Here is a 72089-nt window from a genome sequence, read left to right on the forward strand (position 1 = left end):
AGTCAGAGAATCCTATGACATCACACTGACCTCACAGCTCCTCCACCCAAAGTCCCTCCATCCGGAGTCAGAGAATCCTATGACATCACACTGACATCACAGCTCCTCCCCAATGTCTCTCCATCCAGAGTCAGAGAATCCTATGACATCACACTGACCTCACAGCTCCTCCACCCAAAGTCCCTCCATCCAGAGTCAGAGAATCCTATGACATCACACCGACCTCACAGCTCCTCCTCCCAATGTCCCTCCATCCAGAGTCAGAGAATCCTATGACATCACACTGACCTCACAGCTCCTCCACCCAAAGTCCCTCCATCCGGAGTCAGAGAATCCTATGACATCACACTGACATCACAGCTCCTCCCCAATGTCTCTCCATCCAGAGTCAGAGAATCCTATGACATCACACTGACCTCACAGCTCCTCCACCCAAAGTCCCTCCATCCGGAGTCAGAGAATCCTATGACATCACACTGACGTCACAGCTCCTCCGCCCAATGTCCCACCAACCAGAGTCAGAGAATCCTATGACATCACACTGACCTCATAGCTCCTCCTCCCAATGTCCCTCCATCCAGAGTAAGAGAATCCTATGACATCACACTGACCTCATAGCTCCTCCTTCCAATGTCCCTCCATCCAGAGTCAGAGAATCCTATGACATCACACTGACCTCACAACTCCTCCTCCCAATGTCCCTCCATCTGACTTTATTCTGATGATCTTAGGATGTGGGGCCCCTTGGTATCCTCACATGTAAAGTGGGACTGTTGGTCCTGCGTTGTATGTAATGACATCAGAATGCTGCAACAAGCCTATACCCTGCGTAGTGTGGGGGTCCTGTGGGGGGAATTATACCTCAGCCTGAAGTGGGGCTTTAATAAAATGGAGACCTGAATGGAGAGGTGAGGAGGATTCTGGGAATATCATTTGATGTGACTATTTGTGTTCAGATGTAGAGTTTTCCTCCTGTGAAGTCTGGAGATCATATGACATCACATTGCCTCCACCTCCCTCCCTGATAGAAGAGAGAAAGAAGAAGAAGATTCTAGAAGTCACCAGAGAGATCACTGAGCTGCTGACAGGAGAGGTGAGCGGTGCCGGGAATTCTGGGACATTCTCCAGTAACAGACAAGGGATGTGTCTGGATGGTGACTGTATCATTGTGTGTGTCAGGTTCCTATAAGGTGTCAGGGTGTCACTGTCTATTTCTCCATGGAGGAGTGGGAGTATTTAGAAGGACACAAGGATCTCTACAAGGACGTCATGATGGACAATCAGCCGCCCCTCACATCACCGGGTAAGAGGAGACTTTATTGTAAAGGAGAGAGCAGTACGGAGGATCCACCTAGATCCCCCATCATCTGATAAACACATAGAAACAATGGATTCAGTCAGTGTGTGTGTTTCCTACAGATGGATCCAGTCATGGGAACCCACCAGAGAGATGTCCCCGTCCTCTGTATTCCCGGGATTCCACACAGGAAGGTCACACCATCCCTCACCATCATCAGGTAGATGAGGAACAATCACTGATAGTATCATTAGGATCTGTACATTATCTGCATTGTTACCATTGATGGCATTTTATTATATATTCAGAATGGAAACCTGAGAGATCCTAAAGGTGAGGATAAAGAAGAGATAAAAGAGGAGGAGGATGAGGATGGGGGGATGGAGGAGTCAGAGCTTCTAAATGAACACAAAGATCTGTATCTGGACACCATGGTGGAGTCATCCAGCTACAGGCACCCACCAGAGAGATGTCCCCGTCCTCTGTATTCCCGGGATTCCACACAGGAAGGTCACACCATCCCTCACTATTACAAGGTTGGTGGGATGGAGCATCTAGAACATGGACTTGTAGAGACAATGTGTGGATGTTTATGTGACCTTATATTTTACAGATGATATTTTCTGTCATTTCCTTGATTTAGAGTGGAGATCCAATCGATATAGAATTTGAGGTGAAAGCAGAAGAAGAAGAGGCGTATGTGAGGGATGATCAGCAGTCTATGGAGGAGGATGGAATAACGGGGACATTTATAGAGGAGGACACTCCTACAGAGATCAGCACAGGTGGGTCATGAACACTAAATCCATTCCTCCACCCATACTGCTCACTGATTGGTCCAGAGTAGGGCGGGGACTGGGTGATATCAGCCTGTAATCCCCTGGTCACTTTCCTGAGCTGTGTTCCCCGTCCTGTATTCCTGGATTTCTCTCGGATAATCTTCCTTCTCTGTGCTGCAGACACAATTTATGTATCTAGACTGGATTTATGGAGGTTCTGGGGTTCAGCTGGCAGCAAAATGTTGATTTTTACTCTAAGCATTGCATAATGTCGGCATCCAGGACATGTGACTGGGGTCTCCTGCCTTGTGCCTGACTCCTCCAGGGGACCTTCTCTGTTATCTGCTGGCTGTGCCGGGTGGAGGGATATGTCTGTAGTGTCTCAGACCCAAGTCACTGAGTGCAGTCTCAGGAGATGGGAGACAAGCAACCCTTTAAGGACCTTTAATTACTGAATAACAATATTATCAGCCCTGACCATTAGATTATATAATTTATATTGTACATTCCATACTCCTGACCCCTGCACTATATACTCTATGTTGTACATTACATACTCCTGACCCCGGCACTATATACTTTATGTTGTACATTACATACCCCTGACCCCTGCACTATATACTCTATGTTGTACATTACATACTCCTGACCCCTGCACTATATACTCTATGTTGTATATTCCATAGTCCTGACTTCTGCTCTCCCCCTCCCCCCACTGCTATATATACACATAAAATGGTTTTTCTTTTGTTCCCCCCATTTCCTCCCAGCTGGACATTTTATATCGGATGATGTGATTGGAGCACAGACTTTTACATGGTGATAATAATGTGATAACATCCTCCAACTTTGGACCCTTAAACAGAAAGTGATAATGAGGGAGGAGTCAATACCCCAATGATGGTGGTCTTCAGGATCAGTCCAGTCTTCATCTTGGTTGTTCTCCCCCCATCCTCACTCTCTGACCTCTGGTGGGGCTCAGCCCCGCTGTTCTTCATGACTAAATCATGGACTAAATAAGGAAGTGCAGTACTTCTTGTGTTGGGAAGATGGCGATGAGTGATAGAGGGGGTGGGGACCCTCGTCCTATAATCCCCTCATCATTGTCCCTCCTATAAAAGACAGTTGTGGTTGTTTCCTCACTCTCTGACTAAGGTCCATGAATAAAGAAATGACCTGGTAGGAGATCAGAGGAGCCATTTCCTAGTTCCCTTGAGGGTGGAATTGTAAGCTCCTCAGAGACCAAGCTGCCTGATGTGGGCGGAGTCCTGCCTTGGGAGAACCAATCAGCTCCTGTCTAGTAATCCTCTTTGTCTTTGTATTTTAGTCCATGGCCGGGAGATGAGGAAAACCTCCGAGGATTGTCTCACTTTGTCTCCAGACTGGAAAGTAGAAGATGAGGACATCACACAGTATAGTCCAGGAGAAAACCCGGTTCCCTCCAATGTCCATCCGGCACCACCCAGTGTAGATGGACCATCGGATTCCTTGTATCCTGAGGAACCTCAGACTGTCCTGGACCGGGCCGGCCTTCCAACGGGGAAGAGCTTCTCCTGTACTGAGTGTGTGAAGGGTTTCCACTGTAAATCCCATCTTAATGTGCGTAAAAGATCTCACACAGGGGAGAAGCCGTATTCCTGTCCTGAGTGTGGGAAATGTTTTTCATGTAAGTACAATCTTAACACACATCAGAGATCTCACACGGGGGAAAAGCCATATTCCTGTCCTGAGTGTGGGAAATGTTTTTCACAGATGTCCAATCTTTACACACATCAGAGATCTCACACGGGGGAGAAGCTGTATTCCTGTCCAGAGTGCGGGAAATGTTTTTCACAGAAGTCCAGTCTTCACAAACATCAGAGATATCACACGGGGGAGAAGCCATATTCCTGTCCTGTGTGTGGGAAATGTTTTACACAGATATCCCATCTTTACACACATCAGAGATCTCACACGGGGGAGAAGCCGTATTCCTGTCCTGAGTGCGGGAAATGTTTTTCAGTGAAGTCTAGTCTTTACACACATCAGCAATCTCACACGGGGGAGAAGCCATATTCCTGTCCTGTGTGTGGGAAATGTTTTTCAAAGAAGACCAATCTTTACACACATCAGAAATCTCACATGGGGACAAAGCTATATTCCTGTTCTGAGTGCGGAAAATGTTTTTCATGGAAGTCCAATCTTTATACACATCAGAGATCTCACACAGGGAAGAAGCCGTATTCCTGTCCAGAGTGTGGGAAATGTTTTTCAGTGAAGTCCAGTCTTTACACACATCAGAGATCTCACACAGGGGAGAAGCCGTATTCCTGTCCAGAGTGCGGGAAATGTTTTTCACAGAAGTCCAATCTTTACACACATCAGAGATCTCATACGGGGGAGAAGCCATATTCTTGTACAGAGTGCAGGAAATCTTTTATAGACATGTCTAGTCTTCACAAACATCAGAGATGTCACACAGGGGAGAAGTTGTATTCCTGTTCTGAGTGCGGGAAGTGCTTTTCATACAAGACCAATCTTCACACACATCAGAGATCTCACACGGGGAGAAGCCGTATTCCTGTCCTGAGTGTGGAAAATGTTTTTCACAGAAGTCCCATCTTTCCAAACATCAGAGATCTCACACGGGGGAGAAGCCACTTTCCTGTCCTGAGTGAGGGAAATGTTCCTCACTGAAGTCCTGTCTTCCTGTACATTGTGGTGGTTTATGTAAGGATATATATTATTTATAAAGGGCGTGTCCCTTTCCCTTAGATGAAATATTACAGTGCCTCCAGCCGTTAAAATACGGCAAATATTTAGTAAACCAATAATTTGGACACCTTGATAATTTGATCACCACTTATTATTATACCTTGAATTCTTTTAGCCAATATGATTTCGTACCATACACACAAAATTTGCCTTGTAATAGATAAATATAAGAATTTATTTATGTACAAAAATTATATATATATTAACACAAAACGCAAAAGACTGGTGATAAATGAATATTGGTACACACAATCAAAAACATATCCTACCAATGTAAGACACAATAATAAAGTTTCTAACTAATTACATCAATCACAATTTTTAAATGATCTGATTATTTATTAAATTTATTAATAATTAATAATTTCGAATATCTCAAAGGTTATATTCTCGCAAGCCGTGGCCATAGGATTGCAAGAAGTAAGCCCTTGATATATGATACTCTGGTTATTAATATTCAATAAATTATGAAATATGAAAAAAATTATAATATGGCAACAAACAATTTTTAACAGTAAAATAGGATTTCTCTACATATATCTAACTACCCAATATTGTTGTGATACACTAAGATAATTTTATGATTCCACACAACAGAGAAAATAGGTAATACAAAATCAAATAAACATCTCACCGCACCCGGAATTCAGACTAGGCAACTCTCCCGTGGATTTAGCTGGCAGTGGAACGCCTTTAGACTGATATTATAGGGCAAGTGATAGATATTCAGTAGGGGAGAATGTAGGAAGTTATAAGGTTAGAGGTTTAGAAATTTAGTTAAAGTTTTAGGAAGTTTGAAGGGATGGAAGAATAGTTATTCAGCAGAGATCTTCTTCAGATGTCAGGGTCTTCTTTTGATGAGGTCTCTTCTTGAGCTTTTTCTTGATGAGGTCCTTTTCTGTTAAAGGTACAAGGGCTTTTATATCCACTAATCCATTGTTCTAAGATACCTTCCCACCAGGCTTCTTGATTGGCTAGTTGAGAAATGTGTGTACATAAGCTATTTCTCACCTGCCCGCCAGGTGGCGGTCATGTATCATAGAACAATTTGAGTATTTGAGATGACTCATACCTCGGGTGGAATCTTAAGGTAATTTCAGGAATCAAATATACGTCTTTTTCCAGATATAAGTGATCATACCTATAATATTCTAAATAGGGACCATGGAATATAGGTGTATATTCAGTTATTCCTTCTTGAAATACCATCCTGTTTGTTTCCTGATAAGACATGTAACTAATGCTAGTTTATAATACATCTTACTTCCCATCATCTCAATACTCAAGTTAGTGATATATAGTTCCCATTTCTGAATATTTAGTGGTGTGTAAAATCCATAACATCTTATTTATAATATGTTTTTGTAATATATTTTTGTAATTATATACAGTCAACTTTTAGACTTAAATGTCCTGAATTTCACCTCTTTGTTTTAGAATCAACATTTTCTATGTGTAGGAAAAAAACTCTCTGTTTGCCTGGCCCTTGTATTGGACTCATGGTAAACAACTGTTAATGCTTTCACCCTTGGTGAACAATAGTATATTGTAATAGTTTCAGAGGTCTGTTGGTTTATCACACCCTGCAAGTTTTGGTTAAGCTTTCAACCAGTTGAGTTCTCGTCTCATTATTGTTAAAATGTTTGAAAGTCGAAGTCCTATCTGGCTATTTGTTTGACTTTCTGTATATGCATTCTTCTCAACCTCAATATACAAATAGTCCTTGTTGACAGTTCAAACAGTCTTATTGTCTTGGAAAAGTCTTACTTCCCCCATTCTCTCCATTTCTTTAACTAGAATCCTTGATGGTTCAACCAAGACAAAATTAACTCTTAGCATCCGGCTATACTGAGCTGTTTGTCATATAATATTATGTCTTGATAAAGTCATATTTTTGAGACATAATTCAAAAGGTCCACAACAAGATGGGACTTCTGTGAAAAACATTTCCTGCACTCAGGACAGGAATATGGCTTCTCTCCCGTGTGAGTTCTCTGATGTGTGTAAAGATCGGACTTCTGTGAAAAACATTTCCCACACTCAGGACAGGAATACGGCTTCTCCCCCGTGTGAGATCTTTTATGCCTATTAAGTTGGGATTTATAATGGAAACCCTTCCCGCACTCAGTACAGGAGAAGCTCTTCCCTGTTGGAAGGCCGGCCCGGTCCCGCACAGTCTGAGGTTCCTCAGGATAAGAGGAATCCGATGGTCCATCTACACTGGGTGGTGCCGGATGGACATTGGAGGGAGCCGGGTTTTCTCCTGGACTATACTGTGTGATGTCCTCATCTTCTACTTTCCAGTCTGGAGACAAAGTGAGACAATCCTCGGAGGTTTTCCTCATCTCCCGGCCATGGACTAAAATACAAAGACAAAGAAGATTACTAGAGAGGAGCTGATTGGTTCCCCCAAACCAGGACTCCGCCCACATCAGGCAGCTTGGTCTCTGAGGAGCTTACAATTCCACCCTCAAGGGAACTAGGAAATGGCTCCTCTGATCTCCTACCAGGTCATTTTTTTATTCATGGACCTTAGTCAGAGAGTGAGGAAACAACCAGAACTGTCTTTTATAGGAGGGACAGTGATGAGGGGATTATAGGACGAGGGTCCCCACCCCCTCTATCACTCATCGCCATCTTCCCAACACAAGAAGTACTGCACTTCCTTATTTAGACCATGAATTAGTCATGAAGAACAGCGGGGCTGAGCCCCACCAGAGGTCAGAGAGTGAGGATGGGGGGAGAACAACCAAGATGAAGACTGGACTGATCCTGAAGACCACCATCATTGGGGTATTGACTCCTCCCTCATTATCACTTTCTGTTTAAGGGTCCAAAGTTGGAGGATGTTATCACATTATTATCACCATGTAAAAGTCTGTGCTCCAATCACATCATCCGATATAAAATGTCCAGCTGGTAGGAAATGAGTGAAAAATAATTAAGGCCTACAGCATGTAATGTACAACTTATCATAAAGGACACAAAAGTTAGGACTAAACAGTATTAGTTTTCTTCTATATTCATCTGGTGATCTAGCCAGTAAATCTGTTTTAGAAAAACTCTGCAGCAGAATGTATCAGTTCCAGGGATGAGGCAGACCATTTACCACTGACAGGGGGCTTACAATGATCAGCTTTTATTTATTCATGTAAAACTTTTATCCCAAAAGGAACAAAACCTGTTTGATGTAACTGATTATGAAATGTGAGCTGGAGTTTGGCTTCAAATAGTTGCTGTTTTTAAATCTGCCAATGTATCTAACACTCCCCTCCCCCCAGACTGACCATGCTGCTGTCTCCACAGTGGGGGCGCTTTAATACAGAAGGTGTGTTACTGGTCAGATCATCAGGTGAAAACAGGGAAAAAAGCCAAAGAAAAGGAATGCAGCCGCCACATCCAATGATTGGTAAGCTTCAATATGGGACATTTGTAGTTTAATATCCCTTTAGTTTGGTTGGTGAAATCTCATCCTATGTCCAGTGATAGCAGTGACATCTACTGGCCACAGTGAGACATCACAGGACAACGTAAACTTAGGGAGAAACCAAGTGAAGAACTATACAATCAGCCTGAGCCAAGTACAGCCCAGCCACAAACTAAACCCATATAGTACCTCTATTCAGGACAAGGGGGCCACACTAATAAATAGTGTAAGGATCACATCAAATTGGTGTTTAGTAATCAGAGATCACTTACAGTGGTTGTAACCCTCAGACATGGAATATGAACAAAGAATATCCCTCTACAGTGTGTACTTGTCTCACTCCAGAGCAATACGAGTAATTTCTGTCTGCTATCTCCTTCCTCTGCGATCAGTAGTTGAGTCACTTCTGACAAGTTTTCCTAACACCAAGAGAAAAAAAGATGACAGGAGAGGGAGCTCCAGCACACAGCCTGTGATTGACAGCCTCAGCTCTGTTCCTGTGTGAAGGGGGTGTGTCCCTTCCCACTAATAATCTCTCAGAGATCACTTCACGGAGCTCTAAAAATAGGGACTTCAGCTCTCCGCCCCCTTTTTTCTGACCTCTTGGACAAGCTGTATAAATTCTGTACTTTGAACAAATATAGAGAAGAGAGGGCTGCAAATAAATAATGTACAACATATGTAGGAGGATTTGTTTTATTTCTGTGTATCACCTGAGGCCAGTCACTTCTCTGGGTATATGGAGGGTTAACAACCATTTTAACTGTTTATTTGAGACAAGTTGCAGAGATCCCACACCGCTGCCTCCCATCTCCTGAGACTGCACTCAGTGACTTGGGTCTGAGACACTACAGACATATCCCTCCACCCGGCACAGGTGACAAATACTGGGAGAATTGCTATGTCACCACCATGAGGAATAAGATCATAAGAACATGTCCAGGTGCCTAGGTCTAGTGATGTTTATGGTAAAAATGAACATTTTGCTGCCAGCTGAACCCCAGAACCTCCATAAATCCAGTCTAGATACATAAATTGTGTCTGCAGCACAGAGAAGGAAGATTATCCGAGAGAAATCCAGGAATACAGGACGGGGAACACAGCTCAGGAAAGTGACCAGGGGATTACAGGCTGATATCACCCAGTCCCCGCCCTACTCTGGACCAATCAGTGAGCAGTATGGGTGGAGGAATGGATTTAGTGTTCATGACCCACCTGTGCTGATCTCTGTAGGAGTGTCCTCCTCTATAAATGTCCCCGTTATTCCATCCTCCTCCATAGACTGCTGATCATCCCTCACATACGCCTCTTCTTCTTCTGCTTTCACCTCAAATTCTATATCGATTGGATCTCCACTCTAAATCAAGGAAATGAGAGAAAATATCATCTGTAAAATGTAAGCGTTATGATTGTGACATCACATAAAAAATCCACATATTGTCTCCACAAGTCCATGCTCTAGATACTCCATCCCACCAACCTTGTAATGGTGAGGGATGGTGTGACCTTCCTGTTTGGAATCCCGGGAATACAGAGGACGGGGACATCTCTCTGGTGGGTTCCCATGACTGGATCCATCTGTAGGAAACACACACACTGACTGAATCCATTGTTTCTATGTGTTTATCAGATGATGGGGGATCTAGGTGGATCCTCCGTACTGCTCTCTCCTTTACAATAAAGTCTCCTCTTACCCGGTGATGTGAGGGGCGGCTGATTGTCCATCATGACGTCCTTGTAGAGATCCTTGTGTCCTTCTAAATACTCCCACTCCTCCATGGAGAAATAGACAGTGACACCCTGACACCTTATAGGAACCTGACACACACAATGATACAGTCACCATCCAGACACATCCCTTGTCTGTTACTGGAGAATGTCCCAGAATTCCCGGCACCGCTCACCTCTCCTGTCAGCAGCTCAGTGATCTCTCTGGTGACTTCTAGAATCTTCTTCTTCTTTCTCTCTTCTATCAGGGAGGGAGGTGGAGGCAATGTGATGTCATATGATCTCCAGACTTCACAGGAGGAAAACTCTACATCTGAACACAAATAGTCACATCAAATGATATTCCCAGAATCCTCCTCACCTCTCCATTCACGTCTCCATTTTATTAAAGCCCCTCTTCAGGCTGAGGTATAATTCCCCCCCACAGGACCCCCACACTACGCAGGGTATAGGCTTGTTGCAGCATTCTGATGTCATTACATACAACGCAGGACCAACAGTCCCACTTTACATGTGAGGATACCAAGGGACCCCACATTCTAAGAGCATCAGAGAAATGTCAGATGGAGGGACATTGGGGGAGGAGCTGTGAAGTCAGTGTGATGTCATAGGATTCTCTGACTCTGGATGGAGGGACATTGGGAGGAGGAGCTGTGAGGTCATTGTGATGTCATAGGATTCTCTGACTCTGGTTGGAGGGGCATTGGGAGGAGGAACTGTGAGGTCAGTGTGATGTCATAGGATTCTCTGACTCTGGATGGAGGGGCATTGGGAGGAGGAGCTGTGAGGTCAGTGTGATGTCATAGGATTCTCTGACTCTGGATGGAGGGATATTGGGAGGAGGAGCTGTGAGGTCAGTGTGATGTCATAGGATTCTCTGACTCTGGATGGAGGAACATTGGGAGAGGAACTGTGAGGTCACTGTGATGTCATAGATAAAATGCACTCCCACGGTAACTAGCTAACTGAAGTGTGATCCGCCCATGACTGGGGTAAAGAGGGAATGAGGGGACTTTGAGCATATAAGACTGACCGTGATATACCTTCACAGCCTGCACTATCTTTGGTCACCACTAGAGGGAGACTCCAATCCAGCTGGCTGACCACACACAGGCAAACACAAATCTTACATACAATCTTGTGCAAAGGTTGGGGAGCAATCTAGCAATTGGCACACCTTTCTAGGATTCCTCCAGCTATCCTACAAGCTAGAACCCCATTGTTAATCAGTCTTCCACTGTCCACCCCCCCCCACACCGGACACACAACAAACAGTACACCACCACCCAACAGTTTGTCCGCAGACTGGTCTGCTGGGCCACCACACACACACCGATCTCCATCTGGCAGATCTGCTACTTTACAATCTGCATGCTATCTGCCAACACGCAGTGCAATTACATACAGATTGGCAATGAACTTAGAGCAAGCACATAGACACTACAATACAACAATCTCTCTGGAGATATGAGCCTGAGCTTAGTACACAGAAGTCACTTAATAATTTTCTGATTGAATACAAAAAGACACACAATTGGCTATTGACTATAACATAAAAGGGAATAAAAACAGAAATAAAACCTTACCAAGATTTATCCTGCGACTGGAGGAAGTCAAAGAAAGTCTGCTATTCACCAGTCATATTGAACCGACTCCGTACAAATCACCCCCTCCATATCTCAGGGTCCTCAATTTATTATTAGGACTTTAACCCTTGGCCAATCAACCCTCAGGGGTGTTCCTGTACCAACCCACAGGATGTTCTGTGTTCTGAGGTGCCCAATCTTGAATGGGCAAGAAACGGTTTGGATCACTGAGTCAGGAAAATAATTTCTGACACAAGCACATCAGTCCGATCGCGACAGTACCAATCACTTTTCAGCTGTCGCAATCAGGTGCCATATAACCATTTTGTGCATTTCTCTGGGATTCTACAGAGGCTACAAATACAGTTTTACATGCAGATGTAGCCTACAGTGTGTCCAATCAGAAGGAAGTATTTTCATCTCTCTGCAACTAATATTTTAGCTTTTATGAGAGATTAAATAGATTCCTCTGATCTATTTCCTGCTGACTCTTGTAGCCAAAATGACTAGGATTATTCTTTTAGGTTCAAGAAGGTGGCAAAGTCTGGCTACATAGGTGATGTTTTATTGGCATTCAGGTGTCACCTCGAGGTAAGAAGCTGCTCTGTCCTTTCAGATGCTAATTGGTGAACATATGTCTCTGACTGAATACTGAACACTTATCTGTAATAACATAGAATGAAAGTTGTGATGGACAGCAGAAATATTCTTTTTTTGTGTGTTGTCTGAAGTTCCTGGGCCTCACAGGGGGAGGGGAAATGGGATGTATCTCTATATAGAACAAAGGCAGCATGGCTCTGTGTGGCTGGGGAAAACCAGTCCAGGCCACTTCTTAGCAGGAAGCTGGGGACAATTGCAGGACCATGTGGACTCGTTGTTGGGAGAGCTGGAACCATGATGGACAGGGCTACTCCTGCCTGAGCCTTAACTAAGAGATGCTTGGAACTGTACTTTGCTTTGTACACTGCTGGCTGGTGAGTCCCTGGATCGCTACCCTGTGAATTGCCCTCTGCTGTGCCCGGATCTCCTGCCTGCCAGAGCTACCTTCTGCTGTGGGCCCTGATTACCTTGCCTGCCTGAATTACCCTCTGCTGTGCCCGGACCTCCTTCCTGCTAGAGCTACCTTCTGCTGTGGGCCCTGCTTACCTTGCCTGCCTGAATTGCCCTCTGCTGTGCCTGGACCTCCTGCCTGCCAGAGCTACCTTCTGCTGTGGGCCCTGATTACCTTGCCTGCCTGAATTGCCCTCTGCTGTGCCCGGGCTCTCTTTGCCTCAACTGCCCCTCGGCTGTGTGCTAGAACTACCCGCTGTTGCTGTGTGCTGAGCAGGGTCGCCCCTGCTGCTGTCCGCTGTGAACCAGGACATCCCTGTTGGACCCGTGAGTTTATGCTCTCCTGTTTTCCCTGAACTGTTTTTGTACTCCCACTCCACCTCCCTGTTGGATTACAACTACTACAGAGACTCACACCGCCCCCTGTTTGGATTATAAACTGCTGTAGAGACTTTAACTTTGCCTTGGGGCAGGACTACAGGTATTGTGGACTCTCTCTCCCCATTGAGTGACTGTTGTCTGTTTTAATAAAGCTTTAAGTGTTTGCCGTCTGCCTTGTGTGTTCTGACCCGCTTACCCTCCGTCACAAAACTAAATCTACAATTTCAAATTTCTACTGATCACCTCACATCTCAGCTACTGATAACATGATTCTACTCTTACATTTATGTTACAGTGACATCATAGGATTCTCTGACTCTGGATGGAGGGACATTGGGAGGAGGAGCTGTGAGGTCAGTGTGATGTCATAGGATTCTCTGACTCCGGATGGAGGGACATTGGGAGGAGGAGCTGTGAGGTCAGTGTGATGTCATAGGATTCTCTGACTCTGGATGGAGGGACATTGGGAGGAGGAGCTGTGAGGTCAGTGTGATGTCATAGGACATATAGACTCTGGATGGAGGGATATTGGGAGGAGGGGCTGTGAGGTCAATGTGATGTCATAGGATTCTCTGACTCTGGATGGAGGGACATTGGGAGGAGTACTGGTGAGGTCAGTGTGATGTCATAGGACATATAGACTCTGGATGGAGGAACATTTGGATGGGGAGGTTTGAGGGGTCCTCTATATGAAGCTACCATGCAAACCAAATCCTTGTTCCTGGGTGTGTCCTACCTCTCCTAAACTGAAGAGTAACCTTTGACCTTTACATCCAGAAATCTGTCCGGAATCTGTGGAAGTAAGCTGTCATGTGATCAGGTGACGTGCGGAGGAACGGAGTGTAAATAGCAGACAATTGTCTCCAGAGCCCCTAATGGTGGGGATGGATTTGGCGGCGTGCTGGTGCCAAGTTTCCTCCCCCCAGGGTCACTGCAGGTGTGGAGAAAAGCTGTGTAAGAGGATATGGAGGAGAGATGAGGAGGAGATCCAGGAATCAGGAGAAAGGTCAGGGCAGGCAACAGACGAGCGCATCCAAGAGACCAAGCCGGGGTCACTACACAGAAAATCAATCCAAGGAAACAACAAGCAGGACGAGGAATAGCAAGAAGGAGCTGAGAGACAAATGAGAATATTGCTCAGCCAATGGGAGATGATCTCAGCATGACTTCCATCATGAAGGAGATGAGGGGGAGGGGAGGAAGTCACTGAAGGTGACCATAGATCCATGGAAATTCAGCTGGTTCAGCAGGGATCGCTCACATTTCCATCCATGTGTGGCCACTGCCGGATAAAAGCCACTCCCCCAGCGGCTGCAGCAAATAGCTTCAGTGCTGATCTGTGTATTCTGAGAGCGGAGGAGTCCCCCCATTGTCAGAATACAAGAGTGCAGCGGGGAGGATTCCCCCATCCACCTCCAATGTGTGGATGGGGGAATCACTTCAGTTTTTATGGTCATCCCGCTGGCTGAACGATAAAACTGAACCATGTAGGCCAGCTTTGGGAGCAAATATATTATCATCAACTCCTCCCCCTGAAGGGGTTCATCTGGGTTCCCACACTATATATGTGTGTATCATCATCTGCTGGAGATAAAAGACGTCACAGTGACTATGGAGGAAGAGGACGGACATGACTATGGAGGAAGAGGACGGACGTGACTATGGAGGAAGAGGACGGACGTGACTATGGAGGAAGAGGACGGACATGACTATGGAGAGAGAGGACAGACATGACGGGGGGGTTACTGGGTGTAAATTGGAAATAACATCTTATTACCTCCTCTGCTGCCACTTTCAACAATTTCTCCTCTCTGATTCCTCCCACATGGAACTTCCTGTCTGTACCTGAGATCTCTTCCTGTCTGTACCTGATATCACTTCCTGTCTGTACCTGACATCACTTCCTGTCTGTACCTGACATCACTTCTTGTCTTCCAGAGAGACTTCCTGTCTGTGATCACCACCTTATGGAGGTCAGAGGATCTGCAGCCCTGAGAAATGTCTGGTAGTGTGGCCCCGGCTCTTTCATAGGTGCCGAGTGTCCCGGATGATGAGGGACAGTCCCGGGATTTAGTCTCCTGTCCCATCATGTCTCACAGATTCCAGGACTCCATGCAGAGTGGCATTGAGGTGATGACACCTTGAACACTCTCTGGGTTCCATCACGTATCTCCCATATTTCTGTGATAGGAACAAGGGACACCTATTAGTGAAGGTATGAAGACATAGGACACACCCCCTGCCACGCCCCCTAAAGGAGAATGATACAAAGAAATGATGAGATAACCCCACAAGTGCTGTTTATACTTCTATTCCTTTATACCGGCTTTAGAAATGTACTAATCCAGAAATGTAGACGTTGGAGGGAAGGTTTAGCCCCGGGAAACACTTCCTGATAGATAAATAGAGCATTTTATATCCAACTATAGAGATCCGAGCCGAATGAGGGACCAAGGAGGAGGAAGGAGGGACAGCCGGGAGTCTGCCATCACCAGGCACTGCAATGACACCCGACTGCTGGGAGCCGGCATCTCCTTTCTGACAGGGAAAGTGGAACTCCGACATCAGCAGAGAGGCAGCGGGAGGGTGGGATCAGGTAAGTACCACCACTGACCACCAATTCTGGGCTGGGGGTACACTTAGTTCTCACTGACACCAACAATGGGGCTTATTTTATCTCACTGACACCAACAATGGGGCTTATTTTATCTCACTGACACCAACAATGGAGCTTATTTTATCTCACTGACACCAACAATGGAGCTTATTTTATCTCAGTGACACCAACAATGGGGCTTATTTTATCTCACTGACACCAACAATGAGCTTATTTTATCTCAGTGACACCAACAATAGAGTTTATTTTATCTCAGTGACACCAACAATGGAGCTTATTTTATCTCACTGACACCAACAATAAGGCTTAATTTATCTCAAGGTTTTATCTCGATGTTGTACCAATGATGGGTGTTAAGGAAATCCTGCCCATGGTGACTGGCTAACTGGAGTGAGATCTTTGATTGGCAGAGGAGGAATGAGGGTGGAGCTTTCTCTGGGAAGATAATGCCAGCAATGATACAGATCTCACAGTCTGCAATACTGCTGACCACCACTGGAGGGAGACTCTCCCACATGGGGCTGGCTGGACACGCACAGGCAGATACAAATCTTTCATACAATCTGATACAATCTGAGGTCTGTGGAGCAGACAAGTGATCCCCACACACCTCAGAGGATCCCCGAGCTATCCTCCCATCCAGAATCCGGGTGGGATCACTTCTTAAACTTCCCACCCACCCCACACACATGATTGAGGGCAGATTGGCACAACCTGGAGTGTGTGATGTGACTGGTGTGCCGGGCAGTGACACACACACACCTACAGATCCCGGTCTGGTAGATTCAATCCTTCCACACACTGACAATAATCTGCATTAGGGATGAGCTCCGAGTCTGGACAGAAGTTTGGATGAACACTGGCGGCTCCCACATTCTTCTGAACATCCAACGTTTACAGCATTTGCTGCAGACCGATGTGATGGCTTCTGGCTCTCCCTGGTTGCTAGGGAAGCAACAGCTGCCTGCAACAGCTGCGTCCTTAGCTACAACTGACTTCATCCCGCTGACTCACTTACATGGCCACGTAGGCAAATGGGCGGGGAATAGAGGATGACATCATTGTGTGAATATGGCCATATATGGGCAATGATGTCACCACTATCCCCGCCCCTTCCTTTATATATCTGATGACAGCTCAGGACGCTATCAGTCAATGAGGACATTGAGGGTCTTTATCACTTTATTTCCTTTATTCGGGGTGCTGTGTACTATGTACCCCAAACTCACTGATATGGGGGGTCGGTGTCTGAGAATTCCAGATTCTGATGGACCTCCCTGACCACAGATCCCCCACAACCATCAGGCCAGGGGTGTGGGATGAGGCCCTTGTCCTCATCTGTATGGGGACAAGGTGCATTGCCACAGGGGGTCCCCCCTGACAAGGTACCCCATATTGAGAGCACATGGCCTGGTATGGTTCAGGAGGGGGGTGGGGCCACACACTCTTCCCTCCCCCTTTCCTGGTCAGCCAGGCTGCATGCTTGGATTAAGGGTCTGCTATGGATTTTTTGTATGAGGTACCCCCATAGACTCTTAGACTCAGAGGGTCCGGTATGTATTTGGGGGACTCTATACATTTCTTCATTTTTGCTGTAGGAGGGGCTACAGAAAAAGTGACATTTACAAAGAAAAACAATTAACCGGCTTAAATTGCCGTCTTCCTTTTTTTCTTTTGAAACATCATACAGACCCTTACAAGGTGATGGCAGCAGTAGCAGTGCTTGTTTCCTTCAGCCGCCTCCCAGCTGCACAGTAAAAGTGATCCGGGTGGCTGTGTAACTGCCTGATCCCATTTACACTGTGGGTAGTGAGGCCCCCATCACAGCTCCCTCTTCCTCCCCGTATGGTTCCAGGACTCCTTCTGGGATCCAGAGACCACATCCAGTGACTTCAGGAGGCCAAGATGGAAGAAAATGGTGAACGTCCATTCCCCAATCCCCTCTGCACTGAATGAAGCCGGCAGTCCTCAGCTCTGAGTGTTTCCCGTTTCTGAGCCGTCATTCCCCGGGTGATCCAGCCAAGGAAGCATCTAACCGAGCGCCATCTGTGCATTGGAGGGTAGAGGAGACATTGGAGGTCTAATAGAGCCCCGATGTCTCATAAAGAGGACCTGTCACCTGACCAATCATGTCACGGGGGGGGGTTATTAACTGCTTGTGATAGCAATGCAGCTAAATAGGAAATAAATACACAAGTACAAAAATACAAATGACAATAACATTTATTAAAAAATTAAACATAACCCCCGTTGCCCTGAAAACACAAAAGTACACAAAGGGTGTGTATGTGTATGTAAAGCGTGATTGCACCACACATGTGAGGTATCGCCATGAATGTCGCAGTGAGAGGAATCATTCCACCACCACAGATCACAGTTGTCTCTATACTGATGAGCAGTAAAGGCTTTAAAGTGTCTCCTATGGAGATTTTCAGGGGCCGTCATTCTTTGCCATGTCTCAGGCGCACACAATTGTAAGACTTGACTTGTTTGGTATCTATTTGTTTGGTATCTATTTACTCGACACAAATGCAGATTTATACATGTGTACAAAAAGGAAAACATTTCTCCAGAGATGAAGAGGTTAAAGGAATTGGACATTTTATTATTTAAGAAAAATTCTTGCTCCTGGCTGAATGTGGAATTTTTGAAAAACATTATATCCGCCGAAAGGTTTGCTCAGCGCTGTACATTATAGTGGGGGACAGTACATGAGACAGTACAGTAACAAGACACGAGGGGTTCGAGGGCCCTGCTCTTTTGAGCTTACAATCTAGGAGGGAGGGGATAAATTCATACCAAATCCTTAAAACAAAACCCCAAAACTTATGGGGTCCCCCACAAAATCCATCCTAGACCCATATCCCAGTCTGCAGCCTGCCTGGCCAGGAAAGGGGAGGACATGCATGCACTTCCCCCACCTCCAGAACCATATCAGGCCACGTGTCCTCCACATAGGGAGAGTATCTTGCCAAGTCCATTCACTCCTGGTTGGAGAAAGTAGGACAAGTCCAATGTATGAGCTCATATCTGGGAACACGAGGAATCTGTACAACATAAGGTATCAGGAAATGTCTATCTGTCTGCAGAACACCGGGGAGATATTGGAGCTCTAATTCATGGTCACCTGGAAATGCCTGTGTTGAGGGTTAGGCCCAAAAAGATTTACATTTGTAAACCATGATAGGTTTCTATGCAAATATTCTGACAAGGTTTGAATTTGAGTTGGTGGCCATGTACTGGTCAGCATATACATTGCTTTGACCCACAATCAAATTATACAGATCTTCTGAGAGAAACAGCTTAACAAAATCAAGGGGAGTAGTTACATTTGCTGTTTCCACCTAAATTTCTGGTTGGGCAGTGAATGGGGGAAGTATGGGTGCTGCAGAATTTGTGGGCTGCCAATTAGGATTTGTAAGTACATCCAGAAGGACACTATGGGCTCTACGTTCCTGTGTGCAAATTCTTGGTGGCTACTAGTTCTAGTCACCTCACCAGCTTGGACTACACTTATGGGACTCGCCACCTCACCAGCTTGGACTGCACTTATGGGACTCGCCACCTCACCAGCTTGGACTGCACCTATGGGACTCGCCACCTCACCAGCTTGGACTGCACTTATGGGACTCGCCACCTCACCAGCTTGGACTGCACCTATGGGACTCGCCACCTCACCAGCTTGGACTGCACCTATGGGACTCGCCACCTCACCAGCTTGGACTGCACCTATGGGACTCGCCACCTCACCAGCTTGGACTGCACTTATGGGACTCGCCACCTCACCAGCTTGGATTGCTGGAGTGTAAAATGCCAGGATGTACTAAGCTGCTGGTGACTGCCAGTTCACCAAAAGGTAGTCATGCGTTCTTAGTACTTCAGGTACCTGGGGTCTGATCTTAACAGGGACCTCTTCTCCATTGTCAGAGCTTTCTGGGAGTGACACAACTCTCTACAGGTTCATATTCTGAGGCAGAATCTGTCAGAGAGGCTTCCCCTTCACTCTCATCTGACAAGCTCAGTCCTGTAGGCCTCTTCACTAGAGTACTTTTGTTGGAACATTTTAGGCATTAAATTTAGAGGTACCTAGTGCGATCCATGGGAAGAAGAGCTCTGAAAAAGAGCTCCTGGCTGACAGGGACTGCTTTAACCGCCACTAAAAAACAAATCACCTGCTAGTGCTAGCAGAGATCAAGCCTGATGTTTATAATACTGCTGTTTTGTGTACAATGTATCACAGATAATGATGTACTGACACTGCACTTGTTGTGGGGGCAGAAGGGCTAAATGCAGGTGCTGGGAGTGAACGGGCTGATCCTACTAACACATTGTTTTTGGGCACACGATACTAAGGGGGACTAGTATAGTTCTGTTTGTGATCAATAGATTGATCTGTACAAACACTCTCCTAGTAATGGCAGTGATCAGCGACCTATAACGTGGGTGCGATAGTTGACCCTGATGCTATCCGCAGTGGCAGTAATACGGTGATCGGCGACCTATAACGTGGGTGCGATAGTTGACCCTGATGCTATCCGCAGTGGCAGTAATACGGTGATCGGCGACCTATAACGTGGGTGCGATAGTTGACCCTGATGCTATCCGCAGTGGCAGTAATACGGTGATCAGCGACCTATAACGTGGGTGCGATAGTTGACCCTGATGCTATCCGCAGTGGCAGTAATACGGTGATCAGCGACCTATAACGTGGGTGTGATAGTTGACCCTGATGCTATCCGCAGTGGCAGTAATACGGTGATCAGCGACCTATAACGTGGGTGCGATAGTTGACCCTGAGGCTATCCGCAGTGGTAGTAATACGGTGATCAGCGACCTATAACGTGGGTGCGATAGTTGACCCTGAGGCTATCCGCAGTGGCAGTAATACGGTGATCAGCGACCTATAACGTGGGTGCGATAGTTGACCCTGAGGCTATCCGCAGTGGCAGTAATACGGTGATCAGCGACCTATAACGTGGGTGCGATAGTAGATCCTGATGCTATCCGCAGTGGCGGTAATACGGTGATCAGCGACCTATAACGTGGGTGCGATAGTAGATCCTGATGCTATCCGCAGTGGCAGTAATACGGTGATCAGCGACCTATAACGTGGGTGCGATAGTTGATCCTGATGCTATCCGCAGTGGCGGTAATACGGTGATCAGCGACCTATAACGTGGGTGCGATAGTAGATCCTGATGCTATCCGCAGTGGCAGTAATACGGTGATCAGCGACCTATAACGTGGGTGCGATAGTTGACCCTGATGCTATCCGCAGTGGCAGTAATACGGTGATCAGCGACCTATAACGTGGGTGCGATAGTTGACCCTGATGCTATCCGCAGTGGCAGTAATACGGTGATCAGCGACCTATAACGTGGGTGCGATAGTTGATCCTGATGCTATCCGCAGTGGCGGTAATACGGTGATCAGCGACCTATAATGTGGGTGCGATAGTTGATCCTGATGCTATCCGCAGTGGCAGTAATACGGTGATCAGCGACCTATAACGTGGGTGCGATAGTTGATCCTGATGCTATCCGCAGTGGCAGTAATACGGTGATCAGCGACCTATAACGTGGGTGCGATAGTTGACCCTGATGCTATCCGCAGTGGCAGTAATACGGTGATCAGCGACCTATAACGTGGGTGCGATAGTTGATCCTGATGCTATCCGCAGTGGCAGTAATACGGTGATCAGCGACCTATAACGTGGGTGCGATAGTTGATCCTGATGCTATCCGCAGTGGCAGTAATACGGTGATCAGCGACCTATAACGTGGGTGCGATAGTTGATCCTGATGCTATCCGCAGTGGCGGTAATACGGTGATCAGCGACCTATAACGTGGGTGCGATAGTTGATCCTGATGCTATCCGCAGTGGCAGTAATACGGTGATCAGCGACCTATAACGTGGGTGCGATAGTTGATCCTGATGCTATCCGCAGTGGCAGTAATACGGTGATCAGCGACCTATAACGTGGGTGCGATAGTTGATCCTGATGCTATCCGCAGTGGCAGTAATACGGTGATCAGTGAATAATACTGTACACTGACACTGTACTAATGGCAATGTCTGGGTGTCAGGGGGCAATCAAAGGGTTAAATGTGCTAATCTAACGTGTGTGTACAATGCTGTGCTTTCATCTACAGTGTGTCAAAGTGTCTCTCTCATCTCTTCTGGGACCAAGAAGGGTCCATGAAGAGGAGACTCAGCTAGATCCCGTGTTTACTAACATAGGCTCATGACTGCTTCTCCAATCATTGCAGGAGACCAGCAGGGTGCCGGGCAAAGTCATTGGCTAGGACCCGCTAATGAACTGTTCCTGCATAGAATGGCAGTGGGGTCAGCGAGGAGGTACGCACATGTGCGCTTTGAACCCGCAAGTATTGAGCACCTTACAGGAGTCGCTGCTCGTCCGCAGTACATTGTGGATGGGAAGTCACCAACTAGTTAAATGAACGACTCCTGACATTTAGGGGCCAATCATAAATACTTTGCTTAGCAATTCCCCCAGTGAAAGTCCCTGTACATTCCACCTGTGTGAATGGGGGTACAAACATAATTGTATCAGACTGCTGAGCTGATCGAATGTTCTTCATTGATTTACAATGGCAATAAAATATCACATAGAAGTGATTGGAGGTTCTATACAGCTGCAGGTCACTTTTTCAGCATATGAAGGGCCCCCTCCCACCACCAGTCCTGGGCTCTTCAGTTCCACCAGGGACCCTGGGACCACTGTAAGCGGTCAGCTGCACACAGTGGAGAAGGAGGAACATCCATTCCTCCGGCTCCTCTGTGCTGAATGAAGCCAGAAATGACAAGGATTTCATCTCTTCCTGTGTTGGTTCGGTGTTTACCCGGCCCATACACCCGGGATGCAGCTCATCCAACACATTTCTCATTGATCGGCTGCTTGGAGGGATCAGGGATGTTTAAGACCTAAATCTCTTAATAAAGAGGACCTGTCGCTGTCCAAGCTATCAGATGGAATGTTGTTAAACATCATGCAATTCTACATGTAAGTCCAGCACACGTATGTAAACAGAAATTACACCAAACATGTGAGGTATCGCAGCGAACGTCAGAGTGAAAGCAATAATTCCAGTTTACTGTAAAACAATAATTTCCTCTGATCATCAGCTCCATCTAGAGACCACAATGGGGTATGAGTCCTGAAAATAACTCACTGAATACAAATATTACAATACTGTATTATGGCCACTAGATGGAGCCAAGGAAATCAGTGTGAGATAAAATACACCCAATATTCATCACAGCTGGGTGAATGTCGCTCACATTCGTTCCATTAATGATTTTTAAAAAATAGACTACAAAATCTCCCACCACAAAATGTACTCAGCCAATCACAGGGCAGGACTCCATTTTTATTCTTCTCCTGCCATCAATGGCCAACCCGATCCCACACTTCATCCATGTCTTTGGGGACCTCTGATCTCCTTATGAACTGTTTCTTCCATGATGAAGATCAGCCATGGAGTATATCTGAGGTGTATATCAGGGTGTGCTTCTTCCTCACATGAGAGCTGGGATGTCCAGCAACATTCATCTAGAAGACATTTCCCGCACTCAAGGCACTAATACACCTCCAGGGTTGTGTGGGACCCCTGATGTACAGGAAGACAGGACTTCAGTGAGGAACATTTCCCTCACTCAGGACAGGAAAGTGGATTCTGCCCCGTGTGAGACCTCTGATGCCTGGAAAGACGGGACTTCACTGAAAAACATTTCCCACACTCAGGACAGAAATACGGCTTTTCCTCTTTTATTGATCTTTATCTTTATTGTATGACAAGTTCTGATTTTTTTACAATTTCCCACACTCACTTGTAAGTAGCCTCCTCCCCTGTGTGAGACCTCTGATGATGTTTGTAAAGAGTGAACTTCTGTGAAAAACATTTCCCGCACTCAGAACAGGAGTATGGTTTTTCCCCTGTGTGAGACCTCAAATGTATGACAAGTTCTGATTTTCGTATAAAACATTTGCTGCACTCAGAACAGGAATACGGCTTCTCCCCTGTGTGAGATCTCTTATGTTTGTAAAGACTGGAATGTGTTGTAAAACATTTCCCACACTGTGGACAGGAATATAGCTTCTCCCCAGTGTGAGACCTCTGATGTACGGCAAGTTCTGATTTTTGTACAAAACATTTCCCACACTCAGTACATGAATACGGCTTCTCGCCTACATGCAATCTCAGATGTCTGGAAAGATGTGACTTGTATGAAAAACACTTCCCGCACTCAGGACAGGAATACGGCTTCTCCCCCGTGTGAGATCTCTGATGACTGTAAAGAATGAACTTTTGTGCAAAACATTTCCCACACTCAGAACAGGAATATGGCTTCTCACCTGTGTGAGACCTTTCATGTTTGACAAGATATGATTTTTGTGCAAAACATTTCCCGCACTCAGGACATGAATATGGCTTCTCACCTGTGTGAGACCTTTCATGTTTGACAAGATATGATTTTTGTGCAAAACATTTCCCGCACTCAGGACATGAATATGGCTTCTCCCCCGTGTGAGATCTCTGATGTCTGTAAAGATTGGACTTGTCTGAAAAACATTTCCTGCACTCAGGACAGGAATACGGCTTCTCCCCCGTGTGAGATCTTTTATGCACATTAAGATGGGATTTAAAAAAGAAACCCTTCCCGCACTCAATACAGGAGAACCTCTTCCCTGTTGGAAGGCCGGCCGGGTTCCGCACAGTCTGAGGATTCTCAGGATACGAGGAATCCGATGGTCCATCTACACTGGGTGGTGCCGGATGGACATTGGAGGGAGCCGGGTTTTCTCCTGGACTATACTGTGTGATGTCCTCATCTTCTACTTTCCAGTCTGGAGACAAAGTGAGACAATCCTCGGAGGTTTTCCTCATCTCCCGGCCATGGACTAAAATACAAAGACAAAGAGGATTACTAGACAGGAGCTGATTGGTTCCCCCAAACCAGGACTCCGCCCACATCAGGCAAGATGGAGAACACAGCTCAGGAAAGTGACCAGGGGATTACAGGCTGATATCACCCAGTCCCCGCCCTACTCTGGACCAATCAGTGAGCAGTATGGGTGGAGGAATGGATTTAGTGTTCATGACCCACCTGTGCTGATCTCTGTAGGAGTGTCCTCCTCTATAAATGTCCCCGTTATTCCATCCTCCTCCATAGACTGCTGATCATCCCTCACATACGCCTCTTCTTCTTCTGCTTTCACCTCAAATTCTATATCGATTGGATCTCCACTCTAAATCAAGGAAATGACAGAAAATATCATCTGTAAAATGTAAGATCATATAAAATATCCACACATTGTCTCTACAAGTCCATGTTCTAGATGCTCCATCCCACCAACCTTGTAATAGTGAGGGATGGTGTGACCTTCCTGTGTGGAATCCCGGGAATACAGAGGACGGGGACATCTCTCTGGTGGGTTCCTGGTATTAGGTGGCTCCATCATATCCTTGTGTCCTTCTGAAAACTCCTCCATCACTCCATACTCCTCATCCTCCTCTTTATACTCTTCTTTAACATCAATATTATCATCCCCGAGGATTCCACTCTGAAAGATATAATAAAACATTCATTGTAACAAACATGCTGTGTATAAATCACAACTACCAATAATTGTCATCATCTACCTGATGATGGTGAGGGATGGTGTGACCTTCCTGTGTGGAATCCCGGGAATACAGAGGACGGGGACATCTCTCTGGTGGGTTCCTGTAGCTGGATGACTCCACCATGGTGTCCTGGTACAGATCTTTGTGTTCTTTTAGAAGCTCTGACTCCTCCATCACCCCATCCTCATCCTCCTCTTCTTTTACCTCACCTTTAGAATCTCTCAGGTTTCCACTCTGAATATATAATAAAAATGGCATCAATGGTAACAATGCAGATAATGTACAGATCCTAATGATACTATCAGTGATTGTTGCTCATCTACGTGATGATGGTGAGGGATGGTGTGACCTTCCTGTGTGGAATCCCGGGAATACAGAGGACGGGGACATCTCTCTGGTGGGTTCCCATGACTGGATCCATCTGTAGGAAACACACACACTGACTGAATCCATTGTTTCTATGTGTTTATCAGATGATGGGGGATCTAGGTGGATCCTCCGTACTGCTCTCTCCTTTACAATAAAGTCTCCTCTTACCCGGTGATGTGAGGGGCGGCTGATTGTCCATCATGACGTCCTTGTAGAGATCCTTGTGTCCTTCTAAATACTCCCACTCCTCCATGGAGAAATAGACAGTGACACCCTGACACCTTATAGGAACCTGACACACACAATGATACAGTCACCATCCAGACACATCCCTTGTCTGTTACTGGAGAATGTCCCAGAATTCCCGGCACCGCTCACCTCTCCTGTCAGCAGCTCAGTGATCTCTCTGGTGACTTCTAGAATCTTCTTCTTCTTTCTCTCTTCTATCAGGGAGGGAGGTGGAGGCAATGTGATGTCATATGATCTCCAGACTTCACAGGAGGAAAACTCTACATCTGAACACAAATAGTCACATCAAATGATATTCCCAGAATCCTCCTCACCTCTCCATTCAGGTCTCCATTTTATTAAAGCCCCACTTCAGGCTGAGGTATAATTCCCCCCACAGGACCCCCACACTACGCAGGTTAAAAGGAATTCTGACATCATTACACACAATGCAGGACCAACATTTCTTTTTTGCTTATGAGGATGCCAAGGGTTCTCCCACATCCTAATACCATAGAATAAAAAGGAGCCAAATGAAGGGACATTGGGAGGAGGAGCTGGGAGGTCGGTGTGATGTCATAGGATTCTCCGACACTGGATGGAGGGACATTGGGAGGAGGAGCTGTGAGGTCAGTATGATGTCATAGGATTCCCTGACACTGGATGGAGGGACATTGGGAGGAGCTGTGAGGTCAGTGTGATGTCATAGGATTCTCCGACTCTGGATGGAGGGACATTGGGAGCAGGAGCTGTGAGATCAGTGTGATGTCATAGGATTCTCTGACTCTGGATGAAGGGAGATTGGGAGGAGGAGCTGTGAGGTCAGTGTGATGTCATAGGATTCTCTGACTCCGGATGGAGGGACATTGGGAGGAGGAGTTGTGAGGTCAGTGTGATGTCATAGGATTCTCTTACTCTGGATGGAGGGACATTGGGGGGAGGAGTTGTGAGGTCAGTGTGATGTCATAGGACATATAGACTCTGGATGGATGAACATTTGGATGGGGAGATTTGAAGGGTCCTCTATATGAGGCTTCCATGCAAACCAAATCCTTGTTCCTGGGTGCGTCCTACCTCTCCTAAACTGAAGAGTGACCTTTGACCTTTACCATCCGGAATCTGTGGAAGTAAGCTGTCATGTGATCAGGTGACGTGCGGAGGAACGGAGTGTAAATAGCAGACAATTGTCTCCAGAGCCCCTAATGGTGGGGATGGATTTGGCGGCGTGCTGGTGCCAAGTTTCCTCCCCCCAGGGTCACTGCAGGTGTGGAGAAAAGCTGTGTAAGAGGATATGGAGGAGAGATGAGGAGGAGATCCAGGAATCAGGAGAAAGGTCAGGGCAAGCAACAGACGAGCGCATCCAAGAGACCAAGCCGGGGTCACTACACAGAAAATCAATCCAAGGAAACAACAGGCAGGACGAGGAATAGCAAGAAGGAGCTGAGAGACAAATGAGAATATTGCTCAGCCAATGGGAGATGATCTCAGCATGACTTCCATCATGAAGGAGATGAGGGGGAGGGGAGGAAGTCACTGAAGGTGACCATAGATCCATGGAAATTCAGCTGGTTCAGCAGGGATCGCTCACATTTCCATCCATGTGTGGCCACTGCCGGATAAAAGCCACTCCCCCAGCAGCTGCAGCCAATAGCTTCAGTGCTGATCTGTGTATTCTGAGAGCGGAGGAGTCCCCCCATTGTCAGAATACAAGAGTGTAGCGGGGAGGATTCCCCCATCCACCTCCAATGTGTGGATGGGGGAATCGCTTCAGTTTTTATGGTCATTCCGCTGGCTGAATGATAAAACTGAACCATGTAGGCCAGGAAAAGGATGGACATGACTATGGAGGAAGATGACGCACATGACGGGGGTTACTGGGTGTAAATAGGAAATAACATCTTTTTACCTCCTCTGCTTCCACTTCCAACAATGTCTCTTCTTCGTTGTGCCACATGGAACTTCCTGTCTTTATTCCAGGTCACTTCCTTCCTGTAGCTAACCTCACTTCCTGTCTGTCTTCTATATAGACTTCCTGTCTGGGTAGAAGTGAGATCCCCACCTTGTGGAGCTCAGAGGAACTGCAGCCCCGAGAAGCGTCTGGTAGTGTGACCCCGGCCTTGTGCTGGGTGTGTATGGACTGTAGATCCTTATAGAGGGGTCACCTCCACTCCCACCAAGGGGGACAGAAATATATGACTGCTCGGGGGGGATTTTGGCCCCTTTGATTTTGCAGTAAATGTGATTGCATTAGTCCCGTTGATTTTCGTATTTCCATGTAATAAAAGGTGTCACATGATGTCGGGTTCCCCTTTCTCTCCTCCTTGAGCGTGTATTTAGAGGCGGAGCTCCTGCTGGAATGGCGGTCGGAGGCGGAGTCTAGGAGGGAGACTGACAGAACCCGCAGCAGACTTGCAGGAGTGAGCGAGGAGGATCCGGTTCCTTTACCATCGGAGATGAGGAGTGTGAAGGATGTTTGTGACTCTGGGAGCTGAAAAGCTGGGAGTCCTATTGGTGTGGTGAGGGGGAAGCACTACTAGGGGGCGCCCTCACCATCCCGTGTACAAGAGGTGGAAGAAGGCGGGGCTACACTACAGCTGACACAGTTTGGAGGGCGGAGCACTTTCACACCTTATCAACTTTTTACTGATTGGTGGATTTTTGGAGTAAAATAAGTGGATTGAAGTAGATGCAAAGTGGAAGCGGTGGACTTGCAGAGAACACTAGACTGAGCACACAATATTGTCTGTCTCCATGGATTTGCACAGGATTTGAGATGATTTCCTATAGCAGCAAATCTGATGAGATGAATGAAGTGGGTGTAAAGTGGAAGCAGTGGATCTGCAGGGAGCAGCATCTTGAGCACAAAGCACTTTATGTTGTGGATGGATTTGCACACGGTTCAGTTTCCTTCATTTATTGATAAACCCCATAAGACCAATGAAGTGGGTGTAAAGTGGAAGCAGTGGATGTGCAGAGAATAGGATTTGGAGCCCCGAGCTCTTTATCTCTGAATGTCTCCACATATTTGTAGTGTATTTGTGATGATTTCTGTGCACACACAATAGGACAGCGCTGTGACACATAATGCTCTTCTAGATGACAGGGAATCCTTCCCTTTGTTACAGCAGCAGTCCGCTAGAAGGTTTTTGTAGGTTTGGAGTTGTTACACATAGCGCGGGTTTTATCCATTTATAGTGATGACATCATTGCCCAAATCTGGGGGTCACCAGCCATTTCCACCCTTTACTCCCAGCTGGGGGGCTTTGTATCCATATACCAGATGTTCTACAGGACTAAATCTGCCATCAATGTTACTGCAAAATCAAAGGGGCCAAAACCCCTCCCCCGAGGAGTCATATATTTCTGTCCCCCTTGGTGGGAGTGGAGGTGACCCCTCTATAAGGATCTACAGTCCATACACACCCAGCACAAGGCCGGGGTCAGGGTCCGCCGTGGCGTCTCTTCCGGCGCATGCGCAGTCTCGGTGGCTCGCGCCGGGATACGGGCACTAGGTCCCGGCCGGCCGCGGCTGAGGGAGACTCGCGCATGCGCACTAGGTGCCGCAAGTACACGCTGGGCGGCCAATGACAGCACAGGGCGCGGTATTTAAAGATGCCCTGCGCTGTCACAAATCACCGCAAGGTCTGATCCTGTTACCTGAGCTCCTGTACCCCTGTGAGTGTGTTATTTTGACCTGGATTGCCCTGACTACGCTACCTTCTCCTGCTTTTGACCCGGATTGCTCTGACTACATTGCCTTCTCCTGTCCTGACCCCCGGCTTGTTTGACCTCTCTGCGGACTGACCTTTCCTATACTAACCCTGCGTGTGACCTGACTATTCTTTGCCTGCTGATTCTGTACCTCGCTGCCCCACGGTGACAACTGGCTAGTTTGACTACGATCCATCCATCCATCCCGCCTGGGCCTGCCGGTCTCTTCACATCAGGCTCTCCTCCTGTATCCATCCCCGAAGGTTCCCTCTGCCACGGGTGGGATTGCTCGGAGGTCGTGACCATGTCCTGGTCTGCTTCAAGTCTATCCCCACTATCAGGGGCCCTGGTGAACACGCAGACCGGGACTTAGGCTCCACGCTCTGGGTATTCCAGTCCGGGGGACTGCCAGAGGCACCACCTGGCGGATCCATAACAGAACATTGCGGCCATGACAGAGCCAGGAAGAGGACCGGCCTCCCTAGAGGATATTTGCTTGCACCTAGCAGCGCTAACCCAGGCCGTCCAGACATTACACAACCGCTACAACCATCTAGAGAATCGTATGGAGACGCTAGTCACACCTGCACCCCCTGCCCAGGGTCCAGCTACCGTGGCACCTTCTGGGGAGTCGCCAGTTACCCCAGCTTCTGGAGCAGGAGCCGCACCACCTGCTCCCGAACCCCGCGTTCCTCTGCCGGAACGCTTCCGTGGGGACCGGAGCCGCTTCAGGGCCTCCCGGAATGCGTGCATCCTATTTTTTGACCTACAGCCCCACACATTCACCACCGAGACCATCAAGGTGGGATTTATAGTCTCTCTACTTCAGGATTAGCCCCAGGATTGGGCTCATCGTCTGAGGGAGAATCACGACCCCCATCTCGAATCCGTGACAGAATTCTTTTACGCCATGGCCATCTTATGTGACGATCCGCAGCGAGTTGCTTCCGCAGAGACAGCCCTGTACTTACTGCGGCAAGGCCGTCGGGCAGCCGAGGAGTATCCGTCCGACTTCAGACGTTGGATGGGGGATACAAGATGGAACAATGCGGCGTTATGCCACCAATTCCGCATTGGGCTGTCTGAGGCCTTAAAGGACGAGTTAGCACAGGTAGGCCTTCCTGACTCTTTAGAGAAACTGATTGAGTTGGCCATCCAGATTGACCGCAGGCTGAGAGAACGCCGGTTTGAGAGGAGAAGCCAGGGTCAAAGGGCAGCATGGACTCCACCAAGGGGAGCAGCTCCAGCCCAGTGGAGCGGTACTCGGAGCTCGGAACATCTCGGAACCCATGCAACTGGGACTGGCCCGGCCGTCACTATTGGCCAAAGAACGCCAGAGGAGACGGGCACAGAACCTATGTCCTTATTGTGGAGAAGCTGGTCATCTGGTGCGCTCCTGTCCTGCAAAAATTAGTAAGTCCGCTTCCAGTTTTTTTTTCTTTATCAGCAGAGAGGGTTAATCAGTCTAGTTACCTGGCTATACCGGTCTCTTTACAGCTCCCCGGAAGAACTGTGTCGGTGACAGCAATCATTGATTCCGGAGCCTGTAGTTGCTTTGTGGATCTCACTTTTGCCCATCAGCAAAAGATCCCTCTACAGACCAAAGAAATGGGGCTTAACATCTTCCTGGCAGACGGGTCCAGCATTAAATCAGGCGTGGTAGATCAAGAGACACCCCCTATTTACACCACAGTAGCTGACCATCACCGAGAATTTCTCCGTCTCCAATCATCCTGGGGCTCCCTTGGTTGAGGGCCCATAACCCCCGGATTGATTGGGAGAAGGGAATAGTTCAGTTTCGGTCCCCATACTGTCAGAAACATTGCCATGTTTCAGGGCCTGTGGCCCCCAACTTCTATGTATGGATGGAGATACAGACCTGACTCAGACTATTCCCCCGGCCTACCACGACTTCCTGGACGTGTTTAGCAAACGAGGGGCAGACATTCTCCCACCACACCGATCTTATGACTGTCCTAAAGACAGGAGTATTAAGGGAATATATTGATGAAAATCTCCAGAAGGGGTTTATTCGCCCTTCCACGTCCCCAGCTGGGGCAGGGTTATTCTTTGTAGAAAAGAAAGAAAAGTTGTTGCGGCCCTGCATTGATTACCGTGATCTGAATAGGATCACGATAAAGGATCGCTATCCGTTACCCCTGGTTCCTGAACTCCTACAGAGATTAAAATCCATGGGGGTTTTTACTAAATTAGATTTGCGGGGGGCCTACAATCTGGTTTGTATCAGGGAAGGTGACGAATGGAAAACGTCTTTTCGTACGTGATTCGGTCACTTCGAATATTTGGTTATGCCTTTCAGGCTCTGCAACGCCCCGGCCACCTTCCAGCATTTTATTAATGATGTCTTTTGTGATTTCCTTGATGTTTTTGTGGTCGTCTATTTGGACGACATCTTAATTTTCTCCTCCTCACTCGAGGTTCATCGGGATCATGTGGTGAGGGTGTTGGAACGCTTACACCAACATGGGCTGTATTCGAAGGCTGACAAATGCTGTTTCGAACAGCATAGTATCACATTCCTGGGACTGGTCATCTCTCCCGCGGGGTCGCAATGGACCCTCAGAAAGTCACGGCAATTTTAGATTGGCCGATACCCGCAGATAAGAAGGGCGTACAGCGTTTTATCGGGTTTTCAAACTTCTACAGAAAATTTATCAGAAACTTCTCTGGTCTGGTCTCCCCAATCACGCAATTGACTAAACAGGGGCCCGCTTTAAGTGGACTCCTGACGCACAAGCTGCCTTTGAGACTCTCAAAAGACTATTCACCTCCGCTCCTATTCTCAGCCACCCTGATTCATCTCTACCATATGTCTTGGAAGTGGATGCCTCCGAAAATGCGGTAGGAGCGGTTCTGTCCCAAAGGAAAGGTACCAAGGAGCTCCTGCATCCTGTAGCGTTCTTTTCTAGGAAACTGACACCTGCAGAATGAAATTACGACATTGGAGATCGGGAGCTCCTGGCTATAAAGACTGCTCTAGAAGAATGGAGGTATCTGCTGGAAGGAGCCACACACCCAATCCTAATATTTACCGACCACAAGAACCTCGAGTACTTGAGAACAGCAAAACGACTGAGACCTCGCCAGGCGAGATGGGCACTCTTCTTTTCCCGATTTTTCTTTTCATATTACTTACCGACCTGGCTCTAAGAACACGAAACCAGACGCCCTGTCTCGCATGTTTGAAGACCCCGAAGACACGCCAAAACCAGACACATTATTACCCTCTGGAAATTTTCTCGTTCTTCAGACGGAGTTGCGCTCCAAGCTTCATGACGCATCCGTGGGGATGCCAGCTCCGCCTGAGACGTCCCTCCTGAGCCGCGAGGGCTTGTTTTGGAAGGAAGGACGGATCGTAGTACCGGAAGGGGTCCGAACTTTGGTCCTGGGCCACTGCCATGACCATCTGATGGCGGGCCATTTCGGAATAACGAAAACTCTGGAGCTACTGCAGCGCTCATTTTGGTGGCCACACATGATCAAAGACTGCGAGCTCTACGTCCAGACTTGTGCTACCTGCCAAAGAAATAAACCTTCCAGAAACAAGGCTTGGGGATTATTGCACCCATTGCCAATACCCAATCGGGCCTGGCAAATGATTGCCATGGACTATATTGTCGAACTCCCACTATCTCAAGGCTACACAGCAATATTCGTGATCGTGGATCACTTTTCTAAGATGGCCCACTTCGTACCTCTAAAGAATACGCCATCAGCACCAGAAACTGCACAGATCTTCATCAAAGAAGTGGTGAGGTTACATGGGGTTCCCGAAGATATTGTGTCTGATCGTGGGGCCCAGTTCACGTCAAGATTTTGGAAGGCTTTGTGTGAGGCATTGGGAATCAAATTGTCACTCTCGTCCGCTTACCATCCCCAGACAAATGGGCAAACGGAAAGGACCAACCAAACATTGGAGCAGTACCTAAGATGTTACACATCCTACCTAGAGGACGACTGGCTGATGCTGTTACCGTCAGCGGAATTCGCGTATAACAACTCGAACCACTCAGCTACGGGGCAATCCCCGTTTTTTGCTAATTACGGATTTCATCCTACATTTCTTCCCGATCTGATGCCCAAAAGTACGGTACCGGCGTCTCAAAGTACTTTGAATTTTTTTTCCGTCAATAACAAGGCACTTCAGGAGGCCATTGCAAAGGCCCAGGAAGACAACAAAAGAGCTTTTGATAAGAAGAGAAGAGGGGAGCTGTTGCTACAACCCGGGGATCAGGTTTGGATGGCAACAACCAACTTGAAGATGCTGTGCCCATCGAGAAAACTGGGACCGAAGTTTATTGGCCCGTTTCGGATTAAGCGAGTAATCAACGAGGTGGCTTATGAACTCGAGCTTCTGGAAACCTTCAAGATTCACCCGGTGTTCCATGTGTCACTTCTGAAACCAGCCTGACCAGATCCCTTTCCGGATCGAGAGGCAGTAACCATTGGCGAGCAAGAAGAGTTTGAAGTAGAAGCAATCCTCAATTGCCGAAAGAGGGGGGGCCAGACGCAGTTTCTGATCAGATGAAAAGGTTATGGTCCTGAGGAAAACTCATAGGAACCTGTTCAAAATATTCATGCTCCCAGACTCATCCGAGAGTTTTTTCGTGACCACCCGCGGTGGAGAGATCAGTGAGGCTCCCGGAGGCAATGTCAGGGTCCACCGCGGCGTCTCATCCGGCGCATGCGCAGTCTCGGCGGCTTGCTCCGGGATACAGGCACTAGGTCCCGGCTGGCCCCGGCTGAGGGAGACTCGCGCATGTGCAGTAGGTGCCGCTGGGCGGCCAATGACAGCACAGGGCGCGGTATTTAAAGATACCCTGCGCTGTCACAAATTGCCACAAGGTCTATCCTGTTACCTGAGTTCCTGTATCCCTGTGAGTATTGTTATTTGACCTGGATTGCCCTGACTACGCTGCCTTCTCCTGCTTTTGACCCGGATTGTTCTGACTACGTTGCCTTCTCCTGTCCTGACCCCCGGCTTGTTTAACCCCTCTGCGGACAGACATTTCCTATACTGACCCTGTGTGTGACCTGACTACTCTTTGCCATCCGATTCTGTACCTCGCTGCCCCACGGTGACAACTGGCTAGTTTGACCACGATCCATCCATCCTGCCTGGGCCTGCCGGCCTCCTCACATCTGCCTCTCCTCCTGTATCCATCTCCGGCGGTTCCCTCTGCCACGGGTGGGATTGCTTGGAGGTCGTGACCTGGTCCTGGTCTGCTTCAAGTCCATCCCCACCATCAGGGGCCCTGGTGAGCACGCAGACCGGGACTTATGCAGGCCATAGATGGGTCGAAAATCGGCCGATTTTTCTTTTAAAAAAACAAAAAATCAGTCGTTCAAGCGGCCGACGTTACCAGCAATGGTATAAAAAATCGGCCGATTTTCATCCCATCTACAGCCAGCAAAAAGTGTCCCTGCAGAGAGCTCCGCTATTTCTTTGACAGTTCCTTGACATTTATAGCGGTTGCAACAATGTATCTATTTGTATCCATTTAGGATACAGATGTTTTTATTCGGAAATAGATACATTGTTGCAACCGCTATAAATGTCAAGGAACTGTCAAAGAAATAGTGGAGCTCTCTGCAGGGACACTTTTTGCCGGACTGGAATTCCTCTTCTTTTTCATCCTCTTCTTCTTCATCCTCTTCTTCATCCTCTTCTTCTTCTTCCTCTTCTTCATCCTCTTCTTCTTCTTCCTCTTCTTCTTCCTCTTCTTCATCCTCTTCTTCATCTTCTTCCTCTTCTTCATCCTCTTCTTCTTCATCCTCTTCTTCTTCTTCATTCTCTTCCTCTTCTTCTTCATCCTCCTCTTCTTCTTCATCCTCTTCTTCTTCTTTATCCTCTTCTTCTTCTTCATCCTCTTCTTCATCCTCTTCTTCTTCTTCATCCTCTTCTTCTTCATCATCCTCTTCTTCTTCTTCATCATCCTCTTCTTGTTCTTCTTCATCCTCTTCCTCTTCTTCTTCTTCTTCCAGTTCTTCTTCTTCTTCATCCTCTTCTTCATCCTTTTCTTCTTTTTGTCTTCCTCTTGCAGGTCACTGCTCATGCGCAGATTTTTTTATCGGTAAAAAAATCGGCCGATTTGCCCATCATTGCCGCGAAAATCGGCCGATCGGCAAAATCGGCCGATTTTTTCCAACTTTACCGATAAAAAAAATCTGCCAAAATACCGAAAAACGGCCGAACAATTAGCCCACTAACGATCCGAAAATCGGCCGATTTTATTTTCGGCCGAAAAATCGGCCGATTTTCGACCCATCTAAGGCCTGCTGTCAGGGATCTCCTCGATCCCTGCCGCGATGGTCCCGGCGCAGGCGCACTGCTCCACCTAGTACACGGGCACTAGCTCCGGGCCGGCCGCGGCGTTCGAGCTCGCGCATGCGCAGTAGAAGCCGCGGCCGCCCGCTGGGCACCAATGGCAGCGCAGGGCGGGATATTTAAAGGTCCCTGAGCTGTCATTTCGTTGCCTTCTGGTCTTACCTGCTTCCTGTGTTCCTGTACCTGTGCCTAGTAAGTTATTGACCCGGATTGCTCTTGACCTTGCTGATTTCTCCTGCCCAGACCCCTGCTTGCCTGACCTCTCTCCCTGGATGCCCCTTATTAGATCTGATCTCCTGTTGCTGACCTGGCGTGTGACCCGACGATTCTCTGCCTGCTCCCTTGTACCTTACCGTCCTCTACCTTACCGACTCGGCCTGTCTGACTACGCACTTGCTCAGCCATCCATCCATCCATCCCATCGGGCTCACCCGACCTCCTCACATCTGGCTCTCCCTGGTGAACAAGTACCCTGGGGCTTAGACTCCGCGCTCTGGGCACGCCTGACCAGTGGAGTGCTAGTGGTGCCGCTCGGCGGTCCCTCACACCTGCATTAGACTCCACGCTCTGGGTATTCCTGTCCAGTGGGCTGCCAGAGGCACCACCTGGCGGATCCGTAACATACGCCTTACAATAAATGTCACCCTTCCAATGGAAGCCTCTTTCAAGGATATAATTGACAGGTGAATTGACTGATGCAATGGACAGGGAAAACAAATCAGATGGCAGGTGGGACAAATCCAATAAAATTTTAGACCTAGACCCATTGAGAACACAATTAATGAAGATGCGCTGTGAGAATACATTGTCCAAGCCTTGGATAAATTGAAGATATAGGCACATTTAACTGGAAAAGCGACAATAAATACCATCAGGTGTTTGGGGCCAAGAAATGCTCCTTCGGTCATTGCCAAAAAAAGGGCCCTTTGGTGTTGAATATAGCCTCAGAATTGGCGCAATATTCCTTTCAATAGAAAGTCTCTCTTCAGGAAAACAACCGTATTGAGAATGAGGGGTGCAAAATTAGGTCTTCTTCCCCAGGACAAAAAACTGAAGCATTCAAAATCGTTTTCAACCCCCAAGGTCAGGAGATTCCAGGTATTTCTGCCAGTTTTGTGATACTAGAAAGGGTTGGAGAGGCACCCAAGAGACCATTTTGAAATCACAAAGGCAGAAGACTTTAGGTGTCCCTCAAGATCCCTCTAAGTCTTTTTGACAGCTCAAAAGTCCAGACACTTGCCTTTGGAATCAGGCGATCCCATTTCATGGGGATCTAGACAAAACATTACACTGATTTGTTGGTAATATCAGCTATCCTACATGGTCATTTTTGAACATTCATACATCCTCTGCCCTCCAATTCTTTCACACCCACAAGGATCCCAGAGTTTACTCAAAAGGCAGAGGTCTTAGCACAATATTTTCGCACGCTACAGGTCCAAAGGGTGGTGGTGCCAGTTCCCTCTTCAAATGTTCATAGGGTTTTACTCAACGCTCTTTCTGGTTCAAAAGACAAACAATGGGGGGGGGCGCTCGTGAGCAGCAGCCAAGATGGCTGCCTTTTAAATCTGTGCCTCGGCCGCCGGACACATCGGCCAATTTCTGATCCTCAGGGGGGGTCCCCTTGTTCCTCCAGTACCCCGATGGGCAAAAAAACGCCGGCCGCTTGCGCCTCCAGCACCCGGCGGGCCGCGCCGGAATTTGCGGCCTACCCGCCGGAGGTCGCGGCTGAAGCCACGGCCTCGATTTTGGGCTGGCCTCCGGAAGCTTGCAGGACCCTGGCCGCAGGTTCACGGCTCCCGCCGGAGACCGCAGATGAAGCCCCAGCTGCGATTTCGGGTCCCCTGGCGTTGCTATCCACGGGTGGGACGGATCCTGGCAGTATGGAAGACCTGGCATCAGAGCCATCCCGGCACTCTCCCATTCCATCCTTGCGGGATGCTGAGCTCCTGCACTGCTTCAACTTCATGCTGCAGTCGGAATTGTCCTCCAAGCTGGTCAACCGTCTTTCGCGGGAAATTCGGGAGTTGGGCAACCGGACGAACGATCTCGAAGATAAAATGGACGCTGCAGCCACAGTCATTGAAAATCACGAACAGGATTTGTGCGACCTCAAGAAAGAATTGGCGGAGGTGCTGCTACGGCTTGAGGATTTCAAAAATCGTTCCCGCCGTGGCAATTTGCGGTTAAGGGGTATCCTGGAAACGGAAGCGGATCTTACTTCCACCGCTACTGCTCTGTTTCAGGAGCTGACACCCGCTATTCCCATTGACTGGCTTGAATTTGACCGCATGCATCATGCATTGGGCCCCAGATGACTGGATGGGCCCCCGAGGGACATTATCATCAAGTTTACTTATTACCGCACTAAGGAAACTATCCTCTTGGCAGCCATAAAACAACCCTGATCTCAGCTTCCAGGGGCATCGCTACCAGCTCTTCGCGGACCTCTCCCAGACCACTCTTCAGAAGCGCCGCCAGTTGAAGCCCTCCACTTCAGACCTGGTGAAACACAGTATTAAATACGCCTGGGGCTTTCCGTTCCGCCTCACCTTCACCTACCAGGGCCGCAGTCACTCTGTGGCTACGCCAGAGGAGGCCCATTCTCTCCTGGAATCTTTACACCTTCTTTCGCCGGAAGCTGCTGATCGGAGCCCAGCTCATTCATCTGGATCCCCGGCGAGGCTGCTTCCTCCGGGCTGCATCTGGGAGTGGTCGTCCAATAGGAGGAGGGCCTTCCCTCAGACCCCTCCATGATCAAGTCCTTCCTGTTCTTCTCCGGGCTGAAGCTGCGTCTTGCACCTCCCATGCATCGTCTCACCGATGGACTTCTCTGACGGGACCGTGAGTTTGGCCCTTAGGGCTTCCCCAGTTTGTTAGCATTCCGGGTTGGGTCTGATCCGGCTTGCTCCCTTGGGTTCCATTCCTGGTTGGGGGGGGGTCTCCTCCTGGACTTAAGAATTATGACTTTCTGCTGCCGCAGCCTATTTTGGGTCCGGGTTTATGGTATTCGGGTCTCCAATGGTGGCATGGGGTGATGGTTCCCTCGGGCTCCGGGGTGGGAGGTTGACCTGGTAGGCCCAGTTGGATGGGATGGGGTTGGCCCCCGTGTTTCTCTGGGTTTCTATGGGGAGGTCATCATGGAGGTCCTCACTCCTGGGACTTTTAGTTTTATTATTTTGGTACCCCGTTATATTATGTTCATTGCCTTATTGCCTTTTTGCCCCGAGGGCTTATGTTTTTGATGTTTCCATTTGCAGCCATGTGTATGGTGGTAGAGCCACCCCTAACTGGTATCCTTCATGTGTAGGATGCACGTCACCATTGGCGTGACACGATTGCACTGTTGTATATACTTTTTGTGTCTTTTTCCTTTCTTTGTTTTTTTTTCTTCTGTTTTTTTGGTTCTTGTTTTCTGCAGGGTTCCGGGACGCCACGGTCCGATCGCCATTGGGAGTGGAAATTGCTGGCTGCTTTATGCTTTTTTCTGCTGAGCGTGTTGCGCTGATGCCGCCATGGCCTCGCCCCTTTTGAAAATACATTCACAAAATGTTCAAGGCTTCAATTCACCTCAGAAGCGGGCTAAAGTTTTTCATCACCTCAAATCGCAACAAATTGACGTGGTATGTTTACAAGAGACCAGGTTTTCTCAGTCCTCCGCCCCGCGTTATCTTTCACCTCATTATCCCACCTTTTACACGGCCTCGGCTCCTGAGAAGCATCGGGGTGTGCTGATAGCTTTTAAACGCAATCTCCCCTTTTGTCTGTGCTCGGAATATAGCGGACCCCACGGGCAGGTATTTGCTTTTGCAAGGTACCCTCTGGGACCAGGAGGTTACTTTTGTCTCTTACTACGCGCCTAACCGTTTTCAGCATAAATTCTTTTTGCATCTTTTCACCATTGTTTCCCGACACTCCAAGGGTGTCGGGGGGTGGCCCCTTCTCATGACTTGGTGCTGGAGGAACGTATGCGCTCTCTCTTGCGGACAGCGGGGCTAGCGGACGTCTGGAGGGAACTTCACCAAACTGAACGCGACTTTACATTCTATTCCAATCCTCATGACAGTTTTTGTAGAATTGACCATGTATTCATGCATGTTCAGCAGCTTCCCTTGGTCCAGCGGATAACTATTCCCTCCTCACCCTGGTCGGACCATGATCCCTTGTATATCCCTTGTATATCCCTTGTAACTATTCCCTCCTCACCCTCTCTGGGTCAGAACGGCGCCCTTTTCATTGGCACATCAACAACTCTTTATTGACCACTCAGACTACCTGCCAACAAATAAAATTTTTTTTACGAACATACTTCACTGAAAACTAAGGCCACGGTGTGAGGTCATGTAATACAGCTGGTGGCGGTGCGGGAGCGGCGACTTTTGGAGCTTCATTCTCTCCGGCCTCTGTGGATGCGCGTTGGAAGTCATCTCCATCCGTGGCCCATAAATGCGCTCGGGATGCTCTGGTGACAGAGTTGGACCTACTTGCCTCTTCGGAGGCAGAACGAGCCCTGCGTTGGACCAAACACAAATTTTATTCCTGTGCTAATAAGCCAGGTCCAACGCTGGCCAGGAAACTCAATTCTATGGGGAAACCCCATAAACCGATCCGACTGCGACTTCCCACAGGTAGATGTACTTCTAATCCCCAGCAGATTGTTTCCTGATTCTCGGACTTCCTTTTGCGCCTCTACGCTAAACCAGATCCCTTCCCTGTGGCTCAAGCTGAGGCATTCTTTCAAGATCTCCATCTTCCTGGATTATCCAAGGCAGCACAGGTGGCCCTCAATGCCGGTGTTACCGTACCGGAAGTGCTCCAAGCTATCAAATCTTTATGGTCCACCGCGGCCCCAGGTCCCGACGGCTTCTCCGGTCTCTATTACAAGAAATTCTCAGCCCTGTTGGCGCCCTTTTTGGCTGACTATTTCAATGAGTTACGACGGGGCTCCTTGCCCTCTCCAGACACGCTTAGAGTGCATATCTCCATGATTCCTAAGACGACCGATGATGTACAGGAACCGCAAGCCTTCTGGTCCATTTCTCTTCTTAATGGAGACCTGAAGATATTGGGCAAGATCCTTAGTTTTTGCATCAATAAATATTTGCGTAGCCTGGTCCACAGGGACCAAGTGGGGTTCGTTCCTGGGAGGCAGGCGGGTGATAACGTTCGTAAGGTGGTCCATCTTATACATTTTCTGCAACAGCGGAAAATCCCGGGATTCTTACTGTCCTTAGACATATATAAAGCCTTTGATTCTCTATCCTGGGAATATCTGCGGTTTGTGCTGTCTCGCTGGGGTTTTGGGGACTCTATTATTTCTTGGATTCAAGCCTTGTATTCTTCGCCTTCAGCCTCCATTAAATACGCTGGATATTTCTCGGATCCCTTTCCTATTGGGCAAGGGATGAGACAGGGCTGCCCCCTGTCCCCGGCACTCTTTGTCCTGGCACTTGAGCCGCTGGCTTTAGCACTCCAGACCGATTGCAGTGTATTGGGGGTTCCATACACGGGACAGGAGTTTAAGCTGAACCTTTTTGCGGGCGATGCCCTCTTGACTCTTACTAATCCTCTGACGACGCTTCCTAATTTGCAACGGGTTCTTGAGTGCTTCTCCTTGATTTTGGGTCTCCGTATTAACTTGGATAAGACTGTCGCTCTCAATATTACTTTGGCTTCAGATTTGGTTTTGCGCCTACAATCCCACTTCCGTTACAGGTGGGCTCCCTCTTCTCTTGAATACTTTTTAATTCGCTTGACCCCCACCTATGACTCCCTCTTTGCTGCAAATTATTATCCATTGCTTAGCTCTCTATATTCTCTTATGCATTCCTGGCAATTTCCACACCTGTCTTGGATAGGACGGGTTCATTCGGTGAAAATGACCATCCTGCAGAAATTGTTATATTATTTTCGCACTCTCCCAGTGCGGGTTCCCCCTCATTTTCTTTGGTTGCTTCAGGCACAGTTTATGCATTTTATCTGGGCCAATAAGCACCCCAGAGTATGCAGAAATACACTCTTTGCTCATAGACTCCAGGGTGGTCTTGGGGTGTCTAATGTAACTAAATATTATCAGGCTAGCCAGATTGCCCCGCTGTCTATGTTCCACGCTTCCTCCGATGTTCCTCTCTGGGTCCTGCTGGAACTATCTAATTGTGCCCCTATCGCACCGTCGACGCTTCTATGGCTTCCCCCTGCCCTGCGCCCTATGGCGCTGAGTCCAATCTTGCTCCATGGCTTACAAGTCTGCGACTCAGTACGTTACTCCAGTAGCCTGATGTCACCTTTTCTGCCTTTGCTCCCAATTGTTAACAACCCTCTTTTCCCACCAGGTTTAGATCACCCAAGGGCGTTTTCTTGGTAGGTGGCTAATGGTTTTCCGCAGGTGCGACACTTTTTGGTTTTTCAGTCCTTCCCCACCTGGAATTTTCTTTGGGAGTCCCGGGATGTTCCCCCGGCGGAATGTTTTTTTGATACCTTTAATTGCAGCACTGGCTGCTCTCGCTGCAGGGCACTTCTGCTTTCCCGTACCATAAATCTGCCTTTGAACAGCTTTGCCAGCAGCGACCGGGCGCCTCGGGCCTTATCTCCCTTCTTTATGCAGCTCTGAACAGACGCTCGTCGCATACTTCTCTTTCATATGTTGTTCAGTGGGAGCGAGACCTGGGAGTGGCTGTGGATCCAGTGGACTGGAATAAGGTCTGGTCACTCATAGCTAAATGCTCATTTAATACGACCACGCTGGAAGCAGCCTACAAGGTATTGTTTTGTTGGTATTGGGTTCCGGCTCGTCTGGCCCAGGCTAACCCTGCTTGTAGTGATCGATGTTTTCGGGGTTGTGGCCATCGTGGTGATGTATTGCATATCTGGTGGTCATGCCCGAGGCTGCTTCGTTTTTGGTCTCGTGTGTTTGGCCTCCTTTTCACTTTGTTCCATCTCTCCATACGCCAGGATGCTCGGTATGCCTTGCTTCATTGCCCCATACCGGGCCTCTTGGCTCATCAGCAGAAGGTGGCTTCCTATTTGTTTTTATCGGCCACTAGAACAATTACTCAGGCCTGAAAGAGCCCGTTTGTCCTTCTGGGGGTGCGGGATCGTATGACCACTATGATGCTCAACGAACAGATGTCGAGTATATGCAACGACTCCCAACGTAAATTTTTGAAAATATGGGAGCCGTGGTTGCAATATGCCTTTCCAATGCTCCCCCCAGCTAGTATGGGGATGTAATGGCATTGGCGTTCAGTGTTGGCGCTCTTGGACCCCTGCTCTTTGTTTTTTTTCTCTCTTTTTCTGTTAGTTTTTGGTGTGACAGTGGACAGCTGCCTTTAGTTGTTATAGTCAGAGTTACATTAATGTTATGTGCCATTGATAGCCCCTGCGTGGGCGTACCTCTTGCCTTGTTAGAGTTAGAGCACTGTTTATTATGCTTTTTTTTTTTAATCAGTGCAATTGATAGCCCCTGTGTGGGCGTGTTTTTTTGCCTCTGTTTTATACTGTTTAAAGTTCAAATTAATAAAAACAATTGAAATACAAAAGACAAACAATGGATACACTCCAGAGTTTCAGTTGGATCATCAACTTCAGCAAAAATCAAATGTCTCCAGTGCAACAAATTGTACACTTGGAGGACCTTTTCAATACTGCCAATGATTTGGTTCCCCCCCAGAAGATAAAATCTATCAGGGACGGAGTTCTTAGGGTGGCTACCTCTCCTATCAGCCTCTTAATGCCTCAGCCTGTTTGGCAAAATGTCATCCTGTGCCTCGATGATTCCTTGGGCACACTGATGCTTGCACAATTTCAAACAGGTATTCTGACTCAGGGGAGGAAGCATCACCTTAGGCAGTTAATCAGGGTCTCTCCCTACATGAAGAAGAGTCTGGTGGTGGCTAAGGAAGGAGTCATTATTGAGCACAAAGGGATCCATTGTGAAGATGTCAGTGTTCAGAGAAAGTAAACGTTTCCCATGAAAGGTGTAGTCTCCAATGTTTTGGTGATTTTAACCACTTCCAGACCGGACACTTTCACCCCCTTCCTGACCAGGGCAATTTTCAGCTTTCAGCGCTATCACACTTTGAATGACAATTGCGCGGTCATGCAACACTGTACCCAAATTAATTTTTTACCATTTTTTTGAGACAGATAAAGCTTTATTTTGGTGGTATTTATTCACCGCTGGGATTTTTATTTTTTTTGCTATGTAAATGAAAAAGTCCAAAAATTTTGAACAAAAGTATTTTTTTTATAAAATTTTGCAAATAAATAATATTTCATCATAAATCTTTGCCAAAATGTATTCCGTTATCTTTTTAGTAAAAAAAAAACCAAAAAAAAACAAATTAGTTTATAACCAAAAATTATAATTTTTAAACATTTTTTTTTTTTACATTTTTATTTTATTTTTTTATATTATTATTTTTCATTTATTTTTATTTTTTTACATACTGTCACCCTAGCAGTACAGTGTCACCATAGTGACACTGTACTACTTGTGGGGGGTGATGAAGATTTGTTTTTTTTTACACTGATTGCTTTTACACCCATAAAGGATGTAAAAGCAATCATTTCTCTTTCTCTCTGTGTGCATTCCTGCACTCATTGAGAAGTACTGAGTGAGCTGTGATTGGTCACAGCTTGTCACATGGTACAAGGCTGTTGTGAATAGCCTTGTACCATGTGACCTCTGTGATCATTCACAGATTTCACATGTAGTAAGCAATGATGTCATAAGTGACATCTTGCTTACTACTTTGCATGTGATCACTGATTGACCAATCAGTGATCACATGATCAGGACCTCGTACAGAGGTCCCGTCCGATGATCAGTGTTTTACTGTGTCCGGAGGACACAGCGGGCACCGGATCGTGGTGCTGCGCGCTCCCAGGGAGTGCGCACAAGCAGGGTGCGGGGAGGCCGTTCATAAATGGCTACCCGACCCTGTACTGCCACCGTCCGGCCGTTTATATGCAACGGCCGGTCCGGAAGTGGTTAGAAGACTTTTTTTGCCCTAACATCTCTGTTGTACAAGGTCAATGGGAAACCAGTCATGTTACAGAGTGGCTGTAGGCTACATTCAATGACAGGGCAGTACAGGCAACAGGTCAATCCCATCATGACCTGGTCAGAACTACACCTGTTAGATCTGAGGGCAGTGTACCTACCAGGCAGGCTGAATATGCAGATGAACCAACTATCCTGCAACAGATCACAAGTGGTCCCTACACCCTCAGTTTGCACATGGGGCCTTTCCCAAATGGACCTTTTTGCATATCTAAGCAGTCACAAACTACCAAGGTTTCTGTCCCAATTTCCATACCCCAGGGCAAAGGGGGTTGAATGCCCTGTTCTCACTATGGAACTGCAGCCTAGCGTATGCCTTCTCTCCACTGCTGCTCATAATGAGATTCCTGATGAGACTTCTGAGGGACAACATCTCAGTCTTAGCCATTCTGCCCCGCTGACTGTACAGGCCGTGGTTTCCCCTAGCAGCTGATCTCGGCAAGCATGCAGCAGTTCCTCTTCTTGCTTTTCCATATCTTCTGTCACAAGGAAAGCTCATACATTGGAACCCAAATAGGCTGGATCTTTGAGCTTGGCTATTGAAATGGGGAGATTGGAAAGCCTAGGCTGTTCTTCTCACGTGATCTCAACTTTGTTGAACGCATGAAAAAGCTCTACTAATACCATTTATGCAAGTATTCGGGATAAGTTGTGTCTTCAACCTTACCTCTCCATCAGTCTTAGAGCTATTAGATTTCCTACAGACCAGCCTAGACCTAGGTTTTAGCCTCGGCTCACTGAAAGTACAGGTTGCGGCAATTTCTGCAGTGACAAAGACTAAGTGGACAGAAGAGCTATTGGTGATAACAGCTTCTCAGAGCAGTGCTTAAAATTCGCCTTTTACGTGTAGCCGGGTTTGGTGGGAGATGAACACCCTGAAACCTCACATATTAAAGTTTCAGGAGACCCATTTTACTGCAGGGTCAGTGCCCAAATTACCTATAAATCTTTATGACCACTGGTTCCAGAGCCCCTCTCCAATCAAACAGGCAAAAAAGATAACTATTGTCATTCAAAAGATCTGAGGAGCATGTAGAAGACCTGGATGAAAGATTTATAATGGTTAAAGGGTCTTTACATGGCAGCCCACTTAATCCGGTCAATGTTTATGCTCCTAACTTCAGTCAGGTGGCCTTCCTGGACGGAGTCCTTAGTAAAGTACAGGAGTTGTTCACTGGTTTCTTGATTATGGGTGGGGATTTCAATCTCTGTATGGATCCCAGTATGGACTCTTCTTCCAATAGGGCCACCCTGACCACAGCAGCTAAGAAGAACCTCTCAAATACTTTCAGGGACTATGATTGGTGAACTGCTGGAACATTTTACTCCTACTTTTCGCAAGTCCACCAGTTGCATTGCCGCCTGGATCTGTTCTTGGGGGACCAAGACTTTTTAGAATATTCTCCACAACCCTATTATGCTCTTGGACCACGCTCCTTTGGAACTGATTATTGCACCCTTGTGCCATGAGCACAGGCCATGGATGTGGCGTCTTAATGAGAACCTTCCGGATGATGTAGCCATGGCAGGTATGGTTTGTACCACTTTACAGCAGTAATTCCTGGAAGAAAAAGCGTAATTCTGATATCCAAAATTTGTTGTCACAGATAGCTGACCTGTCCCTTTGACATAAGCAGGGCAGAGACCCACAAACAGGCAACCAATTATACTGTAGGCCCTGTGAAAACAATTGCATCTCTCCTAGATGCTCATACTCAAAGGAAACTGTGTTTTATTGCTAGAGCCCTTACACGAAAATCTGCATCCCCACGGACAGGTGAAAAATTGCATTTTCCTTCTCAGATTGCCAATTGTTTCTGTGATTTTTATCACTCTCTATAATCTGTGAGAAGAATAGGAGGAAGCCAGGGGGTGACGGGGTGCCCAGATAGAGGCATATGTGGAAGAGGTTAATTGTCCATGCCTGTCTCCCCCGTCCTCCCTGGACAGGGAGTAGCATAGCACACAGGAGGTACTCCGAACAACTAAAAGCATGCCCTCCGGAAAGAGCCCAAGGCTGGATGGCCTTACTAAGGCCTACTTGCTAAAACGTGGACCTTCTCTTGCCACGTTTGACATCATGCCTTGACTTACTGACTAAAAATGGCCACATCCCACCCAAAACCCTGTGGGCACATATCACAGTACTGCCCAAGGAAGGTTAAAACCCGGCACTTTGCCAGAGCTACCCCCCAATCTCCCTACTAAACTTGGACATTAAGATATTGGTTAAGATCTTGTGATCTGGCTTACTGTTTAGAGAGAGAATTGGCACACATGTCATTTTGCTATTAAGTCAAGAAGTTCCATTTTGGTCTCATCTGACCAGAGCCCCATCTTCCACACGTTTGCTGTGCCCCCCACATGGCTTCTCACAAACTTCAAACAGGACTTCTTATGGCTTTCTTCTTGCCACTTTTCCATAAAGGCCATATTTGTGGGGTGCACGACTAATAGTTGTCCTGTGGACAGATTCTCCTCCGAGCTGTGGATCTCTATAGCTCCTCCAGAGTTCCCATGGGCCTCTTGGCTGCTTCTCTGATTAATGCTCTCCTTGCCCGACCTGTCAGTTTAGGTGGACGGCCATGTCTTGGTAGGTTTGTAGTTGTGCCATGCTCTTTACATTTTTGGATGATGGATTGAACAGTGCTCCGTGAGATGGTCAAAGCTTAGGATATTTGTTTATAACCTAACCCTGCTTTAAACTTCTCCACAACTTTATCCTTGACCTGTGTGGTGTGTTCCTTGGCCTTCATGATGCTGTTTGTTCACTAATGTTCTCTAACAAACCTCTGAGGGCTTCACAGAACAGCTGTATTTATACTGAGATTACATGACACACAGGGGGACTCTGTTTACTAATTAGGTGACTTCTGAAGGTAATTGGTTCCACTAGATTTTAGTTAGGGGTATCGGAGTAAAGGGGGCTGAATACAAATGCACGCCACACTTTTCACAGATTTATTTGTAAAAAAAAATTTAACCTCCTCGGCGGTCTGATTATTTCCGATTTTTTTTGCTGAAAGCGGTACCATTTTTTTGCATGGAAATATGTAGTTTTTTATTGTAGGCTGTAATTTTTAGGAATAACTCACTGAAATCTGTACGAACAAGAGTCTAGTAAACATCCCGGGTATGATAAAATTTGAAACACGAAATCATAAATTATAATTTAATAAATAATCATAAAAAGTAATAATATAATAATAAACTTAATTCAATAATATAATCAAACCAAAAACACTGAAATTTGAAATACAGAGGCAAATTCACACATCGCTGAGCAAAGTCGCAAAATCGTTTTCAGTGTCTGATGATGAATTTCCCCCACGAATCATTATCACTCAATTCTGCAAGTGGTTCTGATTTACTATCGCTGTTCTCTAGCTGGTCTAAAACCCGTTTTGACGTAAAGGGACGCTTTTTGGACGCCATGGACTTTTCTAAGTTTCCAGGCAGAAAGAACAGTCAAAATGCAGGCAGGGCGCCGGACAAAGCACTCGGGACAAAATGTATGTGAAATGCATTGAAACAGCAATGTTTTACTATGTAATAGTCATTTTAAAAAAAACAAAATTTTTTAAAAATTTCAAATTTGCCGCCGGTTCCGGCGCCCGTACGTCCCGACGTCACAGGGACTGGAACACGGAAGCCGGATGCCGGCATCGGCCGGAGGAGATGGCCGGGGACGCTGCAGGGGACACATCGTGGGAGCGAAGGACAAGGTAAGTGCTGCAGGGACTCCCTATGCAGCGCCGCATGGTAAGCCTGAGTGTAGCTCGGGGTTACCGCTCTTGGTACTGACATTTTACCCCGAGCTACACTCGGGAATACCGCCAAGGAGGTTAAAAACCATTTCTCATTTTCCTTCCACTTCACAATTATGTGCCACTTTGTGTTGGTCTATCACATCCGATCCCAATAAAAGACATTGATGTTTTTGGTTGCGACATGACAAAATGTGGAAAATTTCAATGGGGAAGAAGGCTTTTTCAAGGCACTGTAGTTATCCTATCTGAAGGTGGCGAACTTCCCCTTATTCAGCATTCCTGTACTGAACCGTACTGTATTTCTGTATTTTAATTTTCATCCAGAGCATTGTTTTCTGTTGTTTTTCATTACCCGTACGTTTTGAAAACAAATCAAAGATTTTACAAAAAGAAAAAAAAAAATCACCCTGCCTCTTACTAACTAAACTGGGGGGGATTTGTACTGTCCTGGCATTTTAAGGGCCTCAAGAAATGAGATGGTCCCCGAGTACATCAGGATTGAACGATTTTCAAATATAGTTTGCAGAGACTATAACTTTCACACAAACCAGTCAATATACACTTATTGGGATTTTTTTTCCCAAAGACTTGTAGCAGACTACTGTATATTTTTACCTAAATTTATAAAATTATTCTTTTTTATTTGATATGTTTTATAACAGAAAGCAGAAAATATTTGTATTTTTTTCCCCAACATTTTTTGGTCTTTTTCGTTTATATATAATATATAAAAAACACAATGGTGATCAAATACCACCAAAAGAAAGCTCTATTTGTGTCAAACAAATTATATAAATTTAATTTGGGTGCAGCGTTGCATGACCGTGCAATTGCCAGTTAAAGTGGTACGGTGCTGAATAGCAAAAAATGTTCTGGTCATGAAGGGGGTAAAACCTTCTGGAGGTCAACTGGTTAAAAATTGACCTCTAAGTGTGAAATCTTCCACCACAAAATGTACTCAGCCAATGAAAGCTCATGACTCGGTTTTTATTCTTCTCCTGCTATCAATGGCCAACCCGGTCCCACACTTCATCCATGTCTTTGGGGACCTCTGATCTCCTTATGAACTGTTTCTTCCATGATGAAGATCAGCCATGGAGAATATCTGAGGTGTATATCAGGGTGTGCTTCTTCCCCACATGAGAGCTGGGATGTCCAGCAACATTCATCTAGAAGACATTTCCCGCACTCAAGGCACTAATACACCTCCAGGGTTGTGTGGGACCCCTGATGTACAGGAAGACAGGACTTCAGTGAGGAACATTTCCCACACTCAGGACAGGAAAGTGACTTCTCCCCCATGTGCAATTTCTGGTGTCTGTAAAAAGTAGACTTGTCTGAAAAACATTTCCCGCACTCGGGACAGGAATACGGTTTCTCCCCCGTGTGCAATCTTTGATGTCTGTAAAGATTGGACTTCCCTGAAAAACATTTCCCGCACACCGGACAAGAGTATGGTTTTTCCCCCGTGTGAGACCTCTTATGTATGACAAGATCTGATTTTTGAACAAAACATTTCCCACACTCAGAACAGGAATACGGCTTTTCACCTGTGTGCAATCTTTTATGTCTGTAAAGAGAGTATTTGTCTGAAAACCAACTTCCGCACTCAGGACAGTTATATGGCTTTTCCCGCTTTTCAGACCTTTGATGTTTGACAGGTTGTGAATTTTGTATAAAGCATTTCCTGCAGTCAAAACAGGCAGATGGCTTCTCACTCGTGTACAATCTCTGATGAATAGAAAGACTGGAATTACTTGAAGAACATTTCCCACACTCAGGACAGGAATACATATTTTCCCCTGTGTGTGATCTCTGATGTCTGTAAAGATTGGACAGGTCTGAAAAATATTTTCCGCACTCAGAACAGGAATACGGCTTTTCCCCCGTGTGAGACCTTTCATGTTTCATAAGTTGTGATTTTTGTGGAAAACATTTCCCGCACTCAGGACAGGAATACGGCATCTCACCCGTGTGCAATCTCTCATGTTTTTGAAGACTGGACTTCCCTGAAAAACATTTCCCGCACTCCTGACAAGAGTACGGTTTTTCCCCCGTGTGAGACCTCTTATGTATGACAAGATCTGATTTTTGAACAAAACATTTCCCACACTCAGAACAGGAATACGGCTTTTCACCTGTGTGCAATCTCTTATGTCTGTAAAGAGAGTATTTGTCTGAAAACCAACTTCCGCACTCAGGACAGTTATATGGCTTTTCCCGCTTTTCAGACCTTTGATGTTTGACAGGTTGTGAATTTTGTATAAAGGATTTCCTGCAGTCAAAACAGGGAGACGGCTTCTCACTTGTGTACAATCTCTGATGAATAGAAGGACTGGAATTACTTGCAGAACATTTCCCACACTCAGGACAGGAATACATATTTTCCCCCGTGTGAGATCTCTGATGTCTGTAAAGATTGGACATGTCTGAAAAATATTTTCCGCACTCAGAACAGGAATACGGCTTTTCCCCCGTGTGAGACCTTTCATGTTTCATAAGTTGTGATTTTTGTGGAAAACATTTCCAGCACTCAGGACAGGAATACGGCTTCTCACCCGTGTGCAATCTCTGATGTTTTTGAAGACTGGACTTCTTTGAAAAACATTTTCCACACTTAGGACAAGAATACGGCTTCTCACCTGTGTGAGATCTTATATGGTCATTAAGGCGGGATTTAAAATTGAAACCCTTCCCACACTCAGTACAGGAGAGCCTTTTCTCTGTATGAAGGCCGGCCCGGTCCCGCACAGTCTGAGGTTCCTCAGGATACGAGGAATCCGATGGTCCATCTACACTGGGTGGTGCCGGATGGACATTGGAGGGAGCCGGGTTTTCTCCTGGACTATACTGTGTGATGTCCTCATCTTCTACTTTCCAGTCTGGAGACAAAGTGAGACAATCCTCGGAGGTTTTCCTCATCTCCCGGCCATGGACTAAAATACAAAGACAAAGAGGATTACTAGACAGGAGCTGATTGGTTCCCCCAAACCAGGACTCCGCCCACATCAGGCAGCTTGGTCTCTGAGGAGCTTACAATTCCACCCTCAAGGGAACTAGGAAATGGCTCCTCTGATCTCCTACCAGGTCATTTCTTTATTCATGGACCTTAGTCAGAGAGTGAGGAAACAACCAGAACTGTCTTTTATAGGAGGGACAGTGATGAGGGGATTATAGGATGAGGGTCCCCACCCCCTCTATCACTCATCACCATCTTCCCAACACAAGAAGTACTGCACTTCCTTATTTACTCCATGATTTAGTCATGAAGAACAGCGGGGCTGAGCCCCACCAGAGGTCAGAGAGTGAGGATGGGGGGAGAACAACCAAGATGAAGACTGGACTGATCCTGAAGACCACCATCATTGGGGTATTGACTCCTCCCTCATTATCACTGTTTAAGGGTCCAAAGTTGGAGGATGTTATCACATTATTATCACCATGTAAGAGTCTGTGCTCCAATCACATCATCCGATATAAAATGTCCAGCTGGGAGGAAATGGGGGGAACAAAAGAGAATCTATATTATGTGTATATATAGCAGTGGGGGGAGGGGGGGAGCAGAAGTCAGGACTATAGAATATTTAGCATAATGTGTAGGCTTAGGACTACATATTGTGAAATATATATCATATAGTGTTAGGAGTCAGGACTATTTGTATTTGGTAATCTTTGGTAGCAAAATGTTTACTGTAGACAAGTTGCAGAGATCCCACACCGCTGCCTCCCATCTCCTGAGACTGCACTCAGTGACTTGGGTCTGAGACACTACAGACATATCCCTCCACCCGGCACAGCCAGCAGACCACAGAGCAAGGAACCCTGGGAGAAATGTTCTGTCAGAGATCTTGCTAGACCCGGGCATGGGGAAAAGACCCAACACATACCCCAGGTGCCTAGGTTGAGCAACATTTTGCTGCCAGCTGAACCCCAGAACCTCCATAAATCCAGTCTAGAGACATAAATTGTGTCTGCAGCACAGAGAAGGAAGATTATCCGAGAGAAATCCAGGAATACAGGACGGGGAACACAGCTCAGGAAAGTGACCAGGGGATTACAGGCTGATATCACCCAGTCCCCGCCCTACTCTGGACCAATCAGTGAGCAGTAACAGAGAAGAGATAAGAGAATATATTGTGGCTCACCTGTGCTGATCTCTGTAGGAGTGTCCTCCTCTTTGAATGTCCTCATCATTCCAACCTCCTCCGTATATTGCTGATCATCCCTCACATACGCCTCTTCTACTTCTGTTTTAACCTCAACTTTTATATCTATCAGATCTTCACCCTAAACCAAAGAAAGAGAGAGAAATATCATATATAAAATATCTCTTCCTTAACATCAAGTTTAGGATCTCTCAGGTTTCCACTCTGAATATATAATAAATTGACATCAATGGTAACAATGCAGATAATGTACAGATCCTAATGATACTATCAGTGATTGTTCCTCATCTACCTGATGATGGTGAGGGATGGTGTGACCTTCCTGTGTGGAATCCCGGGAATACAGAGGACGGGGACATGTCTCTGGTGGGTTCCCATGACTGGATCCATCTGTAGGAAACACACACACTGACTGAATCCATTGTTTCTATGTGTTTATCAGATGATGGGGGATCTAGGTGGATCCTCCGTACTGCTCTCTCCTTTACAATAAAGTCTCCTCTTACCCGGTGATGTGAGGGGCGGCTGATTGTCCATCATGACGTCCTTGTAGAGATCCTTGTGTCCTTCTAAATACTCCCACTCCTCCATGGAGAAATAGACAGTGACACCCTGACACCTTATAGGAACCTGACACACACAATGATACAGTCACCATCCAGACACATCCCTTGTCTGTTACTGGAGAATGTCCCAGAATTCCCGGCACCGCTCACCTCTCCTGTCAGCAGCTCCATCATCTTCTTGGTGACTTCTAGAATCTTCTGCATGTTGTGTCTCTCAGGGTTTAGGGAGTCACATGGAGGCACTGTGATGGTCATATGATCACCTGACTTCAGAAGAGGAAATCTCTGTATTGAGGAACCAATAGGAATATCATGTTAGACTCCCAGAATCCTCCTCACCTCTCCGGTCAGGTCTGTGTTTTATTAATAGAGATGAGAGTGATGTCATGTGACCTCCCAGAATCCTCCTCACCTGTCCAGTCAGCTCTGTGTTTTATTAATAGAGATGAGAATGATGTCATGTGACCTCCCAGAATCCTCCTCACCTCTCCGGTCAGGTCTGTGTTTTATTACTAGAGATGAGAGTGATGACATGTGACCTCCCAGAATCCTCCTCACCTCTCCGGTCAGGTCTGTGTATTATTAATAGAGATGAGAGTGATGTCATGTGACCTCCCAGAATCCTCCTCACCTCTCCGGTCAGCAGGTAGATGATCTCCAGGGTGAGGTTTAGTATCTTCTCAGTCATGTGACTCCGGTCCTCCTCCATCCTCATTGGTGCCATCATGTGATCTATACAGGTCTCCTTGTAGACGGATAACTTTGGGAAATGAAAGTAAGAATGATTTGGATGGTATTGGTCACACAATAATAGGATGTGGATGTGAGGGGGGAATAGGAGGGTTGCTGGACATTGAAGAACTACTCCCCCCATGGGAAGACATTTTGTTTGGACTGTTTAGTGTTTACTACAATTTTGAGGTCCGGGGCCCCTTTTCCCTGTTGGGTTTGTTTGGTCTCTGAACTGGTTTTGATGAGTATTAGATCTGCAGACAAGGAATGGTAAATCTGATCCTTCCTATGACTAGTTTGCTCTGAGGCAGTGCTGTGAGGACAATGTCGGCTCATCATGCCGGGATGTTCACTTTACAACACCCGACACCCGGGACATGTAGTTCTGGGGGCCGGGCAAGTATTGTGTTTAATCTTTATCCCTGCTGAGGGCAAGCCGCAGGGCTCTCCTTTCAGGTGCCAGCCTCTGCCACCCCGTGTGTGTGAACCTCTCCAGTACCTACTATGCTTCCCCGGCTCTGCTTGCCCATCTGTGGGCCCGGGTCAGCGGGTGTCGGAGGGTAGAGGGGACAGATGTCAGGGCTCTGTCCTTGGCAGAGGTGTTAGGAGACCTGGCAACCCTGCCAATACCTTGCATGGCTGCAGAAGTTCACATTGGCTCAAATTTGGTGGCGAACGGCCTTTATAAGGAAGCCCTGCACTACTCTCAAGTGCTGGTTGATCTTTGGCTCCCCAGTACCTTGTTCCTGTTCTACTGTTATTTCCTGTTCCTGTGCTACTGTGATCTTTGATTTCCTGTTACTGACTCGGCTTGCTCCTGGACCTGTCTTCTCTGCTTAAACCCTGACCTGACCTCGGCTGGCTAACAGATATTCTCTCTTGCTCCTCTGTGTATGACCTCGGCTATCCCATCTGACTACGTCTGTTCTGATCTCCACCCAGTCGCAGACCTTGGCTTTCAACCGGCTATCCAGTAATCCTGTTCCCCGGAAGGGCTTTCATACCTCACACAGGCACCACCTGTCTGCAGACCTCATCTCAGTGCATCAGCTGTGCTCCTGGGTGGACCACCAACAAGCACTCCTACAGGTGACCTGTGCCACTTTGGTCCTGACTCCTGCTGTCCCAATCTCAGGGGAGTCTGGAACTTAGCCGCAAGGGAAGCCCTCTCTCCATTGGCATCTCTCACCAGGTACGTGACAGTATCAATCAGCCATTATGTCTGAGGCCGAGAGAGGTGCTTCCACATTAGAGGCCCTGTGCCAACAGATGACGGCACTTACGCAAGTGGTCAAGGATCTGCAGGAGGAATATTTTCAGCTGGAGGGACATCTTCATTCGCTCACTACTGCTACGACTTCTGCAGACCAGAATCCATTGCCTAGTCCTATCCCTACAGTGGCACCAGCCAGTTCGCTTTCCACTGTTACACCCGCTGTGGTACTACTCAGGGTTACCATTCCGGATTGCTTCCTGGGGACCGACGTAAATTCCGAGCCTTCAAGAATGCTTGTGAGTTGTATTTTGCACTGCAACCCAGGACCTTCTCACTTGAGGCAGTTAAAGTGGGGTTCATCATTTCTCTCATATCTGACGAACCTCAATCATGGGCACACAGCTTACTGGAACAAAAAGAACCAGCGCTAAACTCAGTGATCACATTCTTTGAAGCCATGGCAGCTCTTTATGATGACCCCCAGAGGACCTCTACTGCTGAATCCACCCTTCATGCTCTACAACAAGGCCGACGGCATGTGGAGGACTACATTGTGGAATTCTGCAAATGGTCCGCCAATACCGGGTTGAATGACGCAGCCCTAAAATACCAGTTCCATCTAGGTCTGTCTGAGTCCCTCAAGGACGAATTAGCTAGGGTGGAGGCTCCCTCCTCCTTGGAGAATCTAATTCAACTCGCTACCTAATTGGATCAACGGCTACAGGAGAGACATTCTGAACATACCCAGACCCTTTGCCAAGGGTTTTGCCAAGGGTTCCAAGACCAGTGGATTCTGTCCCTATTTCTCCGCCTATCAGCACTCCTGAAGTAAAACCCATGCAAATTGGCCTTCTCTGACCTGCCTTATCTCCAGAGGAAAGATTACGCAGACGGCAAGGCAACCTATGCCTTTACTGCGGGGCTGTCATGGATCCACACCGCACACACATGCCCACGGCGCCTAGCTAACCGAGGTATGCACGTCCGGCCGTGACTTGGGGTAAAGAGGGATGAGGGGGTCTTACTTTGAGCATATAAGACTGGCCATGATACGCATTCACAGCCCGCACTGCATCTGGCCACTACTAGAGGGAGACTCCACTCCAACTGGCTGACCACACACAGGCAGATACAAATCTTATATACAATCTGGTGCAATCTAAGGGTTGGGGAGCAGTCTAGCAATTGGCAAACACTTCTAGCATTCCTCCAGCTATCCTACAAGCTAGAACCCCGGAGTGAATGACGATTCCACTGTCCACACCCCCCCACACCAGTCACACAACAAACGGTAGCTTGCCACCATCCAACAGTTTGTCGGCAGACTGGTCTGCTGGGCCACCACACACACACAGATCTCTGTCTGGCAGATCTGCTACTTTACAATCTGCATGCAATTTGCCAACACACAGTGCAATTGCATACAGATTGGCAATGAACTTAGACCGAGCATATATAGACACTGTAATACAATAATCTCTCCGGAGATATGAGCCCGAGCTTAAGTATCCAGAAGTCACTTATTAACTTTATGATTTAATATCCTGAAAGTGAGCTGTGCATAGAATATGTACAAAGTATAAAATGTTACAAATAATACAGAAAATACAAAAAGACACACAATTGGCTATTGACTATAAAATAAAAGGGAATAAAAACAGAAATAAAACTTTTGCTAAGAGTTATCCTGTGACTGGAGCAAGTTAGAGAAAGTCCGCGATTCGCCAGTAAAATAGAAATGGCTCTGTACGAATCACCCCGTCCATATCTCAGGGTCCTCAATTTATTGAAATATGGACATAGGCTGGACATTAGCCCTTGGCCAATCAACCCTATACCAGCCCACAGGACGTTCTGGGTACTGAAGTACCCAAAGTCGATTGGACCAGGAACGGTTTGAATCACCAAGTCAGGGATAGAATTTCCGACACCAGCACATCAATCTGATCGCGACAGTACCAATCACTGTTCAGCTGTTGCAATCAGGTGCCATATAACTGTTTTCTGCATTTCTCTGGGATTCTACAGAGGCTATAAATACAGTTTTACATGCAGATGTAGCTTACAGTGTGTCCAATCAGAAGGAAGTATTTTCATCTCTCTGCAACTAATATTGTATCTTTTATGAGAGATTAAATATATTCCTCTGATCTGTGGATATAAATCACAGCTAGCAGACAAAGTGGAGCCCTCTCCTGGTCTCCTGCTGCTTCCCGAAGCTGAAATGGTTGGAGCTCTTCTTTTAGATTTCAAGAAGGTGGCAATCTCTGGCTACATAGGTGACAACGTTTTATTGACATGCTCTGTCCTTTCAGATGCTAATTGGTGAACATATGTCTCTGACTGAATTCGGAACACTTATCTTTAATAACATGGACTGAAACTAAATTTACAATGACATATTGCTACTGATCACATCTCAACTACTCAAATCTTACATTTATGTCACAGGGCCATGGGCCATTTCTTACACAACTGCCCAGTGCGACCAAGTAAGTCCAGCCAGCCTCATCCTTCATATCTCCAGTTATCCAGAACCTTAACCATCCATGTCGTTCTACCCATGTCATTACAGGTGGCTGGAAAGGAAGTCAAGTTGTGGGCAATCGTTGATTCGGGAGCCTGTAGTTTTTTCTTGGACATCAACCTTGCCCAGAACCTAGGTATTCCTCTTCGTCCTAAAACACAAAGGTTTAATGTACTCCTAGCAGATGGCACCGCTCCTAGCTCAGGACCCGTTACCCAAGAAACCATTCCCATCCTAGCCACAACTGACTCTGTCCATCAGGAATTCATCTGCTTTGACATCCTGAGATCTCCCATGTTTCCAGCCATCCTAGGAATACCTTGGTTGCAAGCTCACAATCCACAAATCAACTGGCTCAAGAAAGAAGTCACCTTCCCATCAAATTACTGTATTCAGCACTGTGGCACTCCCACCAATTTCCCTGTGTGCCTCTCAGTTAAGCCTACATCAGATGCCAGTCAATCCGTTCCCCCTGCCTACCACCATTTCCTTGATGTATTTGATAAAAAGAAAGCTGACACTTTACCATCTCATCAATCATATTATTGTCCTATTGAGCAGCTTCCAGGGGCAGCCAACATTTGCCAACGTTTATCAGAAATTCATCAAGGGCTTCTCAACCATTATAGCCCCCATTACCCAACTCACTAGCCAGCATACACATTTTCTCTGGAGCCAAGAAGCACAGACAGCCTTCGAGCAGTTAAAAAAGCAGTTCACTTCTGCTCCTGTATTACAACACCCAGAGCCAACACTTCCCTTCATCCTGGAGGTGGAAGCATCGGAGGTGGCTACAGGAGTCAAGGCCCAAAAGCTCTGCTCCATCTGGTAGCTTTTTGCTCTAAGAAACTAAGCCAAGCTGAAAGGCACTACGATATAGGCAACAGGGAACTTTTGTAGATCAAAATGGCGTTCAAAGAATGGAGGTACCTTTTGGAAGGAGCTAGTCACTCAATCATGATCTTCACAGTTCATAAGAATCTAGAATATTTAAGATCTGCCAAACGCCTAAGACCGCAGCAAGCTAGATGGGTCCTATATTTCTCCATCTTCAATTTTCACATGACCTACCGCTCAGGATCCAAGAATGGGAAAGCAGATGCTCTATCACATATGTTCCCAGATTCAGTTGAAACTTTGCCCCCGATACCATCCTGTCGGCCCAAAATTTTTTGTTGATTCAGCCCAGTCTGAAGCTTTTGATTGAACAGGCATCTGCACGGTGTGCCGTACCTGAGCAGAACTCATTAAGAAGGCAGGATGGCTTTCTGTGGCACCAGGATAAGATCTTTGTACCTCAGGAGGTAAGATCCCAAGTTTTCAAGACATTCCACGACCATCAACTGGCTGAAAAACAATGGACCTGATCCAGCGATCATTTTGTTGGCCCAGCCTAAGTCAGGACTGCAGAACATAAGTAAATCCTGCACAGTATGTCTACGTAGCAAGGGAGACAAAGCCAAGGCATGGGGGTTGCTGAGGCCCCTATCCATTCCTAATCATCCCTGTGGAATTATCACAATGGACTTTATTGTAGACTTGCCGCCCTCTGAGGGGTTTGCTACCATCCTAGTAGTGATAGATTGGCTATCCAAGATGGCCCACTTTCTGCCAATGATAGGAACTCCGTTGGCGCCTGAGTTGGCACATATTTTTATTAAGGAAATCGTTATGCTACATGAACTGCCCAGCAATATCGTGTCAGACCGAGGGGTTCAATTTACCTCCAGGTTCTGGAGAGCCTTATGTAAAACCCTGAAAGTGGAACTCTGCCTATCATCGGCCTACCACCCTCAAAGTAATGGACAAACTGAACAAACTAACCAAACGTTGGAACAATATCTACGATGTCTCTCTGCCTTTTCCCAGGATGACTGGACATCTCTACTCCCATTAGCAGAATTTGCATACAATAATTCCATCCATTCCGCTATGAATCAGTCGCAATTTGGGGCTAATTACGGATTCCACCCTTCATGCCTGCCGGATACCATACTCGAAACCTCGGTACCTGCAGTTCATGACAGAATCAGCAGGATACAGGACAACTATTGAGCTCTCCCGAAATCCATACAAAGATTGCAAACTGACTACAAAAGATAATATGACAAGAAACGGAGGGGAAATCCTTCTCTGAAGGTTGGAGACCAGGCTTGGTTATCAACAGCCAACCTAAAACTTCCTTGCCCATCGCGGAAGTTGGGACCAAGATACATTGGGCCCTTTCAGATCAAACGAGTAATCAATCCAGTGGCATATGAGCTATCTCTTCCCAAATCATATGGGATTCACCCAGTCTTCCATGTTTTTCTGCTCAAGACAGCAGTTTATGATCCATTTCCGGGAAGAGTAGAACCTCCTCCGCCGCCAATAACAGTTGGGGAGGATGCAGAATACGAGATAAAACCAATCCTGCACTGCAAGAAGTGAGGAAGGCAGATCCAGTTTTTGATCAAATGGAAGGGGGTAACTCCTGAAGAAACCTCCTGGGAACCAAAGACAACATACATGCCCCAAGACTTCTCCAGGAGTTCTACTCCAAATATCCAGAGAAGATGGCCCAAGTAGGCATCTGGAGGCTGCCCTTTGGGGGGGCACTGTCAGGGCTCTGTCCTCAGCAGTGGTGTTAGGAGACCTGACACCCCTGCCAGTACCTTGCATGGCCACAGAGGTTCACATCGGCTCAAATTTGGTGGCAAACGGCCTTTATAAGGAAGCCCTGCACTACTCTCAGGTGCTGGTTGATCTCTGGCTCCCCGGTACCTTGTTCCTGTGCTACTGTGAACTGTGATTTCCTGTTCCTGTGCTACTGTGATCTGTGATTTCCTGTTACCGACTTGGCTTGCTCCTGGACCTGTCTTCTCTGCTTAAATCCTGACCTGACCTCGGCTTGGCTAATGGATATTCTCTCTTGCTCCTCTGTGCATGACCTCGGCTTGGCTAACGGATATTCTCTCTTGCTCCTCTGTGTATGACCTCGGCTATCCCATCTGACTACGTCTGTTCTGATCTCCACCCAGTACTGGACCTTGGCTTTGAACCGGCTATCCAGTAATCCTCTGTTCCCCGGAAGGGCTTGCATACCTCGCACAGGCACCTCCTGTCTGCAGACCTCATCTCAGTGCATCAGTTGTGCTCCAGGGTGGACCACCAACAAGCACTCCTACAGGCAACCTGTGCCACTTTGGCCCTGACTCCTGCTGTCCTAGACTTTGTGATAAAATTTTGAGACATAAAAAATAGAACTACCACTATTTTATTCTCTAAAGTCTCTACTTTCAGAAAATCGATATTTTGGGGGTTTTGTGTCATCTTCAGGCCTAAAATGATTTTTTAAACGTGTGCAAAAAATGCAAAAATGGCTCTGGGAGTGAAAGGGAGAAAGGGTAAGAAGGACACGCCCCTTTCCTGAGAAGCTGCCAATCGGTTCTAATTACACTGCAAGGTCTCTGCCCTCCCTGCTAGTCCCCGGGTGTGGTGTTGGAGACAGGCGGGGGAGGGGAGGAGGAGATAAACAGCGCAATGTTACACATATGAAATGTTTTAGTCGCTATAAAGCCCCTTTCATTTTTGAAACCCCCCGGACATTTCTAAAAGAGCCTCAGATTTATATACATTTTCTGTTACAAAGGAATGTTTCCTTCCTCCTGAGCAGCAATGTAAGGGGCTCTATGCTCCATACTCCTGACCCCGGCACTCCATCATTGTGTTGGCTGCATAGTGTAATGATTGCCCATTGGCTGCCTGTGTAGTGTCATCATTGCCCTTTGTAGGCCATGTATGGTCAGGATGGTCCTTGTCTTGTCTATTTATTGTCAGTGCTGTTTGTTTAGAGGACCATATTACTAGAATTTATCTCCACAATGAGGAGAATGTTCCGGCCCCGGAAGTGGGGGAATGTTCTGCCCCTGAAGGGGTTCATCTGGGTTCCCACACTATATATGTGTGTATCATCATCTGCTGGAGATAAAAGACGTCACAGTGACTATGGAGGAAGAGGATGGACATGATTATGGAGGAAGAGGACGGACGTGACTATGGAGGAAGAGGACAGACGTGACTATGGAGGAAGAGGACGGACGTGACTATGGAGGAAGAGGACCGACGTGACTATGGAGGAAGAGGACGGACGTGACTATGGAGGAAGAGGACCGACGTGACTATGGAGGAAGAGGACGGACGTGACTATGGAGGAAGAGGACGGACGTGACTATGGAGGAAGAGGACGGACGTGACTATGGAGGAAGAGGACGGATGTGACTATGGAGGAAGAGGACGGATGTGACTATGGAGGAAGAGGACGGACGTGACTGTGGAGGAAGAGGGCGGACGTGACTATGGAGTAAAAGGACCGACGTGACTATGGAGGAAGAGGACCGACGTGACTATGGAGGAAGAGGACGGACGTGACTATGGAGGAAGAGGACGGACGTGACTATGGAGGAAGACGACGGACGTGACTATGGAGGAAGAGGACAGACGTAAACGTGGAGGAAGAGGACGGACGTGACTATGGAGGAAGAGGACGGACGTGACTATGGAGGAAAAGGACGGACGTGACTATGGAGGAAGAGGACGGACGTGACTATGGAGGAAGAGGACCGACGTGACTATGGAGGAAGAGGACCGACGTGACTATGGAGCAAGAGGACCGACGTGACTATGGAGGAAGAGGACCGACGTGACTATGGAGGAAGAGGACCGACGTGACTATGGAGCAAGAGGACTGACGTGACTATGGAGGAAGAGGACTGACATGACGGGGGGTTACTGGGTGTAAATAAAACATAACATCTTATTACCTCCTCTGCTGCCATGTCCACCAATGTCTCCTCTCTGCTTCCTGTCTGTTCCTGACATCACTTCCTGTCTGTACCTGACATCACTTCCTGTCTGTACCTGACATCACTTCCTGTCTGTCTTCCATAGAGACTTCCTGTGTGAGTATAGGTGAGATCCCCACCTTGTGGAGATCAGAGGAACTGCAGCCCCGAGATCCATCCCATAATCCCCCTTCCTGTATAATATGTACCTTACAGGGATACTACGGGAGATGAAACATTACTGAATAAAGGAAGAAGAAATAAATGTAACTCTTATGTAACCAACTGTTCAACAAACATCTCTTATTACATATAGAAAAGTCTTACAAACACAGAACACAAAATACAAATGTATAGCTAATGAGAGCGATCCCGCCAAACCTGATCCTTCTGGGGGGACAATGCAAAATATATATCAATCCACTCATAATGACATCATCTTCTGGGAGTGTCTGCACATCCATCCATTTCATACACATTTCATGTCTCAGCAGATCTCCTGCAGCCTATTAGCGCCCATTTCCCTTTCTATGTCTCAGCGGATCTCCCGCAGCCTATTAGCACCCATTTCCCTCTCAATGTCTCAGCGGATCTCCTGCAGCCTATTAGCACCCATTTCCATCTCTATGTCTCAGCAGATCTCCTGCAGCCTATTAGTGCCCATTTCCCTCTCTATGTCTCAGCAGATCTCCTGCAGCCTATTAGCTCCCATTTCCCTATGTCTCAGCAGATCTCCCGTAGCCTATTAGCGCCCATTTCCCTCTCTATGTCTCAGCAGATCTCCCGCAGCCTATTAGCTCCCATTTCCCTCTCTAGGTCTCAGCGGATCTCCTGCAGCCTATTAGCACCCATTTCCCTCTCTATGTCTCAGCGGATCTCCTGCAGCCTGACTGCTCAGGGGAGGGATTTTGGCCCCTCTGATTTTGCAGTAAATGTGATTGCATTAGTCCCATTGATTTTCGTATTTCCATGTAATAAAAGGTGTCACATGATGTCGGGTTCCCCTTTCTCTCCTCCCTGAGTGTGTATTTAGAGGCGGAGCTCCTTCTGGAATGGCGGTTGGAGGCGGAGTCTAGGAGGGAGACTGACAGAACCCGCAGCAGACTTGCAGGAGTGAGCGAGGAGGATCCGGTTCCTTTACCATCGGAGATGAGGAGAGTGTGAAGGATGTTTGTGACTCTGGGAGCTGAAAAGCTGGGAGTCCTATTGGTGTGGTGAGGGGGAAGCACTACTAGACGCTTCTCGGGGCTGCAGTTCCTCTGAGCTCCACAAGGTGGGGATCTCACTTCTACCCAGACAGGAAGTCTGTATGGAAGACAGGAAGTGATGTCAGGTTCAGACAGGAAGTGATGTCAGGTACAGACAGGAAGTAGAGAGGAGAAGGTGAAAATGGCAGCAGAGGAGGTAATAAGATGTTATTATTATTATTATACAGGATTTATGGCACCAACAGTTTGCTCAGCACTTTACAATATAACGGGAGACAATACAGATCAATACAAGAGGGATTTGAGGGCCCTGCTCCTCGGAGCTTACAATCTAGGAGGGAATAAGATGTTACTTTCTATTTACACTCAGTAATCCACCGTCATGTCCATCCTCTTCCTCCACAGTCATGTCGATCCTCTTCCTCCACAGTCACGTCCGTCCTCTTCCTCCATAGTCACATCCGTCCTCTTCCTCCATAGTCACGTCCGTCCTCTTCCTCCATAGTCACGTCCGTCCTCTTCCTCCATAGTCACGTCCGTCCTCTTCCTCCATAGTCACGTCAGTCCTCTTCCTCCATAGTCACGTCTGTCCCCTTCCTCCCTATTCACGTCCGTCCCCTTCCTCCATAGTCACGTCCGTCCTCTTCCTCCATAGTCACGTCCATCCTCTTCCTCTATAGTCACGTCCGTCCTCTTCCTCCATAGTTATGTCCGTCCTCTTCCTCCATAGTTATGTCCATCCTCTTCCTCTATAGTCACGTCCGTCCTCTTCCTCCATAGTCACGTCCGTCCTCTTCCTCCGTAGTCACGTCCGTCCCCTTCCTCCATAGTCACGTCCGTCCTCTTCCTCCATAGTTATGTCCTTCCTCTTCCTCCATAGTGACGTCTGTCCTCTTCCTCCGTAGTCACGTCCGTCCCCTTCCTGCATAGTCACGTCCGTCCTCTTCCTCCATAGTTATGTCCTTCCTCCATAGTCACGTCCGTCCTCTTCCTCCATAGTCACGTCCGTCCTCTTCCTCCATAGTCACGTCCGTCCTCTTCCTCCATAGTCACGTCCGTCCTCTTCCTCCATAGTCATGTCCCTCATCCTCCTCCATAGTCACGTCCGTCCTCTTCCTCCATAGTCATGTCCCTCATCCTCCTCCATAGTCACGTCCGTCCTCTTCCTCCATAGTCGTATCCGTCCTCTTCCTCCATACTCACGTCCGTCCTCTTCCTCCATAGTCACGTCTGTCCTCTTCCTCCATAGTCACATCCGTCCTCTTCCTCCACGGTCACGTCCGTCCTCTTCCTCCATAGTCACTGTGACGTCTTTATCTCCAGCAGATGATGATACACACATATATAGTGTGGGAACCCAGATTAACCCCTTCAGGGGCAGAACATTCCCCCACTTCCGGGGCCGGAACATTCTCCTCATTGTGGAGATAAATTCTAGTAATATGGTCCTCTAAACAAACAGCACTGACAATAAATAGACAAGACAAGGACCATCCTGACCATACATGGCCTACAAAGGGCAATGATGACACTACACAGGCAGCCAATGGGCAATCATTACACTATGCAGCCAACACAATGATGGAGTGCCGGGGTCAGGAGTATGGAGCCCCTTACATTGCTGCTCAGGAGGAAGAAAACATTCCCCAGCAAGCCATGAAGAATATGTTCCATCATTGGTGTCAGAGGGAGGGAAATACTGAGGGGTCTGAGGGAAGTAGAGGAGCTGAGGGGTCTCTCAGGGGGCACTACAGATAAGGAACTTTGGGGCCCCTGAAGGGTAGTGGAGCTCAGGGCCTTAAGGAGGTAGAGTAGTTGAAGGACTCTGGGCCCTTGGTGGGCACTTTTCTTAGAGGACGTCTGTTTCTGCAGCATTGCCTAAAAGGTAGTCAGGGGTCAGTGCTATACATCTTCAGGAGACACTCCAATACCTTCCCATGACACAGGCTCTGGCAGTGCCCGGTGCTGGAATTCAGAGCCCCAGGAACCCACCACCACTCTGTACAATGTCCTGGATACCAGAAAATACTTGCCAACCAAGAGAATCCCCTGCTGTCCTCCTACCCACACTGGGCTGTCATTGGAGGGAAGAGAACAGACTCCTCCCCCCCAGCTCTCTACTCCACCAGCACCATCCTCCTGCTATCCAATCCAATCCCTTCTCTTACTGCAGAGAGTGACAGTGACATCACTCCTGTCAGTCAGCAGGCTGCCACAGATTGGAGGCTTGCAGCCGGAGTTCTGCCAATTGTCCTGATTAGCCAGCAACTCCGGCCAAAAGTCATCAAGTTCCCCTTCCTGGACCTCATGATGAGCCGACATTGACCTCACAGCACTGCCTCAGAGCAAACAAGTCATAGGAAGGATCATATTTATCATTCCTTGTCTGCAGATCTAATACTCATCAAAACCAGTTCAGAGACCAAACAAACCCAACAGAGAAAAGGGGATTTCTGATCTGGATGGACAAGAGGGTCCCGGGACCTCAAATATGCATCAAACACTAAACACTCCAAAGTAAATGTGTTTCCAGGAGGACAGAAGTCCTGAACTGGTTCCCACCCGGCCTATTGTACAATGATGGCGGACAGGACCTCTCTCCTTCTGGAAGGACGTTGTATGATGTCCTCCCACTCTTGCTGTGCAGGTGGAGGGGGACGCAGCATGGTGATTGGTGGGGAGCTCAACACATCCCTGATCAGGGAAAAGATCCAATGATGTTGTCTCTTTACCATGTGATCAGCTGTATCCAATCACAGCTGATCACATGTAAACAAAAGCTGGTTATCGGCATTTCCTGTCCTCAGCGCTGTCACTGTCTGAGGAAAGGAAAGGAAACCGATAACCGGCTTTCCTGTGACAGGGGACATTTACTGTGATTATTAGTGCCCACCAGTGCAGCCCCATCAGTGCAGCATATCAGTGCCCATCAGTGCATCCCCATCAGTGCCCATCATTGCATCCCCATCAGTGCAGCATATAAGTGCCCATCAGTGCCTGTTCATCATTGCAGCTACTTCAGTGCCATTCAGTGAAGGAGAAAAATTTTTTGCTAAATTTTATAACAAACAAAGAAAAAAATTTTTTCTTCAAAATTATTGTTCTTTTTTTGTTTGTTTAGCAATAAATGACCCCCCCAGTGGTGAATTAATACTGCACCACCCAAAGAAAGCTTAATCTGTCTAAAAAATGTTCCAAATGTCATTTGGGTTCAGTGTATCATGACCACGCAAGGCCGCGGGAGGAAACGGAGGTGACACCGGGTTAGGACAGGAAGGGGAAGTGGGCTCGGAGATATGGAGACACACAGTATAAATAAGACCATCTACCACCAGCAGCCAATCCTCTTACAGCCCCCTAGAGGAGGGGAAATGCGTCAGTGACAGCTGCGGTGATGTAATTCCCGAATGGTGAGACTCATGTGGATGGGACACTTTCGGTCGGACATTTTGCTTGTATATTATATACAAATGTGAGTGTATATGGTTTGCTGTAAAGGAAGTTTGTAATAAATGGAATGACACCATGTGGGTGATTGTTGTTATCTCCTCCCTGCATACATCATGAGATGAACCATCAGTTGTATGATATATTGGGGGGGGGAATTGTACACAATCATCCAGGAGGACTACAAGCTCCAGACTAACCAGGACCATGACACAGCACATAGGACTCCTATTCCAGTGTAAGAGTCCACATCCTATGGTGGGGGGGAGCACTGGAGGGGGAGCACTGGAGGGGGAGTACTGGAGGGGTTACACTCGAGGGGTAGCACTGGAGGGGGAGCACTGGAGGGGTTACACTCGAGGGGTAGCACTGAGGGAGAGCACTGGAGGGGGAGCACTGGAGGGGTTACACTCGAGGGGTAGCACTGGAGGGGAGCACCGGAGGGGGAGCACTGGAGGAGAGCACTGGAGGGGGAGCACTGGAGGAGAGCACTGGAGGGGAGCACTTGGATGACAGGAGAAGCACAAGGCACTTTATTCCGCACAGTCAGTTGGCGCAGTGTGATTGGAGAGGCACAAGGCACTTTATTCCGCACGGTTGGTTGGCGCAGTGTGATTGGAGAGGCACAAGGCACTTTATTCCGCACGGTCGGTTGGCGCAGTGTGATTGGAGGAGCACAAGGCACTTTATTCCGCACGGTCGGTTGGCGCAGTGTGATTGGAGGAGCACAAGGCACATTATTCCGCACGGTTGGTTGGCGCAGTGTGATTGGAGAGGCACAAGGCACTTTATTCCGCACGGTCGGTTGGCGCAGTGTGATTGGAGAGGCACAAGGCACTTTATTCCGCACGGTTGGTTGGCGCAGTGTGATTGGAGAGGCACAAGGCACTTTATTCCGCACGGTCGGTTGGCGCAGTGTGATTGGAGAGGCACAAGGCACTTTATTCCGCACGGTTGGTTGGCGCAGTGTGATTGGAGAGGCACAAGGCACTTTATTCCGCACGGTCGGTTGGCGCAGTGTGATTGGAGAGGCACAAGGCACTTTATTCCGCACGGTCGGTTGGCGCAGTGTGATTGGAGAGGCACAAGGCACTTTATTCCGCACGGTCGGTTGGCGCAGTGTGATTGGAGGAGCACAAGGCACTTTATTCCGCACGGTCGGTTGGCGCAGTGTGATTGGAGAGGCACAAGGCACATTATTCCGCACGGTCGGTTGGCGCAGTGTGATTGGAGAGGCACAAGCACATCAACTAATATAAAAGAACTATTAATATTGATGATTTTATTTTTCTATTCAGTATTTATGAGGGATTTATATTGAATTTGGATGGATTTTCATGCAGTTGGACACGTTGGGATGGGACACAATTTTTGCCCAGACTAGGCAGAGCCTAGAATAGTACTGTATATGACCGCACAATTGTCATCCAAACTGCGACAGCTCTGACATCTGAAAAGTGTTCTGGTCAGGAAGGGGGTGGAAGTGTCCGGTATTGAGGTGGTTAGATGTCCAGCAACCCTCCTATTCCCCCCTCACATCCACATCCTATTATTGTGTGACCAATACCATCCAAATACACTCATTGGCCACCCAATCAGGTCCACCTGTTCAATTGCTGGGTAACACAAACTGCTAATCAGCCAATCACATGGCAGCTACTCAATGCATTTAGGCATCTACACATGGTGAAGACAACTTGCTGAAGTTCAAACTGAGTATCAGAATGGGAAAGAAATGGGATTTAAGTGACTTTGAATGTGGTGTGGTTGTTGGTGCCAGGCAGGCTGGTCTAGGTATTTCAAAAACTGCTGATCTCCTGGGATTTTCACCAACAACCATCTCTAGGGTTTCCAGTGAATGGTCCAAAAAAGGGAAAATATCCAGCAAGCGGCAGTTGTGTGGAGGAAAATGCCTTGTTGATGTCAGAGGAGAATGGGCAGACTGGTTGCTGCAACATTCAGATGGTAGGGTCAGAATTTGGCATAGACAACATGAAAGCATGGATCCATCCTGCCTTGTATCCACGGTTCAGGCTGGTGGTGGTGTCATGGTGGGGGGAGATTTTCTTGGCACTAGCAAGGTGGACCTAATAAAGTGGCTGGTGACTGTAATTCTTACTTTCATTTCCCAAACTTATCCGTCTACAAGGAGACCTGTATAGATCACATGATGGCACCAATGAGGATGGAGGAGGACCGGAGTCACATGACTGAGAAGATACTAAACCTCACCCTGGAGATCATCTACCTGCTGACCGGAGAGGTGAGGAGGACACATGACATCACTCTCATCTCTATTAATAAAACACAGACCTGACCGGAGAGGTGAGGAGGATTCTGGGAGGTCACATGACATCACTCTCATCTCTATTAATAAAACACAGACCTGACCGGAGAGGTGAGGGGGATTCTGGGAGGTCACATGACATCACTCTTATCTCTATTAATAACACACAGACCTGACCGGAGAGGTGAGGAGGATTCTGGGAGGTCACATGACATCACTCTCATCTCTATTAATAAAACACAGACCTGACCGGAGAGGTGAGGAGGATTCTGGGAGGTCACATGACATCACTCTCATCTCTATTAATAAAACACAGACCTGACCGGAGAGGTGAGGAGGATTCTGGGAGGTCACATGACATCACTCTCATCTCTATTAATAAAACACAGACCTGAACAGAGAGGTGAGGAGGATTCTGGGAGGTCACATGACATCACTCTCATCTCTATTAATAAAACACAGACATGACCGGAGAGGTGAGGAGGATTCTGGGAGGTCACATGACATCACTCTCATCTCTATTAATAAACACAGACCTGACCGGAGAGGTGAGGAGGATTCTGGGAGGTCACATGACATCACACAGACCTGACCGGAGAGGTGAGGAGGATTCTGGGAGTCTAACATGATATTCCTATTGGTTCCTCAATACAGAGATTTCCTCTTCTGAAGTCAGGTGATCATATGACCATCACAGTGCCTCCATGTGACTCCCTAAACCCTGAGAGACACAACATGCAGAAGATTCTAGAAGTCACCAAGAAGATGATGGAGCTGCTGACAGGAGAGGTGAGCGGTGCCGGGAATTCTGGGACATTCTCCAGTAACAGACAAGGGATGTGTCTGGATGGTGACTGTATCATTGTGTGTGTCAGGTTCCTATAAGGTGTCAGGGTGTCACTGTCTATTTCTCCATGGAGGAGTGGGAGTATTTAGAAGGACACAAGGATCTCTACAAGGACGTCATGATGGACAATCAGCCGCCCCTCACATCACCGGGTAAGAGGAGACTTTATTGTAAAGGAGAGAGCAGTACGGAGGATCCACCTAGATCCCCCATCATCTGATAAACACATAGAAACAATGGATTCAGTCAGTGTGTGTGTTTCCTACAGATGGATCCAGTCATGGGAACCCACCAGAGAGATGTCCCCGTCCTCTGTATTCCCGGGATTCCACACAGGAAGGTCACACCATCCCTCACCATCATCAGGTAGATGAGGAACAATCACTGATAGTATCATTAGGATCTGTACATTATCTGCATTGATGTCATTTTTATTATATATTCAGAGTGGAAACCTGAGAGATCCTAAAGTTGAGGTTAAAGAAGAGATAAAAGAGGAGGAGGATGAGGATGGGGGGATGGAGGAGTCAGAGATTCCAGAAGAACACAAAGATCTGTACCAGGACACCATGGTGAAGTCATCCAGCTACAGGAACCCACCAGAGAGATGTCCCCGTCCTCTGTATTCCCGGGATTCCACACAGGAGGGTCACACCATCCCTAACCATTACAAGGTTGGTGGCAGGCCCGGACTGGTCTTAGGGCACACTGGGTATTTGCCTGGTGGACAGGGGCTTCTGGACAGGGCCAAAACTCTGGGAACTCTGCTGCATTTCCTTAGAACTCTGCAATGCATGAGGAGGGAGTGAGGCAGAGGCAGACAGCTCTGGAGCCCCGGAGCTATGGAGGGCAGCCAGGGGGCAGGGTGACCTTGCTGCTCTGATGCTATTGTTAGGGGTCCCAGGAGGCTGGACTGGCTCCCAAGTGGCTGCAGGGCTCTGAGCTGAAAGAGTCTCTCTCTTACAGCTCAGAGCTAGCAGTGACATTCCCCCCTTTTCCCACATGGACAGAGAAAGAGAGATGGTTCTGTTCCTCCTCCCTCCCTCTCCTCCTGTGTCTGCCTCACCTACACCCCCCGGCAGTGCTGTGCCTCAGAGATGGAGATATGTGGGTGGAAAGTTTTCTTTTTCTACATTCTGCGGAGGATTACACTGGGCTGCTCAGTCTAAAATGCCTGGGACAATTTTATTTGCCAGGTCCAGACCTAGTTGGTGGGATGGAACATCTATAACATGGACTTGTGGAGACAATGTGTGGATTTTGTGTGTGATGTCACAATCATAAATCTTACATTTTACAGATGATATTTTCTCTCATTTCCTTGATTTAGAGTGGAGATCCAATCGATATAGAATTTGAGGTGAAAGCAGAAGAAGAAGAGGCGTATGTGAGGGATGATCAGCAGTCTATGGAGGAGGATGGAATAACGGGGACATTTATAGAGGAGGACACTCCTACAGAGATCAGCACAGGTGGGTCATGAACACTAAATCCATTCCTCCACCCATACTG

The 72089-nt window shown here is 47.3% G+C and overlaps 2 protein-coding genes across 2 annotated transcripts; both read right to left on the reverse strand.

Moving 5' to 3' along the window:
• Window positions 1-23393: 23393 nt before the first annotated feature.
• LOC149443989 (uncharacterized) lies at window positions 23394-52949 on the reverse strand. The gene is made up of 4 exons (XM_089655101.1): window positions 52904-52949; window positions 50404-51694; window positions 50131-50319; window positions 23394-24323 (listed from the first exon to the last, which is right to left on the reverse strand). Exons 1-4 carry the CDS (start codon window positions 52947-52949, stop codon window positions 23468-23470), a joined length of 2382 nt encoding a protein of 793 aa, XP_089511227.1. The 3' UTR covers window positions 23394-23467.
• Window positions 25262-25909, reverse strand: LOC149443990 (uncharacterized). The gene is made up of 3 exons (XM_089655092.1): window positions 25805-25909; window positions 25591-25688; window positions 25262-25501 (listed from the first exon to the last, which is right to left on the reverse strand). Exons 1-3 carry the CDS (start codon window positions 25887-25889, stop codon window positions 25262-25264), a joined length of 423 nt encoding a protein of 140 aa, XP_089511218.1. The 5' UTR covers window positions 25890-25909.
• Window positions 52950-72089: the final 19140 nt, after the last annotated feature.

The sequence above is a fragment of the Staurois parvus genome, unplaced genomic scaffold (genome assembly GCF_062004578.1).
Source record: "Staurois parvus isolate SC_StPar_1 unplaced genomic scaffold, SC_StPar_1.0 ptg000819l, whole genome shotgun sequence".
In the NCBI taxonomy this organism is placed as follows: domain Eukaryota; kingdom Metazoa; phylum Chordata; class Amphibia; order Anura; family Ranidae; genus Staurois; species Staurois parvus.

What these genes read in the sequence shown, in the direction of transcription:
- LOC149443990 (XM_089655092.1), bottom strand. Translation starts at nt 25,889, where the DNA reads ATGGAGGAGTGGGAGTATTTAGAAGGACACAAGGATCTCTACAAGGAC. An exon ending in GCCGCCCCTCACATCACCGG is followed by an intron (nt 25,689 to 25,804) that starts GTAAGAGGAGAC and finishes TGTTTCCTACAG; the next exon opens with ATGGATCCAGTCATGGGAAC. An exon ending in CCATCCCTCACCATCATCAC is followed by an intron (nt 25,502 to 25,590) that starts GTAGATGAGCAA and finishes TTATATATTCAG; the next exon opens with AGTGGAAACCTGAGAGATTC.
- LOC149443989 (XM_089655101.1), bottom strand. Translation starts at nt 52,949, where the DNA reads ATGAGGACATTCAAAGAGGAGGACACTCCTACAGAGATCAGCACAG. An exon ending in CAACCTGTCAAACATCAAAG is followed by an intron (nt 50,320 to 50,403) that starts GTCTGAAAAGCG and finishes CAGACATAAAAG; the next exon opens with ATTGCACACAGGTGAAAAGC. An exon ending in TTGCACACGGGGGAGAAACC is followed by an intron (nt 24,324 to 50,130) that starts GTATTCCTGTCC and finishes AACAGGGAAGAG; the next exon opens with GTTCTCCTGTATTGAGTGCG.